General features: G+C 55.4%; 2 protein-coding genes and 1 long non-coding RNA gene across 12 annotated transcripts in view; 2 read left to right on the top strand and 1 right to left on the bottom strand.

Moving 5' to 3' along the window:
- Window positions 1-14,906: 14,906 nt before the first annotated feature.
- PCK1 (phosphoenolpyruvate carboxykinase 1) lies at window positions 14,907-19,944 on the bottom strand. The gene is made up of 10 exons (XM_079129646.1): window positions 19,832-19,944; window positions 19,399-19,663; window positions 18,817-18,998; window positions 18,236-18,439; window positions 17,955-18,142; window positions 17,489-17,651; window positions 16,877-17,101; window positions 16,660-16,791; window positions 16,179-16,274; window positions 14,907-15,978 (listed from the first exon to the last, which is right to left on the bottom strand). The coding sequence occupies exons 2-10, from the start codon at window positions 19,620-19,622 to the stop codon at window positions 15,524-15,526; spliced, it is 1,869 nt and encodes a 622-aa protein (XP_078985772.1). The 5' UTR covers window positions 19,623-19,663; window positions 19,832-19,944; the 3' UTR covers window positions 14,907-15,523.
- Window positions 19,945-20,763: 819 nt separating this feature from the next.
- Window positions 20,764-29,716, top strand: LOC306655244. 2 transcript variants are annotated; one of them, XR_013762243.1, is made up of 3 exons: window positions 20,764-21,342; window positions 28,466-28,600; window positions 28,902-29,716. It is a non-coding gene; the product is annotated as an uncharacterized lncRNA (long non-coding RNA). The 2 variants fall into 2 exon arrangements; XR_013762244.1 differs by lacking the exon at window positions 20,764-21,342 and adding an exon at window positions 25,031-27,823.
- A 19,667-nt stretch (window positions 29,717-49,383) lies between these two features.
- CTCFL (CCCTC-binding factor like) overlaps window positions 49,384-60,948 on the top strand; it is a 21,722-nt gene continuing 10,157 nt past the window's right edge. For 3 of the 9 annotated variants that reach the window (XM_079129433.1, XM_079129432.1, XM_079129436.1), the window contains exons 1-4: window positions 50,961-52,441; window positions 52,998-53,154; window positions 55,011-55,131; window positions 55,664-55,813. In XM_079129433.1, coding sequence (XP_078985559.1) covers window positions 51,801-52,441; window positions 52,998-53,154; window positions 55,011-55,131; window positions 55,664-55,813 — 1,069 coding nt within the window. In that variant the 5' untranslated portion in view covers window positions 50,961-51,800. Of the gene's footprint in view, window positions 49,422-49,568; window positions 49,593-49,758; window positions 49,806-50,960; window positions 52,442-52,997; window positions 53,155-55,010; window positions 55,132-55,663; window positions 55,814-60,948 lie in introns of those variants that run through there. The other 6 variants (XM_079129439.1, XM_079129437.1, XM_079129440.1 and 3 more) reach the window with 6 other exon arrangements.

Genomic DNA, 60,948 nt, shown 5'->3' with positions numbered 1-60,948 from the left:
CCCAACTGCGTCAAGGTCTGGAGCCACCTGTGGTTGTGACAGCTGAGGAGGGGCTGCTGCTGCCACCTCTGGGTAGAGACCAGAGATGCTACTCAGCTCCTGTGGTGCCCAGCACGGCAACCACAGCAGACAACCAGCCAGCCCGGCTTCAGCTGTGCAGGGCTGGGAAACCCTGCCCCCAGCCAGGGGGCCAAGGCAGGGCCACCAACCCCAAAGCCCACCCCTCATCTCTGTCTGCTGTGGCTCAGAATCCTCAGCCCAGACCCCACACCTCCTGCCCGAGGACCCAGACGTCTGCTTTTTTGACAGACATCCACAATGACTCAGACATTCACTGAAGTTTCAGAAAACTAAACTTCTTTGTGCTTATAAAGTGCCAGGCACGTAGTAGCCACCCCCCCACACAAAAATCCATTACAAGTTTAAAGTACAGCTATTATTTTTACAGCATTGCTTAGAAATGGCTTGCAATCTCTAATTTGCTAAATTGATGTGTATATTGACTAAATAAATATTCGGCACGAAGCCCAAGTCCCCTCCACACTTATTAATCCTCAGGAAATGGAAACACAAGACACGAAACGAGCCTTTGCTCAGAGCTGCAGACAGGAATACATTATGTTATTTTCCAGGCGTGCGGGGACTTGACTCTGCAGCAGCGAACGCCCAATCGCCGGCTCCCGAGTTTTCCATGACGCACACGTCTACCCAGGAGACGTGCCTGTGTTGCTAAGTTGCTCCCTCAGACTCGAGGAGTCTAGGACAAGAAACTTTTGCCTATGTGGGGGGAGAGCTGGGGTGATGCTTTGGGGGGAGGTGACTGGAGGGGTTGTTGATGGCACCCATGTTGGTAAGGGGAATCGGGGTGGCTGGCAGGACCCCCGGGGCAGCTCCCTTTCTGCAAGGACTGTAGCTGCTGGAGCCCGGGGAGCAGGCGGGCCATCTGGGTGAGGGGCTGGCTCTCCTGTCAGCAGTCCTCCAGGACGGGCCCATGCTGGACTCTGCTCCAGGGTCTGCTTAAGGTCTTCACCCTGGGCTTTGTCCTCTGGGGTGCTGAGGGCCCGGGGGCTGGCCTGTACCAGGAGGGAGAGGGGCTCCCGACACGTGGGAACCCAGTGGGGAGCTGGTGGTCTCTTGACTAACTGCAAAAGCCCCCGACTCTGTGGAAGGTTTGCCCAGCACCCTGCCTGGGGTTGGGAAAGAGGCCAGTCCCCCAAGGTGGGAAACAGGGTCCCTCCGGCAGAGGGAGAAGGCCAAGCTGGCTTTCACCCCACTGGGGGACGGCTTCAAGGGGCACTTCGTACAGATTTGCTTCTGCCCGAACCAGAAGCTTCCCTACTAGGCGAGATGCCAGTCCACCCAAGGCAGGTCCCCCTCTGCCCCAACCACGGGGTGGCCCTGCACAGCTACCAGCCTCACAGCTGAGCCTCGTTTCCTGGCTCTGATGTGGAGTCCGGGATGGGTCACTGTGGTGACCGCTCCCAGCCCCCAACCCAGAGCAAGCTGGTCACTGTGGACGGCATCAGAGCTCCGCCCACCTGGACACCATCTCCCACCAGAAGGGCTGAAAGATGGGGTTCAGGAGGGGGCACAGCCAATGCAAGGGTCCTGGGGTGCAACCTGTCTCCATACCAGAGGGCCAGAATGTGATTGGTTAGCAGGCGGGACATGGGTTCCAGATAAGGGCAGAGAGGCAGCCAGGGTCAGATCCCACAGGGCCCTATGCTGAGAGGAGACTGCAGAGTGTGCCCCCAGTGCAGTGGCAGCCACGGAGGGTCTTTTCAGAGCACAGCTGAGCCTCAGCCTGTGCTGCTCCAGAACAGGTTCCAGCCCCATCAGGCGCTGGGCTCATGGACCCGGCCCACGTGTGCTCTCCAGGGAGCGCGGCACGAGGGCAGGGTCTCTCCCTGCAGGACCCGCAGAGACATGGCGAATTGCACCAGGGTCTCAGAGTGCTCTCAGCCGCTGCTCGCTCACCTGAACGGGGGCAGCAGAGACGACCACCCGCGGGCTAAGGGGGTTGGGAGTGGGGAGGGGGACGATTTGGCCACGTGGCCACAGCCCTGACCCCACACCGGCTCTGTGACCCAGCCGCTCCACTCAGAGGCTTCTACCCGAGAAAGTGCCCAGGAGGACCCTTCCAGTCCTGGTATCCTCCCTCCAGACAGGCAAAGCCGGAGACGGCGGGCAGCCATGCAGAGGGGTGGGCTCGGCCTCAGAGGCAACACCAAGGGGGCCACCCGCAGGACAGCCCACGCAGGAGGCCACGCACCAGGCAGACCGTGGGGATCTACGGCCACTCAGGGGGTCTAGCTACCTCCAGTCACAGAAAAAGCAGCACTGGTCGGGCTCGGGGAGGTGGGGGCTGAGGGCCAGGCACTGGGAGCTCTCCAAGGTGACCCTGGAATGTTCTGGACCTGGATCTGGGTGGCGTCCAAACCCGCCCCGCGCCCCTCGAAACTGGTGGTTCTGCAGGGTCTCGTGCTTCAGGGCACAGCTGCCTCGCTGGGGGCTGCAGGGGTCTGGGGGCTGCAGAGCCCTGGCCCCCCGCCTCCCTCTAGTGCCCCGAGTTTCCGGGCGGAGAGTTGCCCGGCGCTGAGGGCTTCTGAGGCCACCCTCCCGCATCCATCCTGGTTGTCGCGCTGGGACCGCTCCGGGCGGAATCTTGAATATTCATCTGATTTACGGCCGCTGCCCACAGCTTTATGAGTCCGCCCACCAATACCTGCAGCCGGTCATCAATCTTCCCGAGACTGTGCTTCTGCCAGGAACTCATGAATTAAAGAGGCCCGCGCCCCCGCCGCCTCCCCCGCGGCTGGAGGGGGGCCCACCAGAAGCCACAACACCGCTGTCGGAGAGCCGCCGCGCGGGCGACCTTGGATGACTCCCGCAGACAGTCTGCAGTGAGCAGGCGAGCACGGGCCCTCGGGCCTGCCTCTGCCCAGCCTCAGTTTCTCCCGGGGAGTGGGGTACACTGCACCACGGCCACAGCCCCGGGGGTCTGGGCAGCACGTCGCCACAGCACGCGAGGGCCTGGGAGGGAGGTGGCTGCACTCCCCAGGGCAAGTGCCCCTGGGCTTTCTCCCCAACACCCTGGAACGGAAGTCAGCCGTCCCTGAGGGCTTGCAGGGGGACCTGGACACAACCCCGGTCCCTGGGGGCAGAGAGTGGTCCTGAGGTTGGCACCCAGGGACTGGGGTTGTGGGCTTGGCCTCTAGCCAGGTCGGCAGCCCTTCGGCGTCTTCCTAGCTGACTCCTGGTCAGAGACCCCTGGCAGAAAACCGCCACCTGAGGACTGGGCAGCAGTCAGTGACCTGAGGCCCCTCCCCTGCCAAGGAGTTGGCCCTGGAGAGAGTCTGGGTGGCGCAGCCTGCACCGCCTGTGCAGGAGGAGCCAGGTGGGGCCGGCCCCGGCCTGTCCCTCAGCATCCCACCACCAGGGCCAGAACCCCAGTGACCCTATGCCCCGCCAGCAGGATGCGGGGGTGCCCGTGACCTGGGAGAGTAAACTGGGGGCCCTGAGAGTGGCCTGCTTTAAGAGTCCCCTCCTCCAACACCTGGTGGCCCTCAGGAGGGTCAGCTCCCAGCCAAGTCACCAAGTGTCTCTGGGTTCCTGGGCAGTGCTGGGCAGCAGTGGGCAGCGGTGGGAAGACAGGGTCAGCCAGCCCGCCCCTCAGTGGCTGCTGGGCCCCACTCCGCCATCCCTCTGGATCACAAAGACCTCATAACCCCTGTCCCCAGGGTCTTTGGGGCTGAGGCTGTTGGGACGTGCTGAGGGAGCCCCTCCCCGGGTCCGGCTCCCCTCTGCAGGGTGCTGCCTCCCAGGACTGCACTTTGCTGCAATGGCCTAGAGCTGCCAGCCTTCGGGGTGCCCTTCCCGGACGTGAGTGACAGCAGATCGATCTGCGATGCTCCTGGCCCTCCAGCCTCTGCGGTGGGGGCTGCAGCAATGAGCCCACACTCGGCCACAGCTGCGTCCAGCAAACTTTCTGTGAGAACTCCAGGGCTCAGAGGCGCAGTCACCCCACAGCCGACCTCAGCTGGGCACTTCCTGGGTGCTGAGGGCCTTCAGAGCACTTGGTGTGCGCCCCTTCCTTGGATCTGCCCTTGAGTGTCTTTTTTATCCCCTTGCTCAGAAGAGGAAGCTGAGGCACAGAGAGGTTAAGTGAGTCACTCAAGGTCACACAGCTCAGAAGCAGCTGAGGACAGTGCCCACACACTCACCCCACGTGCCACTGTAGTCTGCCTTCAGCCACTGCATGCTGACATCAGGGTTCAAGTTGAGACCCTGCTCCTTGGAAGTAACTGTAGGACCTTGAGAGGATGCCCTCACCTTTATGAACCTTCTCCTCTGCAAAAGGCAAGGAGTGCACATCCCTCCCGGAGATGCTGCTGGATGGAGGCTGAGGGCCCCGGGCCGCTGGAAGTGCTCACGAGCAGCCTCCTCTCTGCTGGCTCCCACTCTGGTGGACCCAGCAGCAGTAGGCCAGAGTCAGGGCATGGCGGAGTCCAAGCCACCAGCCCAGTGCTGGGAGGAGAGGGGCCTCGGAAGTAGGTGAAAGTTGACTGAGCAGGGAGGGGCATTTCCCTAAAAAGGGACAAAGGAGGCCAAAGCTCACAGGCAGCAAGATCTCCGCTTCTGGGAACAGCATGAGGTTCCCGACCCATGGACTTTCACCTTGGCACAGACTCCTGACCACGCTGGCAGTGTCGGCCCTGTGGGAAGAGAAGGGCCAGGTACACACCGGTGGGGCCGGCGTGGGTGCCCTGGGCAGAAGGTCGCGGCGGGCAGCCGAGCGCCCCAGAACCTGGAGTCTGACTCTCGGGTGAAGCATCCACAGGTGGGGGCGAAGCCCACGGCCCCTCTCTCTGCAGAGAGGAGTGCCAGCACCGCTGTCGGCCTTGCTGGCAACGAGGACACCCCTGCCGCCCCATCTGCAGAATGGGGGTGGTAGCAACAAGGGACAGCCTTGGGAGAACCTCGACCAGGCACACGGCAAGCTCTCAGCAACCACTCTTAGTGAAATTATGGGCTGCCACCTGTCACTGACTAGACGGATAGAGGACCGGTGGACAGATGGAGGGATGCTGGGTGGCTGGACATGTAGGTGAATGACTGCATAGGTGGACAGAGGGAGGCAGGGCGCTCACCCGCGATCCACCTTCCCCTCCACCCATCCAACGTCCATCCACCCATCCACCTTTCTAGGCATCCAAACACCTCCTCTTTGCCCCTCCTCTCCTCCATCCCCATGCCCCTCTGCCCTACTGAGTGTGTGAGTGTGTGAGTGTGAGTGTGTGTGTGTGTGTGAGTGTATGTGTGTGAATGTGTGTCTGAATGTGTGTGTGAGTGTGTCTGAATGTGTCTGTGAGTGTGAGTGTGTGTGAGTGTGCGTGTGAGTGTATGTGTGTGTGAATGTGAGTGTGTCTGAATGTGTGTATGTGTGTGAGTGTGTGTGAGTGTGAGTGTATGTGTGTGAGTGTGTGTGTGAATGTGTTTCTGAATGTGTGTGTATGTGTGTGTGAGTGTGTGAGTGTATGTGTATGTGTGAGTGTGTGAATGTGTGTGAGTGTGAGTGTATGTGTGTGAGTGCGTGTGTGAATGTGTGTGTGAGTGTGTGTGTGTGAATGTGAGTGCATGAGTGTGTGTGTGAGTGTATGTGTATGTGTGAGTGTGAGTGTATGTGTGTGAGTGAGTGTATGTGTGTGAGTGCGTGTGTGAGTGTGTGTATGTGTATGTGAGTGTGTGTGAGTGTGTATGTGTGTGTGAGTGTATGTGTCTGAATGTGTGTGTGAGAGAGTGTGTGTGTGAGTGAGTGTGTGTGCAAGTGTGCGTGCACGCGCCCGCACTCATGAGGGGTGTGGCAGGTGGACTGCGCGCAGACAGATGCTGACAGCGCATGCGCAGTGCACAGGGGCTGGCTTGGTGAGCCTGTGGATGATGGATGGCCGGGCGCTCTGGTGGACACTTAGATGAATGAGCAGATGGAGGAGAGATGATGGACAGATGGGTCGCTGAATGACTGGGACCACGAACTACATGCTAAATTGTCTGCTTCCCGGAGGTGGCAGAAAACAGTTGCTCTGGCTCCTGCCGGGTGCCCGCGTGAGCCCGCCTGGGGACCCCTGAGCCTGCACAGTCTGCCCGCTGGCTGACTCCGCTTTCGCCCTCTTGCGAACCCACTGGGCAGCAGCTGACATTTAAGATGTCCTCCTCAGGGCAGTGCTCCGACCCATCTCAGAGCAGGCTTTCCCCTGGGCAGGTGCTGTGGTTTGCCTCCCCCTCAGAGGTGCCTTCGAGCCCCCCATGCAGAAAGGGGCCCAGCCTCCCAGGGCTGAAGGGGCGCGTGCCCGGGGCTTGGCCCTCCCCCGCCGCCGCACCACATCCCGCAGCAGCGCTAACAATCACCTTAATTACCCTTCAGTTAGGGGCTTAATTTATAATGTGGTGGCAAGGAAGTACTGGAGGAAGAGTTTCCCTGGCAACCAAGTTTTTAAACACAAGATCCTCTGTGTTTTCAAAGCCGCTTCTCATCTAATTTCCCCCCTGAAAATCAACTTGGAACTTTTCAGATGCTGGAGATTTTAGCCTAACAGCAGGCTCGCAGTTACGTCTGGAACCATCAAGGGCCTTGATTTCTCCCCCGCCAGAGAAACGTGGGAAGTTGTCTGGTTTTCTCTGCCCCTTTGTTCCAAAATGGCCATTATGAAATGGCCATGGCAGTTAGTCAATCTCCCGACAATAGCCCATCTTCTGCACGCAGGTCTTCAAGTTTGCTGTGGCTGGAGTTTCAGATGCGAGCCCTTGATGGGACTTGGGGACAGCCAGGGTGTCTCAGCCTATTCCCAATGGCAACTGTGGCCCCATGGCCCCAGCTTGAGAAGAACAGGCTGACCACCACTCCCAAAGCAAAGGACGCCATCTCAGGTTTCTCCTGGATGAGGTCTCGCTCACTAGAAACCCACTGTCACTGAGCTGCTCTACCTCCATGCCTCACAAGAGAGTCCATGGCCTGCTCGTTCATAGTCTGCCCCGTGCACGGGGAGGGCACACTAGCTTTCTGGTCTTCCTGGGTCCTTCAGTGCAGCCAAAGCACACACCACTCACTCAACACCCAACCACCTGTGCTGATCTCCCCCTCTAGCCACCCTCCCTCCACCTCACTCACACTCCACCATGACCCGCCCTGAGCCTGACTCGACTTTCCAGATTCCTATGGAACCCTCTGGACACTACTCAAATGCGTCCTCTGAGGACTTTTCCTGACTCTTCTAGGGCAACCAGTTGGCATGCTCTGATTTAGCATTTATTTTGTGAACTGAAGGCACATGGAAAAAGCGGGCTGGGCTACTTCTTAGAGATAAGGTAGAAGACTGGACCAAGACTGGATGCAGGGTTACAATGGTGGACTAGGTGAAGATGAGGTGATGCTGAGTGGAGGCGATGGTGATTGGTCCATGGACAGGTGGATGGGGGGTATCTAAAGACACAGGTGATTGGAAGATAGAAAATGGGTACTTAAACAGAAATGGCTAGAAGGATGGATAGATGAGTAGGTGGGAGAATGGATGGATGGATGGATGGATGAGTGGGTGGCTGACTGGCTGGATGGATGGGTGAGTAGGTGGGTGAGTGGATGAATGGATGGATGGATGGATGGATGGATGGATGGATGGATGGATGGATGGATGGATGAGTGGGTGGCTGGCAGGTTGGATGGATGGATGAGTAGGTGGGTAGGTGGGTGGATGGATGAATGGATGGATAAATGAATGGGTGAGTGGATGGATGGATGGGTAGATGAAGTGTAATACAAATGTACTTTCTCCCCAACTGCCCAGGCAGAACTGTAAACTTGCAGGGCAGAGCCAGGAGCTAGGCAATGCTGACTGGGATAGAAAAGTGAACCTGTGGATTCTTGCCCACAGGAAATTTGCTCCTGATATCTTGAGGCTCAAAGTTTTTCAGTGACCCTGGGAAAGGACAGGGCCTCCTGTGGGACCAATTCATTAGGAGAGACAGTTCTGATCAGCTCATCTAAGCACTTGGGCTGACTCTAAGTGCCAGGCAGTAGGAGGACGTCCAATAACTATTCATTGGAAAGTGATGGATCGATCTTGGAGACCTGCCATCACAGGGAAGCACTGGCCGGCTGGGGACAGTGCAGATATTTCACTTCTCAGGGCACGTCCTCGATCCCCAGTCACAGGGAAGTTGGTCCTGCTGTTACCAAAGCAGCCCCCACCTGGGAGCAGTAACTGCCCCCCTCTGTTAGAGAGGCCCCAGGGGACGTGTCTCCTCTGCTGGAATTGACCCCCAGGAGCCCAGGAGAGCCAGCCATTCTGACCCACCTTGGTGCAGGGTGGGAAGGACTGAAGTTGCACCAAACTGGCTCGGGGCAATGGGGGTGGGAACCCAGATTCCGTGAGTCTATGTCCACAATTCCAGGAAGACCCAGTGGACAGAGTGCCTGACCCCTGGTGGGTGGTACTACAGGTCTGCTCTGCACCATGTTGGAAGGACGTAGGACTCTGTCCATTTCCAGGGTTAGGTTAGGGTTATGTTAGTGTGTAGGGTTTAGGGGTTGGGTTTTGGTTAGGCTTATGGGTTGATCACAGACATTCTTAGAGTTCAAAGGTCTCTGCCTTGATATCTGTCCAGCCCGATGTTCTCGCCTTGGAAGTGCTGGCCATTATGATTTCTTCATTTCACATCTCCTGGGGGTGGTTGCACACAGACCATGGGTCCAACAGCAAGTCATGCTGGATCATCACCAGGGGGGCTTTGAGACCGCTCCCCTCCCTGTTTTGCATCTGAAAGATGGATGCAGCTTCCCAGCATGATTCAGCTTTTACTCCATGCTGCCTATAAAACTTCAGTTCTCTACTTCTCCCTCCAAACTCCCTCCCCAGCAAGAACGCAGACATGGATGGAGAGGGGAGAAGACAAATGCACCCCTTCCTTATCTACAATGTGCTTAGCTGAGTGTCAGGCACATAATAAGTGCTCAATAAATAACCATTATTAGAGGAAGCTGTGATGGAAGAAATCGGACAGATAAAAATTTAATTCTGCCACACAGATTGATTGTACTTCTGCACAGGGTAAAGACGGAAAGAGGATCTCAGCTTCCATCTCCTCTCCCAGGCTGACTTTGCGGCAGTGTCCTCCCGTCCCCTTTGCCTGCAGCCTGTTGAAAAAATAAAAAGCAGAGCTGATCCGGCATGCTTGGCTGAGCCCTGCCCCTCCTGTCCCAGCTCCCCTGACTTCATGTTTAATTTCCCTGGGCTGAGAAGACACATTCTGGTGATCTGAGTTAATCCAAAATGTACATCTCATCTCCTACCGGCTAATGGCTCTGAGTTCCGCTTTACATAATGGGGGAGCAGCTGCCACATGAGTCACCGGGGCCTCTGGCTCCCTGGGCTCCATCCTTCATGGTGATGAAGTCCATGTGTTGCTTCAAAGGAGCCCGCAGCCTCCACGCCCACCAAGGCTAGCCCCGAGGTCACCTCTGAGGACAGTGTTCTATTAACCAGCAGGACTTGGGGTAGGGGGTTTGCGCCAACTCCGGGGGGCTGTGCTCAGCCTAAGAGGCACCAACCAGACCATACCAGTCCCCTGCAGCCAGTTCTGGGCAGCCCAGGCTCCCATGTCCACTCAACTAGACCCAGAACTTTGGCCTTGGCAGAGAACTTTTCAGCAACCCAGACTGGCTTCCGCCGGGTTCAGAAAGCTGCTTTCGTGCAGCCCAGGAAAGCTGCCCTGAGCATTCGGGGTCTGGCCACAGGCACGGAAGCTGAGGTCTTCCTGATGCCGTCTTCCCTGGTGTTCTGGGCCCCAGAATAGGTCCCCTCCTGCCTCTTACGAAATGCTAAGGGCTTGTCTCAAAGCCAGTGCGATATTCCATCCAGGGACCAACAGCCACCCAAGTCCTGCAGACAGAAGGGGTAGCACGTCGGGGGATTCCACTTGTCCTCGCAGGCTTTGGACCAAGGGCTCTGGGGCACATGGGGTGTGCCCATGAGTGCGTTGCCCCCCAGCTCCTTGGTTCTGGGACAGAAAGAATTCAGTAAAAAAAAAAAACAAAAAAAAAAACTATACCCGAGGAGCAGAGGGTGTCATAAAAGGGGTGGACTGTGGGGGACAGTGTGGGGCTTTAGGCAAGGTGCTGACTGCCGTGAAATTTCAGGGTGCAAGCTTCCTTTCATGTCCCGTCTTCGTGAAGTTTGCTCACTGGCTCTGCCTTGTCTCTTCTTATCTGGGCTCCCTGAATTCCATCCGTCTTCCTTTTCTTCTTCTTTTCTTTGTTGACAGTACTGGGATGGAAGTGGGGCTTTTCCCATACTAGGTAACCACTCTGCCACCGGCCACACTCCCACCCCTGGATCCTAGTCCTAAGAGCCCCACCAAAAAGCCACGTGACGCCCAACTTCTTTGAATGAAAGACTTCCAAGAAGCAAGACAGAGCACTTGTGCCATCAGGGCAGCTGAGACTCACGACGGTGGCACGGGGCCCCGAACACACGGCTGCAGTGATTTCTTCCATCCCGTTGGATTCTGCTACCAGGCAGTGGGAGAAAGAAATGGGACCCTCATGCCATTGATGGGCCCGAGTCCAGGACCTGCCCCGTGCCTGGACCTTTCCTACTGCATGTGAGCCAGAGCCTCCCCTCAGGAGCCTGTGCCAACCTAGGGGGGCTTCCTTATGGCTGGCAGGGCTGGGTGAGGTTCCTGATCTCCTGACTCCAGAGTTCTTCCCTCTGCTGAGGACCCATCTGGGGTCACAGCCATGACTCAAGACCAATGCCATCGGACTAGAAATGGAGGCTGCTGCTGGTCCCAGCTCTGCCACCTGCTGGTCGAGTGACTTTTGCAGCCTCGGTCCCCCGCAGCCTCCATCTCCCAACTGGTGGTCAATGAGTGCTCTTGTTCCAAGAGGCATCGAACCGGGTGAGGCAGTCCGTCCCACCCTCTGACGCACTTCAGGAGAGAGTCTCAGGGGCCACCCTTGCCTCTTCCTTCCTCAGCTCCTCCTTGACAAGGTGAAGGCCAGCCTCAACTCAGAGCCCTGGAAGGAAACTGGTTTCTCCTAAGTGAACTTTTGTTGTTGTATTTTTTCTTTTCTTTTCTTTTTTTTTTTTTTTTTTTTGTTTTTTTTTTGTTTTAGCTACTTTATGGAGCAATAATTCACATACCATAAAACTTACCCATTTAAAATGTATAATTCAATGGTTCTTAATATAGTCATAGGATTGTGGAAACTTCACTACCATCTAACTTTAGGGCTTTTCCATCACCCTCAAACCAACCCTGTCCCCACAGAATCCTGCCCTCCCTGCATCCTCCCAAGCCCCTGCCTTCTGTCCCTACAGGGGACACTTCACATGAATGGGGCGCGGCACACATGTCTTCCGAGGCCAGCATCTTAGCTTGGGATTGTACCCGTGAGACCACTTTAGCGGGGGGTCCTGAGTGTTGCTTGACGGCTCTGATGTAATGTTTTTTTTAAAGCAAATGTGTAAATAAATAAATAAAAGCAAACGTCTTTCGAGCTACCAATCCTTTTCCAAGTGGCTTCGTGTGCTCCAAGCCCTCTTCTGGGAAGGTGGGATATGCAAGGGGCGTTTGGAAACAGTGCTAAAGGCTGCCTGAGGGTCTGTATCCCGCCGCCCACCACTGGCCCTCTGATTAGGGGGCCTCTTCCGCTCCTCCACGCCCCAACACCACTCTCTCCCTTGCTTTCTCCTGCACCCTCCCTGCCTGTTCTCAAAGTCGCCATTGCACCGTGGAAAGATGGGGCCAAGCGAAGCCTGTGTGTAGCAGCCGGTCCCTCCAGTCAGCAAACTCGGAGGGACAGCTGTGGGCTCGGTTCTTCTCCCCCAACGTTTTGTCCGGAAGCAGCATCTACAACGAGTTTAATTATGCAATTAAAGTCATTTTCCTGGGCTGAACAAATATTTACAGCATATTTTGCTGTAAATTGCCTTGCCTGGAGAAGAGTCCTGCCATTCAGGCTGGCAGACGCACGCGCATTTGCATCTCCCATTACCCAGGGGCTCCCAGCCCAGACGGTCTTGGCGTGGGCCGCGCGCCCCCAGGAAGGAGCCTCAACCAAAGACGCTGGCAGGTGTCAGCGAAGCAAATGTGTTCCTGGCCCCAGTCCGGTGCTAACATGGACCGAATGACGTGCGCCACTCCTCCGCGTCGGCCCTGAGTCCCAGCTCTGCGCATTAGAGACGCCTCTGAGCTTTGTCCTGCTGTGGAGGGGCCCAGGGGCAGAGGGAACATGGCGCTGTGGTGGGCAGACCCTCGCGGGATGTGCACTGGCCGCTCTTCCTGTAAGCCAGGCACCTGGAGGGGCCTTCACAGGAGCCTCTCCCCAGGGCCCCCGCTGTGCTGAGTTCCTGTGCCAGCAGGAGCAGGAAAATTCCAGGAAAACTTCAGGAAAATTCCAGGAAAACTTCAGGATGGAAGCAAAATCCCAGCTTTACTTTGCTCCACTTGAAAACAAGTCTCTGTCCCAAGGTCCTCTTCTGCCCTTGACGAAACCTGATCCCTGTCCCCCGGGGTTGAGCCAGGGTTTTCTCAGTGTGGGGGCAGCCGCTGCCCCTGCCCAGCTGCTTGGTCTGCAGCAGAGTCCTGGGGGCAGTCATGGGGCACCCGGGAGAGCTGGCAGGAGAAACGTTCAGAGTATCAGCAGAGGCAGTGGGGGCCGTGGTCACCCTGGGACCACGCCTGAGCCAGCTGGGAGCCCCTGGCTAAGTGGGGAGGCCTGGGGCCTTGGGGAAGGAGGGGTCTTGGGGGGTCTCCCAGCTTCCGAAACTCTGGCCGCTCCCTGTGGGTGCCGATCTTGATGGGAGGGAGGGAGGGTGGCCTCTACACCTCGCCCCTGGCGGCCACGTACCCTGCCCTCATGCCAGGTCTGTTTAGGCCTTGCCGTGGCTTGGGTTCCCCTGGCAGGGCTGCATACCCAGGAGTCTGCCAGGCTCACAGCCCACCACCTTAGACAGGTCCCTGTAATGTGGGACCCACAGGGTTGTGAGAGAGGCCCTGGGCTCTGGGCCAGGGTAGATTCCAGAGAGAGGGCGAGGGAGAGGCCCTGTTCTGCAGCCCCCATCCAATATCCGTGTGGCCCTCCTGTGTTCTGGCTTCTACCCAGGGTCCCACGCAGCTCTGGGAGCTCCTGGAGGTCGGGGTGACTCCTACATCTATTTCTAGAGGACATCGGCCCCGGCGTTGGGCTCAGGGTCAGGTGGTCCCCTGGGCAGGGCTGGCTGAGAGCCAGGTCACTCTCACCCTGCTCCAGGTGACAAGTTGCTCGCTCTCCAAGCCCTCTGACCACAGGCCGACCTGCACCTGTCTTCCCACCTGCCAGCACAGCAGGAAGACGCTGGTCAATGAGGCCCGAGTTTCCTGATTTGTGTAACCAGAAGTCTCAGTGTAAAACCAGGCCTGGGGAGGAACGGAGGGCTCAGAAGGGCGCTTCAGGGAGCCTGAGTCAGCGGCCAGCACAAGGGGCAAGTCAGGGGCCAGCCCTAGCGTCCCCCGAAGACACTTGTGTCTAAGTCACCTCCCACGCTGTCCCCAGCCTGGTGGCAACATGGTCACTGGGAGGCCAGGCAGGCAATGCTGTGTAGGAGTCGGCTTTGCCCCAGCGGCAGTGGAGGCTGCTGAGGGGCCGGGACAGGACACCAGGGCACAGGGCGTGCACAACCAACTGCGCCTGGCTCTCGGGACTCCCAAAACCGCCCCAAAAGCCCCCAGGGAGTGGCGGTGGGACCTGTCCCCACTCGGCCAGCCTCAGGCTCTGCCTCCTTTTTGGCCTCCTTCAGACATGTGGCACTGGAGTCAGAGAGCATGTCGAGGGAGCGTTCTGTAGTGAGAGGAGGCACGGAGTCTGGAGCCACCCATCTAAATCAGCCCCGCAGATGGCATTTCATTCCGTTAAGTGGTTTTTCCCCATCACTGGTTTTGGTCTTACAAAGTGCCAATTTATCTGAGGAGCCAGATCCAGTTCTCCAAGCCTTAAAGGGGCAGGACTGTTTCCCAGCCCTACTGGACCCCTCCTCACCCGCTTCCCCACCTGCAAACCTGGGCAATCTCGGCCTGGCTGTCCAGGTGGAGCCTCTGCACTGACCAGGGAAGGAGCAGGCCTGCGGGTGGGCGGAGGCAGGAGAGCTGGGAGCGGGCGTGGGGTGTGGTGGAGGGCGAAGCCAGGCCACTGCCCTGGGGAGGGGAGGGCCGAGGAGGGGAGCAGTGTTTATCTACCGGACGAATGTTCGATATAAAGTTTACGGTTTGTTTGGACTGTTCTGGAACACCCAGCAAACCCTGGGAGCAGAGGAGACCGGGCAGGGCTCGAGGCCAGGCCAGGCCACCGCCCTCCCAGGCAGCCCAGCGCGTGGCCACAGACCTCAGGATGCAGAAGGCGCTTAACCAGGGCTTAGGATGTGGTGCTCCCCTGGGCCTCCTGAAAGGCACTTTTCTCCCACGGACGGCAGTGGAAGAGTGTTGCTCAAAAAAAGCGTCAAAAGGAAAAAGGCTTTGAAATTGTCCACAAGGCAACTCTCAGAAACAGCTGAGTCCCCAGACCAAATTTTTGTCCAAAAGTTCACGTTATTCGCTCCAATACAGCCCTGAAGCTCACGGCTGGTCCTAGAGTTGCCAGAGGGCGCCAACTTGTGGCAGCAGCTGATCCTGCAGGCAAAGCCCAGCCCCACTCCCGTCCCCTCTGCTCCCTCCTTCCACCGGCTCCTCCCGCTCCCTGAGTCTGAAGTTCGCCTGCTTCTCAAAGTGGTTCTGTGTCCCCGCCACCATGGGCTCGGGGCTGGGGCTGATTAAGAAAGGTGCAGCCAGAACTCTCTTTTTGTATGTTTCAGTTAAGAGAAACCAAGCAAATCGAATCCATCCTTCCTATAAAAGTTTATTGTGTAATCTTTTCCAAGAAGTGGTAAGGGCGCTGATTACAGTTACATAAAGGTAAGAAACGACAGAATATAAAAATAATTTAAACACACATATTAGTAACAAAGCAACATTTCTTTCTACTAACAACTAGTAGGTAATCTTGCCCAAGATTTTTTAAAGGTATTAAATATGTTTTAGATAACAGTACATACGGACACACATGTACGAATACACTATGCTCACACACACACATACACACACACACACATATATATACAGATCAAGTGTTTTCTTCTGTGCATTCCAGCTAACTGATACAGCTAAAGTGGAAAAACTGAAAAACTACATGCCTGAGTGATCTTAAAGTTGAACAAAACACGTATTGATGCAATTTTTGGAGACCTGCTAAGATTTCTCCCCAAGCTCCTTGGTTCCTAGCCTTGTCTCTGTGGTTCTCATCTGAACAATTAAATGTGCCTTTCTGATCTGCTCAACGGCGTGCTCACTATGCTGCTAGTGGTGCCGATTCAGGAAGACTCCCTTTACCTTGCTCTGAGTGCATCCTATGGACTAGGAAGGGGCTGATTCTAAAGCTGAAGCCCTTAGCTTCTGATTACATCTGGCTTATTCTTTGCTTTAGAGCGAGGACCTCCCTGGTGATTTCATAGGGGAGGTCGGTGTTGACTTGGTCTTCCAGGTATCTCTCAATGTCTTCCACTTCCTTCTCCCAGAACTCCTTGGAGATGCTGAAGAGGGCCTCCAGGTTGATGTCCCCCAGGCCTTTCAGATTCAGGGCGTCCTCCTTAGGGATGTAGCCGATGGGTGTGAGCTTGGCGCTGTCCTCCCCGTTGATCCGGTTGAACATCCACTCCAGCACTCTGGAGTTCTCACCAAAGCCTGGCCACAGGAATTTGCCTTCCTTGTCCTTCCGGAACCAGTTGACATGGAAGATCTTGGGCAACTTGGCTGCTGGGCGCTGGGCCATGCTCAGCCAGTGAGCCAGGTATCTGCCGAAGTTGTAGCCGAAGAAGGGTCTCATGGCAAAAGGGTCATGCATGATGACTTTGCCTGTTAAATAGAGGGGCCCTTTGGTCAGTCACGTGCCGGAAGGCATAGGGACATCGTTTATGTGGACACGGCATGCCTGGTTCTCACTTCCTGCCCCTCTCTGTCCCCTCACATACAGATACCGAGGGGCCGGAGGGGAGGGAGGGCCCGGGAGGTCTGACTACCCCCCGAGTGGTTTCGAGTCCTGACTTTGTCATTACCTTTGTGCTCTGCTGCTGCTGTGGCCTCTGACCTCATGGCAGCCCCCACAAACACGCCGTGTTGCCAGCTGAGAGCTTCATAGACCAGAGGGACACCTGGAGGAGGTCAAAAAATTCCTTTAAGGCTGTGACTTTCAGACTCGAAGACCAGCGATGTATTTCACACATGGATCGACTTGGCGAAGTGGCATCTTTTTAGTTGTGCGAGTATACAGAAAACTGCTAAGTCACCATTACACCAGCTGAGGTCACAAAGTAAATAGTGAAATCCCATCCAGCCACTTTAGGGCACAGAGCCAGAAAGGCCTGAGGTGACCAACGGGTTGCCTCTACATTGGAGCATGCCAGTCATTCTGGTTTGGGGGAAAGAAAGCTCCAGATCATTGGCAGCTTCTGACAAGGTCATGGAGAGGGAGAGATTTCACGGTTGTGTTTCAGTTGTCAAGACCCCGTGCCCCACCCGGAGAGGAGGTGAGCTCACCTGCTGGTCTGCGGCCTCCAAAGATGATGCCCTCGATGGGCACACCTTCCGGAGACTCCCAGGCAGCGTCGATGATGGGGCACTGGCTGGCTGGTGTGCAGAACCGCGAGTTGGGATGGGCGCAAGGTTCCCCTACGGAAAGAGAGAGAGAGTTCTTTAGTATCCGGCCCAAACGGGACACCGGCAGCCCAGAGCACGCAGCCTGGAGGGGGCTCACCATCCTGCGGGCTCCACTGCTTGTTCTTCCAGGAGGTGATGGTGACACCTGCGGCCAGCGGCTCATCGATGCCTTCCCAGTAAACACCCCCGTCGCTGGTCTCGGCCACGTTGGTGAAGATGGTGTTTCTCTGGATGGTCTTGATGGCATTGGGGTTTGTCTTCACAGAGGTGCCAGGAGCAACACCAAAAAAGCCATTTTCTGGGTTGATAGCCCTTAAGTTACCTGCACAACCAGAGAGGCCGTGGTGAACGCCAAGCATCGGCCCACTGGATTCCGGACTGAGCCCTCCCCCCTTTTCCCTCCCTAGACCACACGCAGTTCTCATCAAGCATCCCGGGCCTGAGGCTCTCACAGCTCTTTCTTTCTCTTCCATTTTCCACCAACACTATTTTAACAAGTGTTTGCATATAAACAATCGGCAGTATGCGGCCCATTGAATCCAGATTGTTAAAGGATGCTCAGCTGGCAGAGTACATATTTTTTAGGTTTTGCAGACTCTGAACTAGCTGATCAATGCACCCAGCCCTGGATTTGGGAGAGCTGGCCATGGTTGAGGTTGCCAGCACACAGAAGTCCAGTTTTTATCACCGGTTTGCCCAAGAGAGTCACCTTGGCTGTCAAACTTCATCCAGGCGATATCATCACCCACACATTCTATTTTCCACCCTGGGAGGGTGGGGTTCATCATGGCCAGGTTGGTCTTCCCACAGGCGCTGGGGAAAGCTGCCGCCAGGTACTTCTTCTCACCCGCAGGGTTGGTTATGCCCAAGATCTGCAGGAGACAAGCTTCTTCATTAAGCTCTCTGTTCTCTTCTGCCCTGAGGTCTAGGGATGTGCCTAGAGGTTCTCGATAGGTAGACCCTCAAGATCTATCTCCATTCAAAAGAATGAAGTCCACAGGATCTCTCTGGTGGCCCTTGAGTCTGCGGTCCTTAGGAAGGGACACAGACTGTGGTGTTCGTAAATACCCACGGACTTTCCCTGTCTGCCTGTGAGTCTGCAACAGGGGAACGGCAGCAGGCTTTCGGGTGCCACCCCGGCCTTCCAACCAGCCAGGAGGTCATGCTGCGCTTACCAGCATGTGTTCTGCCAGCCAGCCTTCCTCCTTGGCCAGCCGGCTGGCCATCCTGAGAGCGAAGCACTTCTTCCCGAGCAGCGAGTTCCCGCCGTACCCGCTTCCGAAGGAGACTATCTCTCTGCGGTCCGGCAGGTGGGCGATGAGCGTGAGCTCCGGGTTGCAGGCCCAGTTGTTGACCAAAGGCTCTGTAAGCAGGGCACGGCCGCGTCAGCCCACGCACACGCTCAGTACATGCGCTTGCTTTTTATCGACTCTCAATTCTGAAAGGACACGCTTACTTTTCAGAGGCAGGGGGCACCCCACAGAGTGGAGGCACTTGATGAACTCGCCGTCGCCCAGGGCCTCCAGGACGCGGGTGCCCATTCGAGTCATGATGCGCATGCTGGCCACCACGTAGGGCGAGTCCGTCAGCTCGATGCCAATCTTGGCCAGGGGTGAGCCCAGTGGCCCCATGCTGAACGGGATGACGTACATGGTCCGACCTGAGGAGGGCCGGTGGGGATGGGTGAGCAATGACCTTGGCCTGCAGACGCAGCGGCATCACGTTCCACGGGGGACCCCTCGCTGTGGCCTCCCACCATCAACATCACCCTCGTGGCCACCAGCCCTAGGGTTCAGCAAAGTCCACTGCAGAGTGAACCAAAATGTCAAAATTAAGGTTTCCCCAGGCCACAAGTGGGCTCCACCAAGCTGCTGGAACCCCGCGTGTGGAGATCATGTGGGGTTCATGCAGGACGTCTGCAACGCAGAACTGGGTGCATCCCACAGGGAGTGGCTGTGGGAGCTGCCATTGCAGTCACGGCTGCCATCAGGGCAGACGAAGAAGGGCAGGCCTGCTGTCAGCTAACGTCCTGCTCACCTTTCATGCACCCCGGGAATCTGGCGTTGAACGCTTTCTCAAAGTCCTCCTCTGACATCCAGCGACCCAGCTGGCTGAGGCCACTTTTGGAGATGGGCACCGTGTCTCTTTGCTCTTGGGTAATGATAACTGTCTTGCTTTCAATCCTGGCCACATCCCTGGGGTCAGTGAGAGCCAACCAGCTGCAAAAGTCCCAAGGTCCCCTTCAGTCAAGCACCATTAGGGACAGGCCAGTTCCACTCATTATCGCATTCTTCCCATGCCCAGCAGAACTCTGAGTGCATTGGCATGTTGCAGAAGTGTCTGCGGCCAAGCCAGCTAGCGCCTTGTCAGGAAGACGTTGGCTAGGCCGTGAGCTAGGGACCGGGACTGTCTTTCAACTTTATCAGGAATCTGGTTTGCAAGAGCATTTGCATGCCCCATCTCAATTAGGGCTTGGGTGGCCCTACTAATGTCATCTTGTCTCTGTGGTCCTGACCATTTTATTAAGGTTCTAAAGTGTCTGCAAGCCCCGAGAGGTCTTCGTTCACCTCTGTGCCCTGACACCAAGGAGACGGCCGGGGCCCGAAGTGCTGGGCTTACCAGTTGTCGTACTTGCTCAGCTTCCTGATGAGGCCCTGCTCCTGCATGTGGCCCAGCAGCCGTCCGTTCTCCTCCTCCGAGCCGTCGCAGATGTGGATGTGCTCCGGCTGGCACACCTTGGCGTTGGTCTCCACGAATTCCCTCACGGCCTGGGGCAGGCTGCCCAGGGTGCCCTGGATGACTTTGGCTGAGAAGTCCAGGCCATTGTGCAGCTGAGGAGGCATTTCTGCAGAGCTGTGGCAAGGGGCACAAATGCCGGGGTCACCTGAAACAGAAAACACAGCCTTCCTGGACCAAAGTACGGGGAGACACCTGCTGGCACCCTGGATGGACCACGTGTGGGTTGCACGTGGCGGGAGAGTCATTGATCCCAGGAAAACAGAGTGTGTGGCTGTCGTAATTTTAGCGAGGTAAATAAGAAAGCTCGACCCACCTGCCTTCCAGTTGGGTGGTCTCAGCCAGAGATCCAAGGGGGCTTGCTGGGTTCTTCCCGCTGGCGATTGTGTTCCCAGTGGGAAGGCCGTGCTTGGTGCCAGAGCCTCCTGCCTTAAATACCATGGAGAACGGCCCTGCCCCTCTGGTACACGCGAGAGGCTCGCCTGTGACGTCAGGGGCAGGTCTTTGGACCCGCGCCACGGTCAGGGATGTTTTGGACCAAGCCACCACAATAAACCCCAGGGAGATAATCATTGAGCAGACCTTCGTTAATGAGTGTTGGGAGGCCTCGGGCTGAGCGCCGCATAGTGAATCCTTACACAACTTCTGATTGACTAAACTTTGACCCTGTTCGCTGCTGATGCAAAACATACCCACCCTTTCTTTGACAGGCAGGTGGGGTCAAGGACAAGGTTGGCCAGGAAACTCCTGGACCTCAAATGTTGTTGGCAGCACACTTTGTGTGCCAACAGGCACCAGTTGGCAAAACACTACAGCCTTGAGGTGTCACCACACAGCCAAAGCTCATGAGCAGAAGCACCCCACAGCCAGCATGCACCTCTTGGCAGCCATCTGTACCTTCTGAGCAGACTGGGTGCTGATGACCTTATTGAGTGTGTGCTGTATACCCTTGCCACCCCAAAATATAAACTTTCTGAAGGCCAGGTTTCTGCCTATTTGCTCATGTTTGTACCTACAGCACCTGCACATAGCAGGCACCACATGCATACATGCTGAACCCCATTCTAAGTGCTCTGCATCAACTAATCTCTTACCACCAGCCAAGTCCAGCTCCAAACAACCCTACGTACAGACAAGCACAGAGAAGAGGTCCAGTAGCTACACCCAGGTGGCTGGCAGGAGGCAAGGAGGCTACAAACACAGCAAGCCGGACTCCAGCACATCACCCTTTCATGAGGAATCCTTACCTCTTCTGGAACCTTCCATGTATTCCCCAAGAAATCCTAGGCTAGGCACTGTCACCCCCAGGGCCTAGCAGACACATTTCACTCCCCTTGACAGTCTGAGTCTTGGGCATGGAGGGGCTTGGCAGTTTTGCTGGACTATACTTAAGCAAGGAGACCTTTATAACAGTTGCAAAGAATTTGCTTTGCAAGCAATCAGAACTTCAGCACGAGTTAACAAACCCTCAAGGCTGCTTGCTGGGTTTCGGGAGTACTGGGTGAGAAGTCAGGAGAAGGGGACCAGCTCCCAGGCCTGGCTGCCCACAGGAAGAGGGGGCTCCTCAGGAGCCCACTGCCTCCAGCGAGGCAGGGTGAGGACTTGGCTCACCACCCTCGGGGTGGGGTGTGGCTCATGCTTGTACAGAGGAAAATTCCAGGCCCTGAGAATGGCCGACCGTGCCTGAGAGCCTTAAGAAGCCGATCCTAGGGTCCTGGTCCACACCGCAGCACTCGGTGGGCTCACGTCTCCACTGCTACCGAGATTATCAACCTGCTGCCAAGCTTCGTTTCTTCAGGTTTTGGGGGAGCTTTCAGTGCAAACACTGTAGGGGTGCCCTGTTGGCATGAGGTGACTTCCCCTCATTTACTGGGACTCAGGGATGCCATTCGCCACGGGAACTCTGCTGTGTCTAAACCCAACCTGAAGTCATGCCCCGCTGCACGGGCCCTTCCTTAGCACCTGACCTGGGTAGGATTAGGCGTTCAAATCCAGCCACGTGTGGCACACGCCTGCGTGCTGGTGTGCACGCTTCACCCCACCAGCTCCCCGCAGTCCCGTTTTGCTGATAGAACTGTGAAGGGGCTGACTCCCTGGAAAAGCTCAGAGAGAGGAAGCAGAACTTGGAGTTTGGAATGTTCCACGCAAATCCAGGTGTTTGTTGTGAGTCTCCCGGGAGGGAGGATGCAGCTAAGTTCGATTGACACGCAGGCCTGGTGAGTCACCCTGACCTTCACCCCCTTGGCAATGACCACGGAGGGGTGGCCTTAATCCCCTGCCACGCTCCCTTGTCAAACCCTGAAAAGCAAATACTGGGCCGCAAACTCACTCAGTGCAGAGTTCTCGGGAAGAACAGACACAGAAGGGAGGGCTGAGGACACAGGGCGCAAGTATGGGCAAAGGTCCTTTGTCCCCGGTTGGTGGCGCCCTGGGGCCCACCACCTTCCCTGTCCTTAGAGACTCCCTGCCCCAAAGCGGCTGGTTGGGCAGCACCTCCGAGGGGTTCAGCTGCCTCAGTGTCCCACTTGACCGTCACCTTGGTTGCACACGAGAACCAAGAGGAAGTCCTCACAGTGGGTCTCCTGCTGAAGGAACCTGAGTGGATGCTGAGTGTGCCCTGGGGTGGGGGTGCTGGGGTCTCCCACTGGAAGTGAGCTGCACCTGGGTTTCTGGGGACAAGGCTGCAGAGACCCCCTAGCTTTTCAGGGACTTCACTTTGATACGTGTTTCTCTAGGCCCAAGGTCGTTCTTTACAAAACACTGTAAGAGTTTTGTAAAGATACAAAACTGCCTTGGTAAAAGAAGGAAAAGGAAATGGCAGTTTTAAGACAAGACCCACTCCTTCCCGTGGCCGTTGCACACCCGTTGGTGAACCACCTCACACCTCCAGGATGGCTGCGTCCTCCACCTGGGGGAACCAGGTCAGAAAAGGCGAAGGGATTGTTTTGAATCCAAGTTGCAAAAAATCACATTTCTCTAGGAATCTCCAACACAAACATGTATTAAATGTGCACTAGTCCCCAGCACTGGGGACAAATTGGGTCACAACCACGGGCTTCTTCTGCGTGTCAGAAGGGAACATATTACATGCTCTGTTAGCACTTTTATTATCTTTACAATGTTACAGATCAGGAACCCGGGGCTCGGGGAAGGAATCACACACAATCACTCAGCAAACACTGGCTGAGCAGCTGCTACTGCCCAAACTCTGAGCCCATGACTCTCTTTTCCTTCTTATCCTCCAGCACTTCCTTGTTGAGCACACATTGGTCACTTACTGCATACCCACTCCAAGCCACCTTCCCAGGGTCATGGGCATGCCCCTCTCTTGGTGCTTCCTGCTCATGGTCACTGTCCTGAACTCCCTGACAACATCACACAGGGGACTATAAAACAGGCACCGATGGATCGTTAGCCCACACGAGGGTCCACCAAAGAGGCCAGCTCCACAGCCAAGGGGACTTTTGCCCGAGCCCCAAGCCAACATAGGGCCAGCCCACTGCCCTTGGCCGTCCCACCCGCAGGAGAGAGGAAGCACTGCCAGCAGGGGAGCGTCTCCTGTCACCCAGGCTGTGCTGCCACCGCTGGCGTCCCCTAGGCGGTCACAGGGCTCTGGACGAGGGAGGGAGCGTGACTCGGAAGAGCCTGAGGATGCGGTGCAGGACCGAGCGCTCAGAAGGCCATGGACACCGCGGCCTGCCGCAATTCCACAGGGTGACCAGGGAGGGGTGGGGCGCCGAATGTAAGTTCCAGGCAAGCTTGGACAACGGGTACAACCACACGGAGGATCCCCATGACAGTGCAGGCCTGACCTGCCACAGTGCTTCCTGGCCACCCGAAGGCCATGAAAGACCTGCTCATCAAAGGCCACCAAGACCAGAGCTTGAAGCTCAAGTGGCTCAGACCCATGGTTTCCAAACTCTGCGTTGAAGGACCTCAGGGGACACCCTGAGCCTCCACCAAGGAGAGGGACGAGGCCCATTGGCCACGCCCAGAGCCCCCTGGTCCACCGCAGCTGACGTCACTGGCGTGCATATTGGATCTCTGTTGGCACAAGGACTTTGACAACCCAAAACATGGGGATGCATGGTGGCAACCAAGCCCTTCCCTGTTGAGGATCAGAGTCCAGTGCTGGCCGCCATCTTCCTCAGCTAGTCCCTCACTGCAAGACCAGGACTGCCAGTCCGCCCCGTCACTGATGGATGGGCTCCTCCCGCCTGGGGATGACAGAATGGCCTTCCATTCAGGAATCTGAATTCACAGGAAAGCATGACCCGTAAAGAAAAAGGCAGTCATGGCTTCCCAGAAGGTGACAGGAGGAAACGGTGTCTACCCCACGCCCTGAGCCAAAGGCATTTGCGCAAAAGGACCCCGGTCTCTGCGGCGGCCCGAGGAGGTCTCTGACAGGAGGCAGCGCTGCTCGGCCCTGCAACGACTTGCCGCAGGATCGTCACCTGAGCCATTCAGGCCATCGACCCCAACTGTGTTTGCCAGGGACAAATATTTAGATGTTCTGCGTTTACGGGGCAACAGCAATCTCCCGGCAGGCTGGGTGGCACGTTCACAGCTTTGAGTGGACCCAGTTCCTGTTTTGGTGCCACATAGTCATACAACCGGAAGGTCCTTAGCAGGTTGCACTTGTCTAGCTGCGCAGGTTGGGTCCCCTGTGGGGCCAGTGACAGTGTTTTGGAACTAGACAGAAGGGTGGGTGGGCAACACTGCAGCAGGACCACCCAGTTGATCACCTTACAAGGGTCAATTTTGTGTTGTGTGAACTTCACCCCAATATTGTGTGCAGAAGGGGGCCGTGCACTCTGGTCCTTTATTTTGAAATTGCAGGAAGGAGGTGGAGAGAGTGTGGCGGGCCTTCCCAAGCCAATCCTCTGTGCTGTCCTTTCCACTTCCCCACCCAGCCCTGAGGTCCAGGACGGTGGCCTCGGCTGAGTGCTGGCCAGCAGGCTCTCCAAGGAGAAAGTGCTCAGCAGTTACTTTGCCCCCCAACACTGCCTAGCTTTGTTGGCACACTTTTTCCAGAGTGAAGAAGTATCAGTGAACCTGGAACCTGTGTTGACGGAGTGTGGGGTTTGCAAAGATGTGCCTGTAAGACACCCTGGGAAGCCCGGTGTCCAGCGCCGGGCCTTCTGGAGGGAGCACGGTGCGGTCTCCGACATTCGGAGGCTCCTCCGTCGCTGAGGCAGAGGATGACGGGGCTCTGTGGTGATGGATGGCGTGCTTGCTGGAGCTCAGCGCCACGTGCCACCCATCCCATGAGGGATCACCCTCCGGAGCACAGCGTCCCTGTCACCCTGCCTGAGGTGGACAGCTAGCCCGAGTGGAGGCTGCAGGGCAAGGCATGGCAGGCAGGAAATGCAGGCCCTTGGCCACCTTGCTGTGCCTACGGCCACTCACTGCCTGCTGTGGCATCCATGGGCCTCGGTGGCCTGGCTGTTTGCAGGGATGGCACCCCCACTTGGGATGGGGCTCCACCCAGACCCACAGACCCAGACGCTGGAACCATCCCAGCTCCTCCAGAAACCTGCCCAGCCCTTCCGCTCGCTGTGCTGCTGGGGAGGAGGGAAGCTCTTGGGCCTGCTGGCAGAGCCCCGCCCTTTGCGCTGTGCACACGCCCACCCCGTGGTAGATGCAAAGCCCACAGTGGCTTTCCTGCTGGACCCCAGCCCTCTCACCTGCCTGGGACTCGTCAGCCTCTCTTCTCTCCCTCCAATTTGCTTTTACAACTAGGCCTTGTTTTCTCCTTCCGTTTGCATGCTGTAGACAAAGTGTGCACAGACCAGTTTGCCTGAACGTTCCACCCTTCCCACTTATTCTGAGCCTTCGTCTGCAGATGGCTTTCCATGTCACGGATGCTAGTTGACTTACACGGATGCTAGCTCCATGTGGCCTTCTAAAATGCAGGCCATCTGTGTGAGACTCTTGCCTGATTAACAGTAGAACTGGCAGACAGAGAGGTGGCCCCCACTGACTCTGCCCAGAACCTGCAGTCCCTGCCAGCCCTCTGGCTCCAAGTCTCCTCATCTGTGAGGTGGTCCGTCATGCTCAAATCGCTCACGACTTCAGGCACGACCGAGTGAGTAAGTCCGTTTTCTGAGTGTTTGCTCACAAACGGGTCACAGAGCCCTGCTCCAGACGCTCAGTGACCAGAGCTGCACCAGCAGAGCAGGGTGGAGAGGGCTCATTGCATAGCTACCACACAAACCGTGCAGCACACTCATCGTGCAGGGAGAAAATGGATCCACTCCATGGTACAGTCCCTTCCCCTGGAAGGAACAGTAATTGCTCAGGAACTGAACTCCACCCTCTGCCAGCTCCCTGGTAACCATGTCCCGCTTGCCTCGGATGCTGCTGCTCAGAACAGAAACATCTTTTCTGATCCATGCTGGGGATAAATTCTAAACTCAGTAAAGCTAACTCTGCCTGTCTGCCCTTCTAACAGGGCACAGACACACAGGCTCCGCTGAGACAGCCAGGTAGGCCCAGCCCAGCAGCACAGGTTGTTCCGGGCTGGTCATCTAACTTTGCTATAGTAACCGGAAGTACTGCTAAGTTGAAGGACAGTGGAAATCGAGCCCCTGGAGACAGCTGCGCCCATAGCCTGGTCCTGAAGCAAGGTCTGTGTTCATGCACACGGGAGACACTGTCTGTCTGGAGATCCACCCCAACTCTGCTGAGGCAAGGGCTAACCGGCAAGCCCCTTCCCCCAGGGGACAGTGCTGCTCTGCCAAGCCACCACAGGGCAGTGTCAGGGGCAAGCGCTCTCACATGTGTCTGGGATATTGGAAAAGAAACTCGTTGAGTAGCTGACAACTCTGCACCGAGGGAGTTTTCAATCCATGCCGACGGGAGGGGGCTTCTCAACAGATGGGGACTTCTGGCTGGAGAGTGGGAAGCGGGACTCAGGGCAGCTATGCGCTCTCGTGCGGGCGAGGTTCTGTCCTTCCTGGATTCTCCGTGGTTTCCCACCGAGAGCCAGCCAGAGTTGTGAAAGTTTTCTTTCCCCAGCTTGGCTCGAGGAAGCTGTGGCCAGAGGCAGCCCGAATTCCCCCGTCTCGTCCCACGCTGACCTGGCCCAGCCCGCAGGGACAGGGCAGTGTCGTCTCTTTCGGGAGCAGCTCGGAGCTCATAGGCTCTCCAAGTAACAGGGTCAAGTGCCCCAGCGCTGGGGCCAGGGCCTGGCTTCAGGCACGAACCTCCTCATGGAGGCGGTTCATCTGCTGAGCAGCCGACTCCACTTGACCAGAGGGGACATTGGAAGCCAGGATGGGCTCAATCCTGCGGGCTGTGGTTGGGGCTCCTGGAGGAGCCAAGCAGTGTGCCGCCTGCGTCCCAGACCCTGCAGGCCAATCCCGCTCTACCTAACCACGGACTCATGCCGCTGGGCCTCCTCAGGCTCCCCATCTGTTGTCAGAAGGGGTGGACTTCTCCCAGCCTCCAAGGCAAGTCAGCTCCGAGGTCAGATTGGGTACTGCAGGTGGACTCCCCTAAAGAGCACCAGGCACGGTCAGGCAACGCAAGAGCTATGGAGGAGCAGCACAGTCCCGGTTCCTCATGGACAAACTCCCCAGCATGCTTAACGAGGGCTGTTCTGGGGCGCTGGGGTGGGAACTGCAGGTGGAGGCCGACATCTAGGGGCCTAGGACCTCACTCCTACCACGTTCCCCTTGCCCTGACCACACCCGACACACCGTAGGCACAAACCCAGCTAGGAAGACCCTCTACACATAGAGCCTTGCCCCGTGAGCCTGCAGGTGACTCGGCCCCAGGCCAGCTGTCTGGCAGCAGAGGCCCTGCAGGGAGTCCCAGAGCACAGGCTGATGGCGCACGGCCTGGGTGCTTTCAACTTTTCCACATACTTTCCCGTCTGGACTTCTCTCATTTCCTTGAATCAGACCTACGATATTATCCCTGTGGACCAACCGGCTGGTCCTTCACTAGCGGTGCTGTCCTGTCGTCCAAGCTTCCAGAGCACACACTGCCCCAGATTCGCCGAGCCTCCCCAAGCAGGCCCCTCTGAGCTGTGTGGTTTGCTTCTCTCACGCTGTGACTGTTGGGGCCACAAGATGCCTGTCCCTCCAACCAAACACACACACTGAATAGCCAGAGGCGTTTCCCAAGTCCTCCAAGTCAGTGCGGAGGAGCCCGTCAGCACAGCCCGGAGCTCGCTGGGAGTGCGGGTGGACACGGGAGAGGCCCGCCCCGACAGCTGTGGGCCGGCGGGACCCCTTTCCGCCTGGCCCAGCGCACTCCAAATGCAAGCTGCTGGAAAGATCCTTTTCTCATTGGCCCTTTGGTAAGTGCTGAGCATGAACAAAAGTTCATTCTGAGCTGGGTGCCTAATTTTTATTAATAATATCCCCGCTCCATCCATCACTGCTAACTAACGGGAACACTTAGGGAAATTAATTTAAACCTGGCAAGAGGAAACACTGTAGTGCATCGCTTCCCCTCCCCAGGGAATTCCAAGACTTTGGCTGCATTGAAAACGTGCTCGGAGCCGCGAGCTGGCAGCCTCGGCTCCCCTAGAAGAGGCCAGCCTCTCCTCAGCAACGAGGCACCCTGCACAAGGGGCAGTGGCAGCAGGTCTGCTAATTACTTCCTGACCCCCCACCCGTTCTCGGAGTGCTGGCGTGGCCCAGCCCGCGGACGGCGTGGGCGCAGGGCTGGCCCGAGGGGTGGGGCAGCTGCCCTTCCTTCACAAGGACTCGGGGCCTTGCCTGGGGGCGATTCCTCCAGTCAGGCATCTACTTTTTTACCCAAAGGTAGAGAAAAATGGGACAGGACAACGCAGGAGAGATGTGGAAGCCGAGCAGCCCCAAGCGCTCGTCTTTCTGTCCTGTCCCTGGGTGCCGGTCCCTACTCAACCTGGAACTCGGGACCCGATCGTGGCTGGCGGTGGGCCAGTCTTCAGGGGTTCATGTTTATTTGTTTTCAGCAAAACACAACATCTGGAATAAAAGTCGGAGACAGCACAGGCACATCCCCACAGAGACTCCTTCCAAAACCTGGATGCGTCACAGGACAAGGGACGCTGGACCTCCAACGGGCCGCCCAGGGGGCTGGATGGAAGGTGACGGGTTCAGGTACTTTGGCTCGGAATGTGTTTCCAAGGTGCAGGGTTTGAAGACAGGTAGCTTGTGCTTCTGCATTCAGACATTTCTGCAAGCATACTGATCGTGGGAAGCCTATTTGAACAGTCTTAAAAGGAATTTTATCTTTTTAATTTAATGTTTGAATTAATTTGTTTTACAACTCCTTCTAGAAGCTTCTTAGGTTTCTGAGAGTACTTGTTTTTTAAGTTGTTCTGTATTTCATTTTTGACTGACACATGATAATCGCTCACCTTTACAGCTTTGTCTTCTCCCTTTCAGGTGAAAACCGCAGGTGTCCTTGCTGTCCCAGTGGTCCCCACGGCCTCCATCTGGAGAGCAGAGAGACAGGGAGACGTGGGGTTGAATAACCGCATTCAGCAGGCGGCCCGTACAGATCTGCTCCTGTGAATTTTTAATGATAAATTCTTTGGGAAAAACTTCTTGGACTTCCTTTGTCGTACTTTTAACAATTGAGCACGATCCTCATCAGACAGCTTCTTGCGAGCTGTCAGATTATTTAAATGACAGATGAATGTGCTTGGTACATACTGAAAAAAGAGTGTTCTCTCTGCTGCTTTGATGGGCACCGTTCGGGCTTTTCAAAATAAAGGTTCTGAACACTTTAATTTTGGAGTGACTTGCCGTAGTTCAGTAAAGAGATTTAAAATGCTCTCAACTACTTTGGAAAAGAACAGAAAGAAAGTTTTGTGCTTCGTTACAAACAGACGAACACTCCACAAGTGACATTTGAAAAGCAGCACGGTGGGTAATCACTGCTCAAAATACACTTGGAAGCGCTTTGCTCTCATTGTTCTTTATGTATCTAATTGTTCCAGGTATTGTCACATCAAAAAAAAGTTCCATGTGACGTGTGTTGTTCCTTAAGAAAAGACAAAAAAAAAAAAAAAAAAGCCCGAGTCAGAAATGAGATCCAACTTTGCCTGGGAAATCGAGGCCCGCACAGGTCAACAGGGTGAATGTGGAGGCCGCCTCACCCCTGCTGCAGGCCCTGTGTCCTAGGTAATGGGCCTGGACGTGCTGCAGGCCTGCCCCTTGCAGCTCCATCCCACGCTCTGCAGAGCCTTGGTGGTTGATGAGCAAGTTCCAAGCGCAGGGCATAAGGCTGAGGGGTGAGGTGACAGGAGAACTCACAGGACAACCAGAAGAATCCTGAACATTTCAGTCCCTAGTCTTCTATTTTTTTTTTTTTTTAGTGTACCCCTTCTGCTGAGCCTATCCTCTAAATCAGAGCATGGTCAGCCCCTGGGAGCCGCCAGGGCTGCAAAACAAGCTGAACTTCAGTGAGTTAACTTTGATCATAACCTCGAGTTAGCCTCACCCCCACCTCAGGGCCTTTGCACGTGCTGTGACTCCGCCTGCAGCACCTGTCCTGGTTTGTGCATAGTTGAGCCTTCTTGTCATTCCCGGCTCAGCGGTTCCCACACCCTCCAGCACCCGGCCCCCGACCCGCAGCATTCCCTCCTGATGTTCTTCACTATTTGACATTAGCTTTCTCACTGCTGGTCTACCTGCTAAGTCGGAATCGCTGAGAGGACATGAGCTCTGTGCGGGACAGCACTGTCTAGGTCACAGCTGCGGCCCTCAGCCCCGAAGACAGTCCACCAGGGCGAGTGCTGGACAACGCTTGCTGGCAAGAGTGGGTTCAGTGTTTCTAATCATCATGCTGCTGGTTCTTGGGTCCGAAGCACCGTGTGGAGTTGTGACTTGGGTCTGAAGTTCCTGCAGGCCGAGGCTGACACTCTGGGTGGCACACGGCCCCGTCCCCCTGCAGGCCAGCATGGTAGCCTTCTCATCTAAACATCCGTCTCCAGGGCTCTGCTGAGAAGGACGACCTCTGAGAGCCCCCAACTGCCAGGCTGCCCTGGCGCTGGTTTAGGGACATACAGAGCCAGGGGTCCTAACCCTGGCGAGTGGGAAGCTCAGCCTGGTGTCCACGTCCCCCTTGCCCCGGAAGACAGCCCAGAGGCCCTCCCTGCGCAGGGCTTGGTCTCGCCTCCTCCAGAGCTCGCTTATTTGCCTAGGATACTTTACCTCGCTCCTTTCCTGAGACCCCAGAGCCTCTTTCTGCAAAAATTCTTCATCTAGAAAATGAAATACAAAAATAAAGAAGAGTCTTGCCAGATTTAACGGCAGCACTACATTAGACTACTGTAAGTTAGCCAAGTGACCGACATAAAGAGATGGATGGGCTTTTAGCCCCCGAACACACAGCATCTTCTGGAGCGTTGGGGGGCCTGACCTTCCAAACACACTCTCGCCCACGACAGAGCCCACGCCTCTGCCTCAGAGCTGCCTTTGGAGACATGTGGGAGGTTTTGAGGTTGTCACAAAGATGGGGAGTGGCACGGGCACTGAGGGGCAGGGCCCAGGGACACTCCGCATCCTGCCGACGACCACACGGGGCCAAAGAAGAGCATCTCCTGGGAGTCTCTGCACCCTTGAGACCTTGTGGAAGCCACTGAGGTTGAACCCTGCCACGGGCGGGGGGCCCTGCGTCCCTCTGGCCTGGGAAGGAAACATAATAACCTCCGTTAGGTGGGCAAGCCGTGCCCGCTCCTCTCCTCAAGCACAAACGGCCGTGCCAGGAGTCACCTCACGCAGCAGAGCACGAGGCAAGAACACATTTTATATTAGTGATTCATGTATGTTTTTGAAATTAAACAATAACTTCCCTCCCGCTCTGCTCGTTTACATAACCACGCCAGCGAAAGCTCTTATGAGTCAGGAAGGAGAGGGTTTGGGGGCTCAAGTTCATCCTTTATCACAGGATAATCAGTCACCATTCGCCAGATGCCAGCTGAGCACCTGGAACACACTGCTTTAATGAGACCCTTCTCTGGTCATTATTAATTAATTTATTCATTTATTCATTAAACCTTTCAGGGTAATTTACCATCTGAAAAGAGATATAATGGCAGAAACACAGGCTTGTTGGAGAAAGTCTCTAATTTAAGCCTGAATGAGCCACTTTAGAAAATATTGAAAAGTTTTTCAATATTGAAAGTACCAAAATTAAAGAGAAAAAAAAAAAGCAACAATCGTGGTGGTAAATTACAATATGCTAATGTATAAGAAAGGGGATGACATACTCATCACTTGCAGTAAAATGGTTATTATAATAATATGGTATTATAAAATTGATATGGTTATTATAAAATAATAGGGAATTTATCTTACAATGTTTTGCATTGAGAAATAATAAAATTACCGCTGGAAAACAAATTATGCCTTCCATCGTCCTCGTGAAACATTAGCTAGGCCTGGACTGCGCTCTAGAAACTTCCTTTGTTTTGCTGGGGGCTTCTGGAGGGTGGAGCTGTCTGGGAACAGTGGGGTTCTCAGGTCTTCTCCCAGGCCCAGCTCTGGGGTGCACAGAGAGTCCCATGCCCTGTGTGTGCCTCCTCAGAGGCCTGCATTGATTTCCTGGTTTGGTCAAGTTGTTTTAAGAACTGTAGAGAACCTTCTGGAAGAACGATGAATCCCTCCTGGCCCAGCCTCCCAGCCCGCATGGTCACATGATCAGCTCCGGCCTCAGAGCAGAGTCAGGGACCCTTCCTCTACAGCCCTGTCTTGCCACGCCCAGAGCCACGCTGCTCCATGAACTTGAAATTCAGCTGCACTCCCTCTGTGCTGGGGTAGAGGAGCGCAGGGCGCTTCATGCTCCCGCAACACCCGAGGCCCGGGCTCCACTTGGGCCAGGAGTTATTTTGACTGAGAACCTGAGTGAACACTGCCAAGGAGAGAGGAAAAGCCACCAAATGCCAAAGAGGACAAAATGTTCCCTATGTGGTGGCAGGACAGATGGAATCAATGTCATCCAGTGCCAGGCGGTCTGTGAATACCCCTGCCTGGGGCTGGAGACCACTGGCCCCTGGGGAGAGGTGCCCTCAGACTCCTACTTGGCGGCTTGGCAGGAGGCCTGGGGAGGGGATGGCAGGGCGGTCAGGAGCAAGATGCCTTGCAGCGCGTGTGACTTGGGGCAGCCACTTGCCTCTGTTTCCTCATTGGAAGTGGGAGGCCAGGAACAAACCTCCTGCAGAGGCCGTGCCCAGGGCCTCCGCCACGTCCCTGTCTCCATCACTGTTCTCTCAACCGCAGGATCCAGAAGCCCCAGCGAGGCCTCACACAGCACCTCGGCCTGCACCTCGCTGACACCTGCGAACCTCGGCAAGGGCAGAGGAGTCAGAGGAAGCCACGCTTGGGACCCTGCAGCCACCGCCACCCCCGCTCTGGAGCACCAGTACCAGACTGTCTGATCATGTTTCCAAAGGAAAGTACACTTATAATTTGTCTGGCTTCTTAATTTCTCCTAAGACAAAGTGACAGACTCCTCTGCTCTCCCCCTCTGTGTTGGCTTCCATTCTTTCTTTCTTTATTTTCCGTCTCGCCCACTCCTCCCTGTTGCTCAGCCTCCCGCAGCATTCAGCTGTCACTGCGGCATTAGCCCACTGTCTGCCTGGCAACCCACTATTATGCACTTATTTTATTACTTGGTTTCCTACCCTGATCTTGTGATTCATCCCTAACCTTTCCTGACTGTAACATAACTCCTTGGCGGCTCCTTCTCCCCCCACCAGCCTCCTCAGCCTTAACTTTCAGATGTCAATATCTGTTCCACCCGGTGTGGTCAGCACCCGGGAAAACAGACTTCTCTCTAGCTCCAAGCCCACAGCCTTGTTTTTCACTCCAGCAATCAGTTTAAGCAAATGAAGTGCTGTGCTCAATGTTTCCAAGTCTGCTCAATAGGAGCTGGAGAGGTAAACAGTCATCGGAAGGGATGGAGGTGAAAGTGGGCCCCACGGGCAGGTCCTGGACCCAAGACAAAAGCCAGGACACTCCTCTTTGTAACCTGACCTCCCAGGGCAAATGTGTCAGCAGAGGATTATATAAACAGGTCGAGGTCCACTATCAGATGACCTGGGCATGGGTCTAGATGTTTCAAGAATTGCATGGGATAATTTTTAAGAAGGGTGAGGAACATCTTTTCAAAGGAAACTCGATACATGAAGCATCCAAGGGACAGAGCACGGTCAGTTCTCTCCCTGGGAACACCAGTGAGGAGCTGTTGGGGCTGGATCTTCGGGGGAGATGTGTCCAAGGACTAGAGCTGGTCTCTGGCTGCAAAACCCAAACACTCTCAGGCCTATTTACTGATGAATGTGAAGTTCAGATTGAGAAAGTGGATTAAGGACTTTGAAAGCGCACGTGCATCAGGGGTGAGCTTGGCCACGTTCCCAGCTCCTTTCTCCTGACCTGGTTGGTCATAAAGGTGAATGCAACCCCCCAACATCACACAGAGACACCTAGCACCGGGGAGTGAGCTTCATCAGCAGAAATAGTTATGCAAGGCATCAGCCTCCTGCTTTTACCATCCCACCCTCTCCTAATACACCTGCCCTCTCCGCCTCTCTCCTGTCTTCCCGTTGTCCATGGGTCAGTCTCTCTCTTTCCCTTCATAACAGTTCAGCTGAGATAAAATTCACACCCTCTAAAATTCACCCTTTAAAAATGTACAACTCGGTGGTTCTTCCTGCACTCACGAAATCGTGCAACCCACAGTGCCATTGCCTTTAGGACATTTCACCTCCCCTGAAGAGTCACACCCCCACCAGCAGCCACTGTCCCCTCAGCTCCCTCTAACCCCGCAGCAACCACCCGTCCCTTTCCAGTCTCAGAGAATCACCGAGTATGGAAATCTCGTGCACATGGAACCCAAAGTGCGGCCTGCAGTCTTTTGTGACAGACATCTGCCTCTCGGATGGTGTTCTCGGGCTCAGCCCGGTCCTAGCAGGCGTGGGGGAAGCACTCCTCACGGCTGAATGGCACTCCTTCGTACCACCGTGCCACATCCTGTTTGTCTACTCGCCAGCCCCTGGAGCTCGGGTGGCTCCGCCTTTGGCTGTGGTGAAGACGCCGTAGCCCTCAAACGCCACAGGAGCACTACTGCTTGGCAGCTGCTGGTGGCCAGCCCTTCTCCTAATCTCGCCTGTCCAGCCCTAAGTCCTCCCATGGAGAATCAGAGACCAAACGCTGCTAGGCAGTCCATCCTCCTTAGCAGTGCTGGTCATCCTGCTGATGCCTGGCACAGCTCCAAATGTAACTTGGTGTGAGTGTCCGTGTGGCATTTCCACTTTTTCCCATGCCTCCTTTTCTGTGTCTGTCTTAGAGGCCCTGCAGCATCTCCATGTACCAATCTGTCCATTTCCACTTTCAGGCCTGAGGGTCCTTGCTCGCAGGTTTCTACGGAAGGTGTCTGTGCTGTCTTTGGACCCCAACTTCCCAAATCCCACCGTTACAGTTCTGAGAGGAAGGAAACTCAAGGATTACTCAAAAACAGCAAAACCGAATATAGAAGAAGTGAACAGAGCTTGTCAAAATGGAGTCAGAGCACAGCCCTGGCTTGCTACTGTCTCGCCTGTGTGCCTTCCGTGACGTTCATGTTCATGAGAATGAACTGAAATTTCCTGCTTCAAAATTATTTCTTTGCAAGTGAAAAAATCCATAGGTAAAACAGGTCACAATTACAACTGGGTGTCCCCAGTCACAGGACAGGTGGCAGCTATTCACACAGGGCCATGATGTGACCACTGTACATATCAGCAAGGTAGAATGCTCTTATTTTCTTAGCAAGTTCAACAAAATGGAAATGAGCTAACTAAACTTTATTGATTCTGGATGCCTCTAATTGATAGCGATCCTGATAGTGGCTGGGTTAAATTTTACCTTTGAAGATCTTGAAGAAAGGCTTTGCTAAGCAAATAAACATGGTCAGCAGGACTTCTGGTGATTGTTGGAACTGCCTGAGAGTGAGTGCAATGTGTCTTAAGCCCCCAGAGTAGGTGGAGATTACAGATCCAGATCCAGAGGTAGGTACTTCTCTGGACATAAAATGAGTAAACAGTACAGACCTAGAAAAATAGAGCTCCCAACTCATTCTCATCTGTTTACCTAATATTTCCCTAAAGAATTTCATTAAATAAAAGTCTCCTAGCCCACCTCTTGCTGAGTTTGGAAGTAATAAAATATCTTTTTTTAATTGGAAAATAATTTGAACTTATACTCATTTAGCCAGGTCTTCTCACACATCAGTCCAAATTATAACGGGACAAGCTATTCTGGTCATGATATAGAGATTTCCAAACCACTGAGTCCTGCTGGTAAAGAACTTAACATTTTAAATTGGACAGTAATGCAGATAAATACAGGCAGCGAGATAACAGAGGAAAACACTTCAGTCTAGACACATTACATGAAGGGCAGCATTGTCCTTAAAATGCTCTTGGGGTAAATACCAAGAGGCCGTGGCGAGGTGCCTGTGCAATTTAGGATAAAGTTAGCTTCAGAGGAGAGAAAAGAAGCTCGGGCCCACCGAGCCTCAGCTCATCTGTTGGTGAGCAGCGCTGACGGGAATCCATCACGTCCCCATTTTGCACAGGAACCCAAGGTCCTGTGTAGTTAATTGATTCACCCAAGGTTAAAATGCTAGTAAATATCACAGGCCCTGCACAAGGAGAGAGATGAGTTCTGGAGAAGTAACTGACTGCAGAGGTTTGTCACTGTGAAGCCAGCGATGTCCTGCTTCCGACTGCAACGTGGCTCAGAAAGCCGTCGTGGGTGCATGGTTTGATGCCACTCAGGAACAAGGCGAGGCCACGAGAGTCGTGACTATTTCCACCACCACAGCCTCGGAAGCTCCTCTCGGCAATGGTGGCTTGCAGTCATGAGAGCCCTCCCTGTGCCCAGGCCCCATGGTCACCAGCTGCCTGCTTCCCACACGGTGGCTCATCTGCAAGGTAGATCACACTGTAACCCTAGTGGGAGTTTTTGATACTGAATCTCAGAAACCTGAAGCACTTATTCCCGGTCATGCTGTTGGGACAGAATCCACGTGCTGGCTCATGTCTAAAGCTTGACCTTGCATAGGTCTTGGCCCCAGCTGTCCACCGCGGATTCCCCTGTACTCCACCCCTGACGGTAGGACGCAAGATTCCTAACTCCAAATGAGGATTCCGAAGTTCTGGAAGGTTTAGGATTGCCCAAGGTCAAAGTGGACCTAGGACAAGGTCATAGTGGAACTAGATCAAACCTCTCATACCAGGTCTGACTTTCTACCCTATCAGGGCTGTCTCTGTGTTGCCATGGCTGTCCCTAATTGCAGCTGCAAGTGACGGAATACTCTGGGTGGCATGTTTGAAGTCTGTCTCCCTAGAGAGGTGGTGCTTTTCTTGTCAACTAAGGAACGGTCCCCCTGGATGATGTTCCAGTGCCTTCTGAGTCTGGTTCATTTCCATGGAGCCCTGAAAGCATCAGGCTTCTGGACCTCCAAGCTGCAAACCAAGGCCCTTGAGGAAGAGCCCCACAGTGACCCTTAGGTATCCATGACATTGGTTGTCCTGTGCCATCGACCCATGAGTACCAATTGCCAAAGCAAAATGTCACACAAACAATTGCAAAAATAAATAAATAAATAAACACAAAAGTCACCTTATAAATAGTGCCAGGCATGAGTTTGATGTTTTTGCAGATAACAACTGTATAGAAAAACTTCCATTTGCAGGTTAAAGCTCCTCTGTAAAATGCCCCAGTGATATCTTTAGGCATTATTATCTAGAATAGGTGCCAACAGCTACTACATCTTTAATGTCTGTACTGACAATTGAGACGCCAAAGTGTTCCATCAAACGAAGATGAACATTTTGATATTGTTGAGGACGCAGGCGTCCTTGAGTGTGTTCCTCTCGTCAGTTCTGCAAGCTGGACTTCCGTGGCTGGCCCTGTTTGAACTCCCGTCTCCAGCAGCCAAACTCTGCCCAGCGCTGGTCCCGCATTAGCAAAAGAAGCAGCAAGTGATTGGTTTCTCAGTTGCTGGCTCCCTGCATTCATCACCGAGGTCCAATGAGCAGCTCCTGCTGTAGAGCGGGCTCATTTGTGCCAAGGCAAAGATCCCGCAGTCCTTTGTCTCCATGTATTTGACAACTGCTGGTAATTAGAAAATTACCTCCAAATTCATCTTTCCAAAACAGCTAAAGTCCAGTCTAATTGCTGAAGGGTCACTTAGTCTTCCTGACAGATTGCTGGAAAGACACCAGAGAAAATTCTCAGGAAGAACACAATGACGCTAAAGCTTAGAATCCAAGGCGCACTGACACACATTAACCACAGAGGGCACAGAGCCTCGCCTCACCGCACAGGAATGGAAGTTCTGGAACACTCATTGTCATAGAGTCCACTGGTAAGAGCAAAACACTGGGGGCAGCCAGCGCCTGAGAGGGCTGAGGCAGGAGTGTTACAGCAGGGTGTCAGCTGTGGTCAAGGTCAGAAGCACCAGTGTGCTGGGCTCGTTGCTGCGGGAACTGAGGACTTCCAAGTATGCTTGACATTTGGACTTTTAAGTCCATTCAGCAGGTGAATGCAAACCAGGTATTGTTTGAGGTTCTGCGGAGAACAAGACAGACAAGGCCCTGCCCTCTGAGTCTGTCCTCAGACACTCACACGTAAACGAGTCAGAGGAAGGAGATCACACAGCTCAGGGCTGGGGCTACGGTGGAGAGGTGCTGGGGTAGGGCAGCGTGTGGGAAAGAGGCTTCATCAGACAACACGAAGCCATCACGGGAGTAGGGCCAAGCTTCTGCCTGAGGACGGTCACCCTACCAGGAGCAGGCCTTGGCATCTTTGAAGGACAGGTGCTGTGAAGGTTGCAGAGCGGGAAACGGAGGGGAGGGAGAGGGAGGAGGAAGAAGACCCCAGAAGCTGCCAACACACAGGCACTGTGATCTGGCCCAAAATGACACCACGGGAAAAGAATGAGCCGACATCTTGACCTCCTTATAGATCGAATGTTCAAGGTCAACAAACCAAAGATGCGTTTCTTTTTGCATCAGCCCGGTCTGTTTAAAAACAAAGCAAGTCTCCAGCAGGGACCTCCATTAAGGGACCCCAGAGGAGAAATGTTCTGCCTACAATCACATCCTTCTTGCTCGGCAGAGGGAGGACGGGAGGATGGGCCCGGTGACCTTCCTAGCAGTAAGGGCACACACAGATACCAGCCACAGTCATTTCCAGAGCTCTCATTTGGGACAAGCAATTACTTAATAAGTAAACGAAGAGCTGCTAGTCAATGTCCTCTGTGTTTTCTTGTCCTATGACAAAAATCAAATACAAAAATGAACACCAGTGGAGAAAAACCCCAAGAGGTCACCAGCTGGCTTGGACTCAGCCGGGTTCACGCGTCGATCTTGCTCGGTTCACAAGAGAACTTGACGTTTCATTTAAAACTCAAGGGGATCTGCTTAGACACCCAGATCTGGCTACTCCAGAAAACTGAGGTGGCCCCTCATGGTTGCGGTCGCCTGGACCCAAGAGCAACTGCTCCCGGGAGAAGACACCCAGCCCTCTCCAGCCACCAAGGCAGTGACTTGCCACTCCCTGTGTGCAGATCACTCTGCATCCTTCGTCCTAGGTTTAGAAACATATCATCTTCCATAATGCAGGCACCTGGTGACACCCTGGTCCAGCAATTGCTGCTGTTGTGCTGACCAGCAAGGGGCCGCCGATAGAGGGAAGCCACAGGAGGCCCACTGCCCTATCCCTCTGTGGACTCCCTGGGCTCAGGGGCCCAGGCTCAAAGCTCCGCTCTGGTACTGCACCCCACCCTTTCCAGGTGCTGGATCCTGGGCCCTGCTGACTTGTGGAATGACAGGACTTTGGCGCAGGAGGTGGGAAGGATCAAAATCAGTGCTGTTTATCAGCACAGTTCCAGGGTTAGGGCACAGCAACCCAGACGCCTGAAATGTCAAGATAAGATGGGAGGAACCTCCCTGGGGAGTCTAGTTCCCAAGGGGTTTACATTCTTGCTTCATGCAGGTGGAGCTGGGGAGGAGGGTGGGTGTGGCTACCCAGGGCAGCATGGGGGAGTCTGGTGGTCAGCTGCTCAGTCTTAGAGTGTTGGTTCTGTGACCATGGGAGAGGACTGGGCACCCCACTACACGCACCATTACGGGCAGAACTAGGGATCATCTAAACTTTACATCTTGCACTGATGTCCATCTCCTGGTTTAGATGTTGTACTACAGATGTGCCCATGCTGCGGTACAAGACATGTCATTGGGGACACTGGGTCAAGGCCACATGGAACCTCCCTGGCACACTTTCTAAAATTTGCAATATCCTGCAATATCCTGTGAATCTACAATTATTTTCAAAACAAATATTCAATAATAAAAACAAAATCCTCATGGTAGACACCATCCAAGCTCTCAGTTCTGGTTAATTCCACGAGTGGATCACACTCCTGGTCCCATGACGCAGTCCTGCCCTGTGGTGACTCACGCAGATGCGGAGCCCAGCCCCTCTGTGAGACTCACACACACACACACACACACACACACATACACACGACCCTCGGTGGCAGGCCGCTTGGAGGAGAAGCACAGCTTGTTCTTGGAAAAAGACAGTGGTCCACATCTGCAGGCGGGCAGGAACATTTGGCGACTCTCTTCCCCGGCCTCCCTCCCCTCTCCTTCCAAGTCCCTCTCCTCCAAGAACAAACACATAACAAAAAGCCAAGTAAAAGCCAAACAAGACAACTGTTCTCTCTAAGGAGAGTAGCGCGAGCAGCCCTCTGGTGCCCTGAGAGCACCCCCCAGGCCCCAAGAGCTTATCAAGGTGCCTCGCTAAATCAGGGCCACTTGGCTGCCAAGAACCACGCAAAGCCCAGCTGCACTGCTGCCCAGGCAGCCTCTTTCCCCACAGGCTGGCTCAAGCAGCCCTCAGGGAACCCCGGTTCCATGGCCTCTCGGGCCCCCATCCCGCTGGTCCTGGCTGCCCGGCTGCTGTTGACCTGCTATCTTCACTGCACTTCTTCCTTTGGAAATATCTGGTTGCCCCTCCCAAGAGCCGTGCCTGGGACAGCTCAAGGATGCAAGTTGAAGAGAAACCATCTGCCACACGAGAGAAAAGTCCCCGGCAAGGGTCCTGCAGCAGAGGCCAGGGGCTTCCCTCTGTCCACTTACTGGCCTCCGCACGGCTCCCCACCCCCGCCGAATAGCAGGCTCTTTTTCACCTCGTTTTTGCCAAGTGGTGGTTCTGAGTTTCTACTCTGTAGACAGTATGTTTTGGAACATGAATCAATAAAAATTCAGGGGTACTTTTAGCAAGAGAGGTAAACCAGGAATAGATTCTCAGCTACAGGTTGGGGACTTATTCTATATTGTTTTATTACAGTATAGAATCAGGAGGTATTATACACTATTAGAAGCACATTATCCCCTCTCCCTCCCTCTCTCTCTCTCTCTCTCTCTCTCTCTCTCTCTCTCTCTCTCTCTCTCTCTCCCTTCTTCTCTGGTCACCTTCCCTTCTGATGTGGACTAGACCCTCCTGTCTCCCTCTTATAAGGTCCTTCCAATGTCACTGGGTCCACCTGGGTAATCCAGGACAATCTTCCTATCTTGAGAACTTGTCTTACTGGGGCGGGACACATAATTTCTGGGTACTATTTAAAGAAGTTAAGTGAAGCAGAGAAAGTAGTTCTTCACATCAACCCTTCAGTACCCCACCACCCAAAATGTCACTCATGGCTTAGAGAATACCTTTCCAGATCTTTCCCTCAGATGCTAGTTTTCAGACTCAATTTACATAGACAAAATGTAACAAAGCTTTTATTTGCCTTGTTACCAACTGCTTCTCCATATGGAAGCAGGACAGAGAGGAAGTCGCAAGGATTAGGTGCTGGAGAGTTCAAACCACCGTGTGCCTACATAACGATCAGCTTCCCATCCTGCTGTGCCCTGCCTTCTGACACTGACTTTCCAGTTTTAAAAATCCTCTTCAGTATCTCGTTTGTCCTCAAACTCCTCAGCCCATGGCCAAGGCCAAGAGCAGTGGCTAAGCCGCTCATTAAACCCGAGTATGTGCTCTGTGTTCACACCAAAGTTCAAAGTAGAACCATCGGTATCAAAACAATGTTTGCCCAATAGGCTGCCCAACACCTTCCAAAACGGACATAGCTTTGCGACCCAGCGGTTGAAATGAGGTGACCCCAGGATCATCCGGGCAAAAGCAAGCTAAGCTGTTTACAAATCATCTTCATAACGCTTGGAGGAGCCAGATTTAATTCACGAGGGTGGATTCAACGACGTTGTTACACCAATTGCTGATCCAGCTTCAGAGTAATAATAAATACAGAAACAACCAACCGTGCAGAAGAAAAACCTGGCATCTAAACTCTAACCCCAAAGTCCAGCAATGAAGCAATCAACTCTCCAGCGCTTCCTGCTTTAAACTGAAGGTGACAGTGACCCATAGTCGAGACAGCACCACCAAAGCCAGGTCGAAAGCACCCCTTCCTGGCCTGCTAGGTGTCAGATCCACTCCACCATAATCCACCTTGGGACACCACACAGAGTGTTCAGGCTGGGGTCTCAGGGGCTGGCCCACACTTCAGGAGGCTTCTGAACCCCCCTGCCCCACGGTGCAGCCTCAGTGTGACTGTGAATATGGAGTGCGGGCATGAGACACTGAGGGCTGATGAAAGGTTCCTGAAAGCTTCTCAAAGTCGAGTGCTGGGTGACATCGCTGCACTGCCAGGGTAAATACCACACAGGGCAACAAAAGCAAATCCCCTGGGACAATTCCTTATGTGAGATGTGGGTACAAAGCCAGAGGTACCCTACTCACATGCCAGAGAAGCACTGAGACTGGCCACAGGGCTCGGACCTCAGCTGGCCCACCAACAGCTGTGGAGGGTGCTGTCCCAGGAAGCGTCCAGCCCTCTGCATACTGTCAGCAGGATGAGGAAGGTCTCTGCCTGGGGAGAGCTTTCCTGTCCCCACCACGACACACTGTACAGACAGGAAATGAGTACAAACAGGGACTCATCTGTAAATATACATTTACATCTCTCAACTATATCATAAATATAGTTAAATTAAAATGTAACTACACAATACGCAGATATTAAATAAGATATTTTATGCTTAACTCCCCCTGGGGCAATAAGGAAGAGACACGTAGGGACTGCCTCGTGTGAAGAGGCCGATGCTGTGAACTGCAGCCCCCGCCTCCAAGCAGGAGTCCGACACCCCACGTGGCTTTCTCTGGCGTGCTGGCAGGAGGGCCAGGCCTTCCTGCAGGTCTCCTAAAGCAGGTCTCCTAAGGCAGGTCCTGCCTCCCCTGCCACTTGGTTATTGAACTCCTTTCTCATCTGGGAACCTTAAAGATTTAAGTGCTTCCTGAGGGCCCCAGAAAGGTTCCATGCTCAAGTTCAGGACCAAGAAACCATGGCACGGTCCGCTGGTGACACTCACTCTGGAGCAGTGAGTGGACGGGGAGTAGTTCCTTTAGGACTCTGACCCCTGTGCTGTTTTATCCTTAGCCTTCATGTGCCTCCACTGAAATCACCAAGGACCATCAGGAGATGGGTCTGGATGGAGCAGGGACAGAGCAGGGGGCAAGGAGGGATTGAAGCAGGCGTAGGGGCTTAGACTTGATGGGGGTGCGGGGCCAGGCCTTCCCTGTTCCCCTTAACTAGATGGATAAGACAGGCAGCCTACAAAGCGAGACTGATGCTCAGCTGGTAGACACCCCCATGCACTCAGGGTACACCAGGACCCCATCTCAAGCCACCGGCCCGTTAGCAGGAAGCTCAGCATCTCTTTGCTGAAGTGCCTCACCCCAAAATGACCTTCTCCAGGAAGACGGGGAAGCGGGACAAACAGACGGGCAGAACCCATGAGCCTCCCTGGCCCCTGCTTCCCCTCGGTTTCTCTCTGGCTTCTCCACCCCATCTAGCTGTCTCCCCTTCTTACACCCCCCCTTTTCCCTTCCGAGTCTAACTCAGCTTCCTTCCACATTCCCTCCCTGGCCCGACAGCTCCTTCTTTTTCAATACTGGGGATTTAACTTGAGGCCTCAAACATGCAAGCAAGCACTCTACCACTGAGTCCTTTTATCTCCTTTAAAAAATGTACTTTTAATCAGTCTTTGAAATTTCAGAACACAGATCTATAATATAAATACTGAAAAAACTTTCTAGCTGCATGAATATTACAGCAATAATGCAAAATTACCCGAAAAGGCACTAAATAGGTGGCGATTGTTCAAGCAGAAAAGCTCATTTGAATGATTTAGAAGAAGTTATTATAATACACTGTTTTCCCAGTGACCTTCAAATATTTATCTTCTCCGTGTGGTACACATACTGTAATAGAATCCCCAAACATGATGCCCAACTAGTGATCCACGAATCTCACCCGCAGCCGCATTACTGCTGGTACATGAGTTTCTTGCAAAGCCGAATTTAGTTCTCTCCTTTATACTATTGAAAATGAAAAAATATTTGTGTATGTATTCTGCACAAACAAGAGACAGAGCTACAAGAAGGCTAAGATATAGAAAAGCACTTGTGTGGATACAGAACGTTCTCTGGCTGGGGTGGGAGGAGAATCCTTCCCAGGTTGTTCCAAGAGGTGCTTCAACAAAGGAAGCCATTTCCTCTTCAAGGCCATTTCTCATTGCTCAGGGAAGTTTGGAAGCCTCTCTGCCCGACTCTGTTTTCTCCTTTGAGTTGTTTTTTTTCCTAGCATACAAATACATTCACAATAAGCAAATAAGAAAATTCTTTTATAATTTGAAAATATTATGAATCTGAAATGTTATGAACTATCTTTTAAAAAAATGTGACTGCAATCCCAGAGGCCACACATACTCCACTGCTAAGCTACGTCCCCAGCCCTTTCTTAGTTTTTACCTTGATGGAGAGCAGGCCCCTAAGTTGCCCAGGCTGACCTCCTCCTCAGCCTCAGGGGTGGCTGGGGTTTCTGGGGTTGAGGGTGAGTTTGGGATTGCCAGAGTGCATGCGAAAGCCCAGCCTGAACTGAAGGTTATTGTATTGACCTCGTGATTCCAAACTTGCATTTAGTTTGCGTCTAGTTGAAGGAAGAGCCCAATTTTTTTTTTCCTGGAGACCATCAAAATGATTAATTTCCACTAAAAAATGACACTGAGGTGAATAACACAAAGCGCACTCTGGTTTCTGCGTTTTTGTTTATCTGTTGTTTTGTTCCGCGGGCCTCAGGTGCTCAAGCGCTCGGCCGCAGCCGCCGGGCCCTAGAGCGCACCATCTGAAGGTGCTCAATTCGGTGCCATCTTGGTGCACTCGCTCAAGCGCGCTCCTGAGCCCTGGCTTCTTTCCAGCGCGCCTCTCTCCTTCGCACTTCCGCTTCCCCTCAACTGCCCACGTGCCTGAAGAAGTTTCTGGAATCCTATGAGATCGAAAGTGCTGGAGGCGCGGGGTCGTGGGGAGGTCGAGCCTTGCTCCGCCCTCCGCAGGTCGGCTTTCTCCCCTGGGCTCCCACCTCCGCCTCTCCACGGCCTTTCCCAGCTGCACACGCTGGCCCGCGGCCTCCAGGGGCCTCCTCTGTGCTGCCCGCGGCCTCGCCCTCCACTCCTCCAGCGGCCCAGGGCTCTGCACACCCACACCTCCCGCCGCGGCGCCGGTCCGCGCGTCCTCTTGGGGGTCCTCCCCACCCCCAGCTTCTCCACTGACTCCGCGCCCCTCCTCGAGCCCGGCAGGTGCGCGCGCTCCTGTTCTCATCGGAGCCTCCCCGCACATTCCCGCAGCCCGCGGGGCCTGCTCAGTCCCGGAGGCTGCCTGCCCCGTCCGTCCGCCCCACCCCGTTTCTGCTCCGGGAACCCGGTAAGGACCGCCCTCCTCCACGCGGCCCATCCCCACCCCGTGTCTCCTGGCGCCTCCTCCAGGTCCCCTCCAGGGCCGTCACCCATTCCCCCAGCACCCTGGGCACCCCACGCAGGGCTCTCCTCCCCTCTCCATCGCCCACTCTCTCGATCCCCACTCTCCGCCCCCACTCTCCGCCCCTCCCAGCTCTACCTGTACCTACCCTGGTCTCCCCATTCGCCATCCCCCTTGCACCCCCTGCCCCTGGCTCCACCCCCTCACGCCCCTTTCCCGCCTGCGCCTGCGCACTGCACTCACGCTCGAGGTGGTGGCAGCCGCGGCGTCTGCAGCAAGCAGTGCACGAGGCCGGACTGGCGGGCTGGCCCCAGGCCACGCCTCCCGCGGTGAGGGAGGTCAGGGGCGGCGCCAGCACAGACTGCCCCTAGGGTGGGAAAGGCGGGGGCTTAGGGCACCTGGGCGGCGAGATGGGGGGCGCGTGTCCGGCGACGCCTGGCCCGTGGGGTGGGTCGGAGGGCCACCGGCCACAGGCTGCCCTGCTTCTGCGGGGCCAGGCCAGCGCCCTGCAGTGGAGCCTGCCGCGTGGAGAGTGCATGCATCCGCCTAGGCCTCGCTGGGCAGAGCGCGGCCCCACCCAGCCTGTGTTCTAGAATCCTGCTGCGGCCCAGGTCCCGCCCAGGCAGCCCCTCTGGAGGGGGTCGCTGTGCTCTGGCCCTCCTGGGCCAGAGCGGGGTCACCCCAGAAGCCCCTAGGTCCAGCTCTCTGTGCCCTTCCAGACGGCTCGCTTCTTTCCCAATCAGGCCGCGGCACTATGGCCGCCACCGAGGTCGCAGGTCCTTCCGCACAGTTTACCAAAATCAAAGAGCTGGAGGTGCTGCCGGCTCAAGGCCCGGAGGAGCAGGGGGCTCAGGGAGCGCAGGGAGACGCGGTGCGCAGAGCTGGGGGCCCTCCGAGCGCCAGCGAGCTGCAGGCTGAAGGGAGCTACAGGCCCCTGCAGGCCAAGCTCCTGGAAGGAGAACTGGCGCTGGTGCCCGCCCCGAGCGAGAAGCACATCCTGACCCTGCAGACGGTGCACTTGGCCTCCGAGGACGTGGAGATGCAGGAGCTGGGCTGGCTGAGTGCGCAGCCGGCAGAGGAAGTGCAGGTGGTGGTGCAGGCGGGCAGCGGGCTGCCATCGCTGCTGTGGCTGGGCGAGGAGCCCCCGCAGAGTGCACAGCAGTGCGTGGCCGTCAGTGTCCAGGAAGAGCTGTACCCGCTGCAAGGGCTGGAGGTGATGCAGTTCCACCTGCTGGAGGAGAACGTGTCTGCCACCAGCCGAGAGCACCAGTTAGTGGCCAGCGGGGCCCAGAGCACCGGATTGACCAAGGTACAATCGTTTGTAATAAACTGACCCTGTAGGCAAAAGAATAATAAAACCATACTGTGAAACTCGGTTTCGGTGCAATGTTACCAACGGACAAGCTAATTTGCAGTTTAAGATTAAACACAGTAAAAATAATCTCCAGGAAAATCCTGGGAAACCTTTTGTTCTTTTTTATAAGGGTCTTAAAAGTTATGCTAACTCATACTATAGGTGCATTGTGTTTTAAAAAAAAAAAAAGTTGTTTCACTGCAAAAACTCTAATGATAAATTATTGCAGCTGAAGCATTTCGGTTGCACTATATAATCTTTAATTTTTCCTTTTATTTATTCTATGGTTTGCCAAAGCGGAGGTTTTAGTTGGACTGTAATTAATAGTACTGCGTTTGCTCGTTTTTTTGTTGATCAGTTTGAAGACGGTGAGGAGGAGGAGCAGCTGTTGGTGGAAAATCCTCTGGCCGGAAGAACAGAAGACCAGTTCTTTCTTGTGGAAGCAAGGCCAGGAGATGAAGGAAGAGATGAAATTGTCCTGACAATTTCCAATTTAAACATGGAAGAACAGCAAGACAAACCCGCATCTGGTCAAGCAGATGTCGAAAAAGCCAGCTCTGTAAAAAACCAAAGAAAAACAAAGGGTAGGCCTGTCCATCTTGCCTAAGAGACTACAAAACTGGGCTGCTGTTTCTTTGTGGGAAGGCAGTGGTAATTGAGGTTTTAAGTGGTTGACTTTTAGTTGCTTTCAGAATGTCAGGAAATGGGGAATTTTTAAACGAATGCTCTGTATTGTGAATCAAATTCAAAAGTGTTTTGCATTTTGCACACAAGTGTTAAAAGCACAGTAAAAATGTTCTGCAAAGCGTGGTCCCAGTAAATAGAAGACCGAGCCCTGGACTCTGCTCTGTAGTTTGCAGCCCCAGAGGCGTGTCAGAAGTGGGGCAGGTAATAACAGGGCAGGGTGAAAGAGCAAGGGTGCACGGCCCTGGAACTGAGCAGCCTCCTTCAGGAGGCTGTGAGGCCAGGAGGGAGGACTGGGAAGCCATCACAGGGGGGACCGGTGGCCTAGGCCGCAGGAAGCGGCCTGTGGTGCTGGTCCAGCAGGTGCACATCGTGTGGGCATGGGCAGCTCTGTGCAGGAGAGCCACTGGGTGGGCCTAGAGAGGCAGAAGGGGCCAACTCCTCAGGAGGGGCTTGCAGGCTCTGTAGAAACCATATTGAAACATTGCATTCCAGCAGCCCACAGGATGCATTTGATCCTCAAAATAATTTGTTTGGCTTCTTTAAAAAACAAGTTTTCTTTATGTCAGAAGAGTTCACCCCAATATCTCATTGTCCAGCTCGGTTCATATCCGACGGCACTCAGCACGGTTCTCTTCCTGGGAACTGGCTGCCAGGGTGGGAGGTGACTCAGTTCAGAAGAGCGCTGCCCAGGCACTGCACCGCCACCTGCTCCTCTCACAGGTGGCCAAGCCCGCTCTTGAGGTTTCTTGCCTCGGGTGGGCATGCGCGTAGGAGGTGGACTCTGCAGCCTGTGGCTTCAGGGCATCTTCCCAGGTGCGAGCGTAGGAGACTGCGTGCTGCTGTTTCCAACTCCAAGGTTTCTAGTGGATTCAGTTTTGTGCAGCCTTCACCACGGTCTGGTTTTCTCACCCCGAAAGAAACCTCTGTCCATTAGTCACTCCCTGCCTCTGCACCTGGCAGCCACCAGTCCACTTTTTGTCTGTCTGGAGTTGCCTGTCTTTGGATGTTTCGTACAAATGGAATCACTCATGCATCACGTGGCCTTCCGCGTCCATATTCTTTACTCGGCATCATGTTTTAAGGTGCACCTACCATGTAGCACGTGACAGTGCGCCCTTTTTAGTGACCTAATAGTACTCTGTTGCACAGTCGTACCCCATTGTGTTCCTCCTTTGCTGGACATAGGTTGTTTCCACCTTTTCACTAGTGTGAATGGTGCTGCTGTGACCTTTCACACCCAGGGTTTGGTTTGAACACCTGTGGGGTGGGGTGGCTGGCTCACCCGGGTGCCCTATGCTTGGCTTTCTGCAGCCCTTCCACACTTCCACAGCGGCTGCAGCTGTCCAATGCCTGCAGCAGTGTGTGGGGACCCCGGCCTCTCCGTGGCCCCACCAACACATACTTCCCACGTGGCTCTTAAGTCACGGCCATCCTGGCAGGTGACAGACATTTCTCTGGTGATAAATGAGTGCCTCCTGTGTACTTGTGGGCCATCGTGTGACTTTGGAGAGTCCGTGCAGATTCTTGCTCGTTTCTTGGTTGGCTCCTTCCTGTCTTAGCTTCCCAGGGCTGCTGTAGTCAAGCACCACAAACTAAGTGGCTCACAGGAGCAGCCGTGTCGTCTTTCACGCTGCCGGAAGCTAGAAGTCAGATGTCTAGGTTTTCAGGAGACCCTGCTCCCGTGGAAGGCTCTGTGGGACAGGACACACCGGGCCGCTAGGCTTCCTTCTAATGTTGCCCACTGTCACGGCTGTCCTTGGCTTGTAGGTGCCAGTGCTAGTCCCTGCCCCTGCTGTCCAGGGGCTGCTCCAGGAGCCCCCCATCTCCTCTCCGTGTAAGGACACCAGTCTCACTGGGCCAGGACCCACCTTCCTCCGGGAGGACCTCCTCTTAACTTGACTGTTTGCAGAGAGGCTGTTGCACATAAGGACGTGCTCCCGGGCATCTGGATTTAGACTCCGACCTGTTTGGAGGGGAGCAGCTACGGCTCAGTTCGTACCCCTCTGTCCAAGCCTTGTTGAGTACCTTGCCAAGGGAAGGGTGTCAGGTCCTGTGAGGTGCTTCTCTGGACGGCGAGCTGCCCACTTGGGGTTTCTCCTTCGTCCTGTGACGTGGGTGCTGCGCTGACTGATCCGCACACTGAATGGCCCACTGTTCCTGTGGTCAGTCCCGCCTGGCCTGGCGCCCAGCCCTGCCTTGCTGACTGGGCATGACAGTGTCACTTAGGCTTGTGCATCTGTGGTCAGAGGGCGGTTGCTCGCTCTGCGGGTTTCTTGGATGCCTTGGTCTGCTTCTGCATCAGTGGTGCTGCCTCCCGGGAGAAGTCGGGAGAGGGATCTTCCCTATGCTTTTCTGAAAAGTTTGGGCAGATTGGAGTTAATATTCAGATGGTCACCAGAATTAATCAGTGCAGTGATCTTGTCCCGGATGGTCTCAGGACACTGGAAGTTTTTGACCAAGTCAGTGTGTCTGTCTCTCTCTCCTCTGTGTGTGTGCGTCTCTCCCTCTCTCTCTCTCTCTCTCTCTCTCTCTCTCTCTCTCTCTCTCTCTCTCTCTCTCCTCTCTCTCTCTCTCCTCTCTCTCTCTCTCACTCTGTCTCACTCTGTCTCTCTCTTTTTTCCTTATTTTCTTTCTTGCAGTGCTGGGGATTGAACCCAGAGGTGCTGTACCACAGAACTACGTTCCTAACCCTTTTAAAACATGTTTTATTTGAGACAGGGTTTGCTAGGTTGCCAAGGCTGGCTTTGAACTTGTAATCCTCCTGCCTCAGGCTCTGTAATCACGGGGACACGGGTGTGCCCACTGAACCTGGCTTGACCCCATCTCTATTTCTGTGTGCCCAGGCAGATTTTCTCTCTCCTTAGCCAGTCCTGGTCACTTGTGTGCTCCTAGGAAGTGTCCCCTTCACCTGGGTTATCTAATTTGTTCTGTGTTCTCTTGCTCCTTTGTTCTGCAAGGTTGCTGGTAACGCCCACCCTGCTTCCTGATTTAATTTGAGAGTTCTCCCCCTGGGTCCCGAGTCTAAATAATGACTTGTCAGGTAGATTTCGAAGAACCACCTTTACATTCCGTTGGTTTTCTCTATTTTCTGCTTAACATTTTCCATCCTTATCTTTATTATTTCCTTCCTTCTACTAGCTTTGGGCTTAAATTTGTCTTCTTTTTCTTGTTCTTCGGGGTATAAAGTCAGGTTACTGATCTTAAATTTTTCTCTTTTACAATGTCGGTTTTTATGGCTGAAATTCTCCCCCTGAGCCCCGGACTTTCCCTTCCTTTACTTTCAGCCTTGTTGTGTCTTTAAATATAAAACGAGTTTCATATTTCATAAAACCCGTGTTTTGGGTCCTTTTTGCAAATATCTTGTCCAGCCTCCGCATGGGCGAGGAGTCACATCTCAGGTCCGCAGACTTCCTCTGTCCTTCAAGGTTGGTTCTGTGTCTTGCTGTGGGTCACTCTGAGTGTATCCTCGGTGTGGTTCAGCACACTTGGGAAGCTTCCCACAGTCATTTCAGCAGAAATGAAATTATGCTCTCTCCCCTACCTGCTTCCTGGGCTCTCCTTGTGGGTGTCTTGGTACATTTGAGGGTGTCCCACAGGTCTCTTAGCTCTGCTTATTTTCTTCATTCCTTTCTCTTTCTATTCCCAAACTGAATAATCCCACTCTCCCTGTCTTCAGATTCACTGATTCTTCTTTCTGCTCAGATCTGCCGTTGGAACCCTCTACTGTATTTTTCATTTCAGTTATTGCATTTTAACATTTTAGGATTTCTATGTTTTGGAAGTTTAGTCTCTCTTGATATTCTCAATTGGGCAAGGTGAGTTTACGTGGTTTCTCTTAGTTTTTTGGACACCGTTTCTTTAGGTCTTTGAACAGACTTTAAATGGTTGACTTTTAGCCTGTGGTATGCCCCGTGTCTGAACTTCCTCAGGGGCAGCGCTTATCAGCTTTTTCTCTTAGTTGTCTTAGGAGTATTTTCTTGTTTCTGGGCACACCTTGTCATTTTCTTGCTGAGAACCGGGCACCCTGTAAATCACATTCCTCACCCCCTGGCTGTTGGGTGCAGCTCGCCATATTTGCTGAGGTGGTAAATTTTCTGAACTAGCTTTGTAAACCCTGTAACTTTGCTTTGTGTGCCTGCTGCCATCTCTGCTAATCATGGGACAAAGATTTCCTTCAACACCTGAATCCAAAAACTGAGATGAAATGTGTTTGGTTCTTGCTGAGGAGCGCCGTGTGCTGGGCCTGGCCTTCCCCGTGTTCAGGTGATTGACAGCTCTGCCTCTGCCTTCACTTTCTGCTTCCTGAGAACATCAGGGTCAGCCAGGGCTGAGCGCCAAGAGCCTTCTCCAGTCGTTCCCAAGCCCTGGGCATGTGCGCATCCTTCTTTATTCCCAGGAACACGTTGGAGCACTCCAAATCCTGTGTCCCCAAAGCAACTTACTCCCCAGCCTATTCTCCAGAGGAGCTTGCTGTCTCTCTTCCCTGTTATCTGTTGCTCAGGAGTATTTTCAACGAACACCCCCCTCCCCCAACGCCCCAGGTTACCTCTTTTGCACGGGGTGATTCCAGGTTCAGGGAGGTAAAGACAAGCCACGCAGGAGCCACTGGCCAGCTCATAATAACTGTGATTTTTGTGAACGAGGCCCACGTTGCTCTCTGGTGCTGGTATCGTGCATTTGGACTGAAACGCTGTCAGCCGCTCCTAACTGCAAGCGCAAGCTGTTCGTCCAGGGCACGTGCCCCTAGCTGCTCCCGCGGGCGTCCCAGCCTGAAGTGCTGCTCACTGTGGTGCGTGGTAAGCCGCGAAGGTGTGCGTTCTGTCTTCCACAGCTGCCAAGCGGACCTTCCGGACCTTCCACTGCAGCATCTGCATGTTCACCTCCTCTCGAGTCTCCAGCTTCAACCGTCACATGAAAACCCACACCAGCGAGAAGCCCCACACCTGCCACCTCTGCCTGAAGGCATTCCGCACCGTCACTCTGCTGAGGAACCATGTCAACACCCACACAGGTGCCGTGGCCGCGGGCTTCCCCTGGGGGCTGCCCAAGCCTGGGGCAGAAGGAGAGGCCTCTCTTCTCCACCTCCACTCTGTGGCTTCAGTGCCCTGCAGTCACCTTTCAAATGGAACCTTCCAGAAACAAATGGCTCACAGGTGTCAAGTGACTTTTATCACAGTGCACTGGTATCATTCTGTTTTATTCTTACTCGTTGACCTCAGCCATCATTAGCCACTGTTCACCTCTACCCGTGCATGAGACCTTGTCATAGCTGCGTCTCAGGCACAGCGTGCACAGGGCTCGTGCCAGACGCCTGTTGAGGGTCCTATGATGTCCGCCTCAGGGCCGGGGGCTGCTGTCGCAGACTGTTTTGTACTTCAGTTCTGCCGGTTGTTCTTGAACTTCAGCTAAAAGCACTGAATGTTTCAAAGATTTCTCTATGAAAAAAAGGTGTCTATGATATTTATAGCTGAAAGCGCTACTCCTTAATTTTGAGGCATTTTGAGTTTGAGAATAATTTAGAAGTTATGAAATCCTTGGAAATTCTGTGGTTCCCTCTTGTTTTAAAGGTCTGAACCATGTGATTTTGTAGGAACCAGGCCCTACAAGTGTGGGGACTGCGACATGGCCTTCGTGACCAGTGGGGAGCTCGTCCGCCACAGGCGCTACAGACACACCCACGAGAAGCCCTTCAGCTGCTCCCTGTGCAAGTACGCCAGCGTGGAGGTAGGTCCCCGCCCGACCCGCCTCGGCCACCCCAGCCGTGGGGCCACCGGAGGAGCCAGACAGGAGGGTGTTCCCAGACAGGGCTCACTTCAGATCCATGCAGAAAGCCCTGGGCACACTTTCTAACGGAACACAGAAAATTGGATTTCATTTCTTTTTGATTACTAATCAGTGAAAATAATTCTGGAAGTTCTACAAATTACGAATGAAATTATCGTGGTCGAGAAATAATTCTCGGATTTGTTGAAAAGGTCTAACTAATATGTCAGCCTCAGTGCTACAAAATCGAAATGTATTTGCTCTAACCTAAAACACAGATCCAGTCTGAATTTTTTTCTTTTGACAGTACTGGGGATTGAGCCCAGGGTCTTCCGCAGGCCGGGCCTGTGGTCCCTTGACCACTGGGCTCCGCCCCACCACGTGTGAGTCTTTGCTGGGTTTTGATCTGACCTCAGAGCCCCTTGCTCACATGCAGAGCGACTTGCTGGGAGATGCCGTCACAGCCGTTTCCACTCTTAACTGCAGAGGGAGCACCCTTGACACACCTCGGTTATTGTCAAGGTCGTTTCAAGGAGGCGGTTTCACAGAGACCTTGTAGCAGGTTTAGCAGGTGGGACAGCATTTCCTTTTCAATGTCAGTTAATTGTTAGGGCCCACTCTGTTCAGAAGCATGCTGGGTCCTGGCTGCAGTTGGAACTGAGCTACAGGGGTTACTAGTGGGGCGATCCAGTGATGGGCAGGAGTGATTCACAAGCGAGGAAACGTCTCAGGCTGTCAGAACCTTCTAGTCATGTCTGCCTGCCGTGGCTCTCTTTAAAGACTCTTTCTCATGTGAGTTAAGGGCCGTGACGTAGGATGCAGGCACAGAATGAGGTTTCAAGGCACAGCGGTGCCTGAGGATCCCAAGCTGGGATGGAGTCTGGCTGCTGTTCCCAGCCTGAGCTTCCACTCCAGAGCCCGTGTGCTGCCTACACCAGGCCTGCTGCTGCTGTCTGCTCCATTGGGGCTCCTTCCAGTCTGCATTAGGACAGGGAGCCTCCGTCCCTGCACCCCAGTCAGCGGGGGTGTGAGGGAGGCACTGTTTCTGAGGGCCTTTGAGGTCCCCTGGCCCATCTTACCTTGAAAAGCCCTTCAGAGGCTGCACACAGCCGCCCTTGACCAGTCAGTCCACGTACTGACTGAAACCTTCAATGCGGTGATTCGAAAAACTCTTTTTGCTTTGCTTCCTAAAATACTCAGAGATGTCACTTTTCTCCTAACTGAAGTGAAGTTGCTCAGTTTGGCTGTTTCCCCTCCTGTGCTTCTCCTGTTCTTGAATGTTCTGGGCTGTGGGTGCCTGTCACTTTCCTGGGAAGCAGACCGACGTCGCCCCAGGTGATAACAAGCAGGACAATGTGGGCCTCGTGCATCTGCAGCCCCTGGTGGGTGGCAGCCCTGTTTCCTGCAAAGCACAGACAGGTGAACACAGCATAAGCATTGTTCTAGAAGAGTTGGAGCAGGCGGGTCAGAAGTGACTAAATGGGAGGTTTCACGTTTGCTCTTTAACTAATTGCCTGGGATCGTAGTAAATCAGATTCCAGTTTATTTCTTTGATTACAACTTTTTAAAAAAGAAACCAGTAGCACACGCCCCTACGCTTGTGCCGCCGTGAGCATCTGTGGCCTCGGAAATAAACCCGCGTGGCACTGAGACGCGAGGTTCCCGTAGTCCCTTTGGAAAGTGAGGTTGGGTGGCCAAGACACCCCAGGGGTCTCGCCGGAGTGAAGTGCACGGGAGGCAGAGGCCTGGTGATGGAGTCTCTGCTGCAGGCCGCTGAGTGGAAGCCCCTCTGGCCTCCCCTGCCTCCCCCCGCCCAGGCCAGCAAGCTGAAGCGCCACATCCGCTCCCACACCGGGGAGCGTCCCTTCCAGTGCCGCCTCTGCAGCTACGCCAGCAAGGACACCTACAAGCTGAAGCGGCACATGCGTACACACTCGGGTGAGCCTCCCCTGCCCAGGCGGGGCCCTGGCCGCCTCTGGGCCTGGTTGGGATGGGGCTCTCTGCGGTCACGGGGCTTTCGATCCGGGTTAGCATTGAGGTAACTGCATCACCCCCGCTGCTGCCGAGGGCTCCCTCTAGCATGTGCGCCAGTGCGTCTCTCGGTACTTTGAAGCCCACCCCTTAATTCATCTTCAACTTTAAGGCCAAACATGCACAAGGCGTGCTGGCCCCACGGTGGACACACCTGGCCATGTGGCACGCACAGTGTGTGCGATCCTCTCCGCGCTTTGGAAGAGCCGGAGGACGAGAACCCCTGAGCTGGCGAGGAGCCCTCGGGTGTCAGGAGCCCCGTGTCTGGGCCCGTGGACACGCGGGGCCTGCCTGAGGCTGTCTGGCTTGACTTGGGGGCCTTACACCAATTGGAGGGGTCACACCTGTGAGGAGGGAGTTGGCAGGAGACGCTCCGGGTACCGGGCGTCCTTTGGAGGGGTGGAGCCACACTCCCGAGGGTCCTTCTGTCCCTTCGCAGGCGAGAAGCCCTACGAGTGCCAGGTCTGCCGCGCCCGGTTCACGCAGAGCGGGACCATGAAGATACACGTCCTGCAGAAGCACAGCGAGAACGTGCCCAAGTACCAGTGCCCCCACTGTGCCACCATCATTGCCAGGAAGAGCGACCTGCGTGAGTGTCTGAGTGCCTTTCCTCGCGCCGCAGCGCTGGCGGCCCCTTCTGGGCACAGCCTGCACAGGCAGAGCCCGGCCGAGGCTGCCAGCTGCTCTTGCCCAGGGACTGGTTTTCTAAGGGAGGTCCTGTGGCGCCATCTGCTGGCACATCTCTGAAGTGCCGCCCCGGCGGGTTTCCGTGGGGTGCCAGGCCTGTGCACTCACTCACAGTGGGCCCAAACCACGGCTCTGGGGTCTGTTCCACATCGGGCCTGCTCTCAAGGGGGGAGGACGCTGGGGCTCAGAGACCTGGAGCGGCCTTCCCAAGTCCCCTGACCCTGGTGCGAGGGCAGCTGGGCCGTCGCTCCAGCTCTGGGGGTGTTCTCTCCCCTAGTTGGGCACAGGGTCTCCCCTTAGGGGCCTCGCTTCCCTAGGGCAACTCTGACAGGAAGGCACACTCACCTGGTGAGCCCTGGGGACACCGGGACAGGAGGGACGCTGGCGTGGCGACCCACACCAGGGTCCCAGGTCTGGCGTACCTGCAGGGAGGCAGCCGGTGTTCAGCCTGGGGCCGGGTGGGAGGGGAGCCCGGAGCCCTGCGCCCTTGACTCCTGACTCCCGCCTCCCTTCCCGTGGTCTCTTTTCTCTTTCCCAAATTCGTGACCTTATGACACTCGAAATGTATCGGCAAAAATAAAAATTCCCCCGTTTGCCCTGAGGAATTCCAGAGGTGAGATGAAATGTTTTGAAATATTTCCCAAAAAACAAGTGTTTGATGATCTCAGCTTTCGTTTTTCATCTGGAACATTCTGCCGGTGTTGCTGTGCTTACCAGCAGACCCCAAAACAGCCCAGTGGGACTTGGTAGGACCCAGGGATCACAAACCAGTTGCCAGGAGAGGCCACAAGGCTTTCTGACACCGTGGCAAAGTGGCACAGTTATGTCATGTGCCTGTGGGTGACGTGCTTCACGTACCCCAGGAGGCTCCTTCCTCCGTGAGAAACCACTCTCTGGAGACGTCTGCGTCGGAAGGTGCAAGGTGGCCACCCGCCACCCAGCAGTCGGCTGTGGTCGGCCTTTCCCAGGTGACGTGGCACCGCCCGCGAGCCTTAGTGGAGCAGAGATTGCTCTGGAGCGTGGCCAGTGTGTGTCTCGGTCACTCTGGGTGTAGGAATGACAGGGCCCTCACTCAGCAGGGGTGTTTGAGTCAGAATGCAGAGGAAGCATCTTATTACCTGAGACCCTAGTCTTCCTGAAATCCACCTGCCCGTGGGAAGGTTCTCCAGGAGCTTGGTTTAAAGACGCCTGGGTTCCCACAGGACAAACCTCGCAGGACCCTCCAGGCCACGCTGCAGGGTATTCAGTGAGGGGTCCCTACTCTGTTCCTTGACAGCAGTGGCTCTCCACTGGGAACAGAGGTACCCTGGGGACACGGGGCCCTGTCTGGAGGCGTTTGGGCTGTCACAGCCAAGGCAGGAGTGCTGCTGGGGCTCAGGTAGAGACAGGGGTGCTGCTGGGGCTCAGGTAGACACAGGGGTGCTGCTGGGGCTCAGGTAGAAACAGGGTGCTGCTCGGGCTCAGGTAGACACAGGGTGCTGCTGGGGCTCAGGTAGACACAGGGGTGCTACTGGGGCTCAGGTGGACACAGGGGTGCTGCTGGGGCTCAGGTAGAGACAGGGTGCTGCTGGGGCTCAGGTAGACACAGGGTGCTGCTGGGGCTCAGGTATAGACACAGGTGCTGCTGGGGCTCAGGTAGACACAGGGTGCTGCTGGGGCTCAGGTGGACACGGGTGCTTTTGGGGCTCAGGTAGACACAGGGGTGCTGCTGGGGCTCAGGTAGAGACAGGGGTGCTGCTGGGGCTCAGGTGGACACAGGGGTGCTGCTGGGGCTCAGGTAGACACAGGGGTGCTGCTGGGGCTCAGGTAGACACAGGGGTGCTGCTGGGGCTCAGGTAGACACAGGGGTGCTGTTGGGGCTCAGGTAGAGACAGGGGTGCTGCTGGGGCTCAGGTGGACACAGGGGTGCTGCTGGGGCTCAGGTGGACACAGGGGTGCTGCTGGGGCTCAGGTGGACACAGGGGTGCTGCTGGGACTCAGGTAGACACAGGGGTGCTTCTGGGGCTCAGGTAGACACAGGGGTGCTGTTGGGGCTCAGGTAGACACAGGGGTGCTGCTGGGACTCAGGTGGACACAGGGGTGCTGCTGGGGCTCAGGTGGACACAGGGGTGCTGCTGGGGCTCAGGTAGACACAGGGGTGCTGCTGGGGCTCAGGTGGACACAGGGGTGCTGCTGGGGCTCAGGTGGACACAGGGGTGCTGCTGGGGCTCAGGTGGACACAGGGGTGCTGCTGGGGCTCAGGTGGACACAGGGGTGCTGCTGGGGCTCAGGTGGACACAGGGGTGCTTCTGGGGCTCAGGTAGACACAGGGGTGCTGCTGGGGCTCAGGTGGACACAGGGGTGCTTCTGGGGCTCAGGTGGACACAGGGGTGCTTCTGGGGCTTAGGTGGACACAGGGGTGCTTCTGGGGCTCAGGTAGACACAGGGATGCTGCTGGGGCTCAGGTGGACACAGGGGTGCTGCTGGGACTCAGGTGGACACAGGGGTGCTGTTGGGGCTCAGGTAGACACAGGGGTGCTGCTGGGGCTCAGGTGGACACAGGGGTGCTGCTGGGACTCAGGTGGACACAGGGGTGCTGCTGGGGCTCAGGTAGACACAGGGGTGCTGTTGGGGCTCAGGTAGAGACAGGGGTGCTGCTGGGGCTCAGGTGGACACAGGGGTGCTGCTGGGGCTCAGGTGGACACAGGGGTGCTGCTGGGGCTCAGGTGGACACAGGGGTGCTGCTGGGACTCAGGTAGACACAGGGGTGCTGCTGGGACTCAGGTGGACACAGGGGTGCTGCTGGGGCTCAGGTAGACACAGGGGTGCTGCTGGGACTCAGGTGGACACAGGGGTGCTGCTGGGGCTCAGGTAGACACAGGGGTGCTGCTGGGGCTCAGGTGGACACAGGGGTGCTGCTGGGGCTCAGGTGGACACAGGGGTGCTTCTGGGGCTCAGGTAGACACAGGGGTGCTGCTGGGGCTCAGGTGGACACAGGGGTGCTTCTGGGGCTCAGGTGGACACAGGGGTGCTTCTGGGGCTTAGGTGGACACAGGGGTGCTTCTGGGGCTCAGGTAGACACAGGGATGCTGCTGGGGCTCAGGTGGACACAGGGGTGCTGCTGGGACTCAGGTAGACACAGGGGTGCTGCTGGGGCTCCGGTGGGCACAGGGGTGCTGCTGGGGCTCAGGTGGACACAGGGGTGCTGCTGGGGCTCAGGTGGACACAGGGGTGCTGCTGGGACTCAGGTGGACACAGGGGTGCTGCTGGGGCTCAGGTGGACACAGGGGTGCTGCTGGGGCTCAGGTGGACACAGGGGTGCTTCTGGGGCTCAGGTGGACACAGGGGTGCTTCTGGGGCTTAGGTGGACACAGGGGTGCTTCTGGGGCTCAGGTAGACACAGGGATGCTGCTGGGGCTCAGGTGGACACAGGGGTGCTGCTGGGACTCAGGTAGACACAGGGGTGCTGCTGGGGCTCCGGTGGGCACAGGGGTGCTGCTGGGGCTCAGGTGGGCACAGGGGTGCTGCTGGGGCTCAGGTGGACACAGGGGTGCTGCTGGGACTCAGGTGGACACAGGGGTGCTGTTGGGGCTCAGGTAGACACAGGGGTGCTGCTGGGGCTCAGGTGGACACAGGGGTGCTGCTGGGACTCAGGTGGACACAGGGGTGCTGTTGGGGCTCAGGTAGACACAGGGGTGCTGCTGGGGCTCAGGGAGAGACAGGGGTGCTGCTGGGGCTCAGGTGGACACAGGGGTGCTGCTGGGGCTCAGGTAGACACAGGGGTGCTGCTGGGGCTCAGGTGGACACAGGGGTGCTGCTGGGGCTCAGGTGGACACAGGGGTGCTTCTGGGGCTCAGGTGGACACAGGGGTGCTGCTGGGGCTCAGGTGGACACAGGGGTGCTTCTGGGGCTCAGGTGGACACAGGGGTGCTGCTGGGACTCAGGTAGACACAGGGATGCTGCTGGGGCTCCGGTGGACACAGGGGTGCTGCTGGGGCTCAGGTGGACACAGGGGTGCTGCTGGGGCTCAGGTGGACACAGGGGTGCTGCTGGGACTCAGGTAGACACAGGGGTGCTGTTGGGGCTCAGGTAGACACAGGGGTGCTGCTGGGGCTCAGGTGGACACAGGGGTGCTGCTGGGACTCAGGTGGACACAGGGGTGCTGTTGGGGCTCAGGTGGACACAGGGGTGCTGCTGGGACTCAGGTGGACACAGGGGTGCTGCTGGGGCTCAGGTGGACACAGGGGTGCTGCTGGGGCTCAGGTAGACACAGGGGTGCTGCTGGGGCTCAGGTGGACACAGGGATGCTGCTGGGGCTCAGGTGGACACAGGGGTGCTGCTGGGGCTCAGGTAGACACAGGGGTGCTGCTGGGGCTCAGGTGGACACAGGGGTGCTGCTGGGGCTCAGGTGGACACAGGGGTGCTTCTGGGGCTCAGGTAGACACAGGGGTGCTGCTGGGGCTCAGGTGGACACAGGGGTGCTTCTGGGGCTCAGGTGGACACAGGGGTGCTTCTGGGGCTTAGGTGGACACAGGGGTGCTGCTGGGACTCAGGTAGACACAGGGGTGCTGCTGGGGCTCCGGTGGGCACAGGGGTGCTGCTGGGGCTCAGGTGGACACAGGGGTGCTGCTGGGGCTCAGGTGGACACAGGGGTGCTTCTGGGGCTCAGGTGGACACAGGGGTGCTTCTGGGGCTCAGGTAGACACAGGGGTGCTGCTGGGGCTCAGGTGGACACAGGGGTGCTTCTGGGGCTCAGGTGGACACAGGGGTGCTGCTGGGACTCAGGTAGACACAGGGGTGCTGTTGGGGCTCAGGTAGACACAGGGGTGCTGCTGGGGCTCAGGTGGACACAGGGGTGCTGCTGGGACTCAGGTGGACACAGGGGTGCTGTTGGGGCTCAGGTAGACACAGGGGTGCTGCTGGGGCTCAGGGAGAGACAGGGGTGCTGCTGGGGCTCAGGTGGACACGGGTCTGCTGGGGCTCAGGTAGACACAGGGGTGCTGCTGGGGCTCAGGTGGACACAGGGGTGCTGCTGGTGCTCAGGTGGACACAGGGGTG

Source organism: Sciurus vulgaris (assembly GCF_902686455.1).
Source record: "Sciurus vulgaris genome assembly, chromosome: 2".
Classification (NCBI taxonomy): domain Eukaryota; kingdom Metazoa; phylum Chordata; class Mammalia; order Rodentia; family Sciuridae; genus Sciurus; species Sciurus vulgaris.
The sequence above is the reverse complement of the archived record's forward strand: the minus strand, read 5'-3'. Positions and strand labels throughout refer to the sequence as shown.

What these genes read in the sequence shown, in the direction of transcription:
- PCK1 (XM_079129646.1), bottom strand. Translation starts at nt 19,622, where the DNA reads ATGCCTCCTCAGCTGCACAATGGCCTGGACTTCTCAGCCAAAGTCATC. An exon ending in ATTCCCGGGGTGCATGAAAG is followed by an intron (nt 18,440 to 18,816) that starts GTGAGCAGGACG and finishes GGCCCTCCTCAG; the next exon opens with GTCGGACCATGTACGTCATC. An exon ending in GGCTGGCAGAACACATGCTG is followed by an intron (nt 17,652 to 17,954) that starts GTAAGCGCAGCA and finishes TGTCTCCTGCAG; the next exon opens with ATCTTGGGCATAACCAACCC.